This window comes from Schistocerca nitens, chromosome 6 (assembly GCF_023898315.1).
Source record: "Schistocerca nitens isolate TAMUIC-IGC-003100 chromosome 6, iqSchNite1.1, whole genome shotgun sequence".
Lineage (NCBI taxonomy): Eukaryota > Metazoa > Arthropoda > Insecta > Orthoptera > Acrididae > Schistocerca > Schistocerca nitens.
The window spans coordinates 131,501,270-131,573,358 of NC_064619.1; the positions used below are offsets into that span (position 1 = coordinate 131,501,270).

Below are 72,089 nucleotides of genomic sequence, written 5' to 3' on the forward strand. Positions count from 1 at the left end.
CAGATGAATGCTGCATTTACAAACAGCTGTCTGAAGGTGATGATCTCTACATTTAATCTCATCTTTCACAATGGCAGGTAACTCATATGTAGGTGTTCCATTTCAAACAGATCAAGCGTATTGATTCCTTATATCGCAGCCATGTACACAATAACTGTTTCGATGCTGGCTATCCGCTGGAATGGATTGCTTCCTGTAATACTTTCTAATCATTATTTGGTAATCAACAGCATACCAGTGGTTGGATGGGATGGGAAAGATGACACCGATGTACTGTAATAAGCATCACAGTTGATAGTGCTACCAATTTTAGCAATTTTACCAGTTTTTCTGTAGTTTCCATGCTGACCAGTGGTATGGCAGCATGCTTCCCAATATCTGTATCATTGCTAAACCACCTCTCTATTACTTTGCATGCACCATATACTAGATTGTGAATGTAGATAGATGAATGCATTATACGTTAATCATGGTTAATTCTCGAACATATGTGGCAGAGTATACCAGACAGTTTCCCAGACCGAAGCAGTTATGTTACCTACATATTTCTAGCACTTTTATCATAGTGTATAATTTATGATTGCTATTATTCATCTTTCCCTATGTGAATGGCAGTAATAGAGTATTCTTGCATTCTTAGGATGAAGTTGGAGATTGAAAGATCTTCCTGTGTTATCTTTGACCAACTCTCTTAACAACACTGTCACCGATTTAATTTTCAGCTGACCAGAAGCGACCATGTACTATATCCACTGTATTCCACGTTTCGTGAAGGAACAGAGTGAGCTGTGTCCATAACTGCTGTTCAGCGAAGACTGGTCTGCACCAGCCTTACTCACGACACCCAACCAAGTGCACAAGATCTCTCCAGATGCACCCTTGTTGGTGTGTAGCAGACATGAGATTGTTGTGATGGTATAACAAACAGTAGAAGAAACACATGGTTTATGCATGATGGAGCTCCAGATGGACGGAGTTTGAAGCATTTTACGTAAATCAACTATGCTATCAATTCCCAAGTATTGTTCAATTGATTGGGTCAGTACCAAGAAAGTATCAGCAAGAGATCTATATCGTAGAACATAAACACACAGTTCTGTAGTTAAACATGCTATAATATTAAAGCCATGTGGTTTCCGAAATATTAGTCAATGCGGGACACATATGTCCAACATCTGACATTCATCCACCCTGCCACTTTTCTATCCCACTCACTATGGTGACAAACTTTAAGAAGATAAAACTACTTCCTTCTACACCAAACATAGATTCTGTGTGATACATGAACGATGTAGCTTTCTGGAGGTTTATAGTGCCCCTATTCACATCTGATTATGGTTCAGAAATTATACTATCCTCACATCACTTCTATAAAATGAACGTCAGCAATGGAAAATGCCTCTTACAAGAAAACAGACAAACGCATAGCAGCAGTTTTTGACAGGTGAAATGAGACACCATGCTGCACTAATTCTGTAAACAGGACAACTTTGAAGCAAATATATACATAGGGTTGGCAGTACCTCACAAACTCAACATAACTGGAGTTATGAAAATGAGGACTCTATTTATATCCAGGATGTGGCAGAGAATTGGAGTACTTCACATGCATCTTCATTCATCTGGAGGAGGGTGTCCAAATAGGTTTTTCCACCAACGGACATGATTCATCAAACATGCATTAGAAACTCAATGCTGAATGTTGACGACTGCCCCGGTAGATAGCGCTCTAAGTCACACTCAGAACATGCAGTTATATAGATGTCGATCGCAAGTGATACCAAAGAACTGATGCACCCTGGGTGAACAAAGGAAAAAAATGGTTAAACGTGTGGTAAATGACCTTCCGCAACCCATTCCTCTCTCTAGGATGCCTACGATTATATCGTATCCCGTTACAACCCCTCTCAATCGATCAGTCCATCTACCTTCTGTCATCCTGTAACGCAGATCCATGTCAGTTTAGAGGCAGATGGTTCTCTTTCCTAGGAAACCATCAAACACAGCACTCAACTTGCATGTGCCACTATCACCTTATCAGACATTTGGTAGAATGCTGTTAAAAAAACCATACAACAACCGTTCTGTAAGGTATTTGCTAGCAGACAAAATGTGGTTGTGATTGTCGAAGAGTATAGAGTAATACATTGTAAATACTATTTGTGTGGGTTTAAAACACCTAAACAGTATTGCACAGGATCAAACATATGATCTATTTTGTAGTTGTATATTGCACTCGCCCATATGGTAATATAATGCTCTTTAGGTGAGAACACTTAATGAAAATCTATAAGAAGGTTGCTGATAACTTGGGGTCATACCTGGGCTTGTGACCCGACATATAAAAATTTATTACTCTAAATTTGGTGGTAATCCACTTTAAACATTGTATTCCAGCCGTCTTATCGCTGACGAGGAAAAATGACTGTTTCCCTGATTCCACATGCTTCCATATAAACTCTTTCTCGTATTCGTCTTGCTGTCACATACTCATTCCCATGCACAAGAATCTTCCTACACCAGCCAGGAGACAAGTAATTACTTCATCATTCCCCTCAATTTCCCCGCATTTTGGCGTATTTTCCTTCAATTTATACGTATTTTCCGTATTTTTTTGTAATTTTATCTATTTTATTTCACTTCCGCCTATGAGATAATGACATCACTTTTCGCCATGTCAGCTGAAATTGCTTGTAAATGTAGTACAGTTGACAACACCTAGCGCAAACGCGCAATTTTTATGGTCAAACGGTGCAGCATAGAATTGTACTCAAATTCATCCAGTCATCCCCAACCCCACCCTCTACAGTTGCAATGTATTTGCTCTGTTTTCTGTATGTCCATGATTTAAGTGTGTCATGTTTAGCACTTCTCAGTACATCTCAGTGGACTGTCTTGTAGAGGTATTTGTTGTGTTCTCTCTATCCTATTACACAGTAGGCCTTCCTCCTCCTTCCAAATGTAGCAGAGAAAGCCAATTTAGGAATGTTATAGCGGTTTAAAAACTCAATCGCAATGTCAAATCCCCGATTGATTAGTTTATTGTTTCCAATAGTTGTACTGCAAGCACGCATCTGTACAGCCCCTCCTGCAGATTTTTTAAAGACACAGCATGCAACTGAACTGAAGTTTGAAATTCGTGCCAAATTACCTAACTGTGCCAGTATCCACCGATTGGGACAAAGCAAAAAAATCCATCAGGGTTTGGAAACAGAACATTTGCAGGATCGAATCCTGCCAAATATACCAGTCCTAGTATCCACCAGCAGGGTGCAAGAAAAAACTGGTCGCACACAAAGGGTATTGATTTAATTTGTTAGTCAATCAGTCTGATAGGGTAAGGGAATATTTCCAAGACACTCACAGATGGTGGTTTTCCAGGTAAATGCTGCTTTGTTTAGTGTTCAGTCCAGCCACTACTGACTGTGCATGCAGGCCCTGCAGTGGCACCCAATAGGACATGGCCACTTGAGAGAGAGAGAGAGAGAGAGCATGTCTTTCGACAGGAATTTCTCAGGTATCAATATGAAATGGTTGCCGCCACCTGACGCTTTTGTTTGAGGTTAGTACAATATGCGGTCGGCCAGTCGAGGTGCATGGAAGGACGTAGCGTGGCCTGAAAGTGTGGGAATACACAAAGCAGCCTGTCAGCTAAGTGGTCAGGGGCGAGGGCGCGAAATGCCCTGTGGTCGGTACGAAAGATTTTTAACAGTGTAATTATGTGTGGTGGGTAATATTGACAGCATTCCTTGTGTGTTCAGCATAAGAAAAGTGCCACAGTTGTTTAAATATTGCAACTGCCTTGTCACTCACAAAATAATTAAATAAACAGTATGGCATAAACTGCAGTGAGTTCCCAACAACTTCTTTAAATAAATAAACTATATTCCAAATACTACCGTGTATCCCGTAAATTGTTTAAATAAGCAATATTCCACACATTGCTTTATCTACCAGAAAATATGTAAACAGTATTCCATTCACTGCAATCGATTCCGCACCAAATAGCAAATAAACTGAGTCTTTTTCCTGCCAATTTCCACGTGGGCGAGAGAAGGGGGCTTGGGGCGGGGCTGCTTCCCATAGTGTTAGGGGTTACTTAATTGATGGACTGAATTAATGAGTATATTAATTTGGTATCAAAATTGTGCTGGTATCGGTGAGAAAAGTTCCCAGAGGTGTGAGGAAGGAGGAGGGGGAGGGGGAGGTGTTCCTCATAAGGACAGATTATCCCCAGGGGGTTCATAAATCAATCCCAGAGGGTCATATTCCACTTAGCAGAACGATAGGTTAAGATCGTAAATTAATCAGCTGCACAATTCTTTAATTTTATAACTAAAAAACCCGCTGATACCGGTAGTACCCTACTACCACAAGGTTGTGCTTCAAACGTAAAGTCCCTCAAATTTATTTCTCGTTTATGGCTCACTGGGAGAATTTTGCGAAAGTGTGGTTTATTTGCAAAGGTTGGTAGGAAAGAGACCAAACTGCTTCGTCATCGGTCCCTTGTTCCTGTTAAAACAATTCCATAAGGGAAAGAATAAAACAAACGAGACGTACAGCACAATACCGAGAAGAAGGGAAACACCACAAGAACAACAGAAATGCAAGAAACACTACAAGGAACAAAAGAGGACAGGAAAACTACAGAGAGACGCAACAAGCAAGTAGAAGAGATTAAAACAAGAAAGCCGATTAACCTGGTTGGCTGACCAAGAGAATAGAAAGGAGAAGCCAGGCACTCTGCAGCACAGTAAAATCTCCAGCCTAAAATCACAAGGGTGGAGGACACAGGGGAGAAGGGACATAAACGAAAACTTAGATAGAATGATAAAACCCACCCTCACGTGTAAAAAGTAAAATTAAATCAGCCGATGAGGCGTTGTCACCTAAAATTCCACACATTCGTTGTCTTCTTAATGACACGCAGTTTGGTGTGTGTAATGTTATGACATTCCTTCTCACAAAACTGAAAAACTTTGTGGTGTGATAATGAATGCAGGCCAGTAACAGGAATGCCGATCTCCATAAGCGGTTTCCGTGCAGCCTGTTTGGTCAGCTTGTCAGCAAGTTTATTGCCTGGGATTACGAAGTATCCTGGGGTCCAGACAAACACCACTGAATGACTGGACCGATCCAGGGCATATATGGACTCCTGGATGGTCCCTACCAAAGGATGTCGAGTGTAGCACTGGCCGATAGATTGGAGGCTGCTCAAGGAGTCAGTACAGAGAAGGAACGACTCGCCAGGGCATGAGCACATGTGCTGAAGAACATGAGATATGTTCACCAGCTCTGCAGTGAAAACACTGCAGCTACCTTGCAAGGAGAGCTGTTCAATATGGCCTATGTTAACATAGGTGAAACTAACGTGACCATTAGCCGTTGAGCCATCAGTGTAAACCATTTCAGAGCCGCGGGACAGGCTAAGAATCGAGAGAAAGTGATAGCGGAGAGCTGTGGGAGTAACTGAGCTCTCAGGGCCATGCGGAAGGTGCAGGCGAAGCTGTGGTCTAGGTATACACCAAGGAGGTGAATGCGGATGGCCCTGGTGGGGAGGTGGCAATGGAAAGGACTCTAGTTCACACAGGAGGGATCAGGTATGAACTGTGATCTTGAGCCCTGAGCCGGGCCGCCGATGCGGGCGTGAACCGCTGTGGTTGAGAAAACGAGGCAGTAATTCGGATGCTCAGGTGAGCTGCAAATGTGTGCTACGTAACTGGCGAGCAGTTGTGCATGCCTAACCTTCAATGGAGAGGCTCCAGTCTCCACCAGGTCCCTGGTCACTGGACTCGTCCTGGAAGCTCCCATCACTAGTCGAGTAAATGCAACGCTGGGGGCGCCGCTGAACTGTAAACAAGACTCCCATAGTCAAGCTGGGATTGAACAAGGGCTCTGTAGAGCTGCAGCAGCATAGAGCGATCTGCACCCCAGTTGGCGTTGCTCAGGCAACGGAGCGCATTGAGCCGACGAAGATGAGGAAATCAAGTCAATTGAGCGTCGAAATCAGACCTAAGAATCGATATTACTCCACTTCCGTGAGTGGATCATCATTAAGGTAAAGTTCTGGTTCTGGATGAATGGTACAACGCCGACACAAGTGTACGACACACAACTTCGCAGCTGAAAACTGGAAGCTGTTGGCGAGAGCCCATGACTGCACCCTGTGGACGGCTCCCTGTAGGCGCCACTTAGCAACACCAGTACTGGAGGAGCAGTACGAAATGCAGAAGTCGTCTGCATACAGAGAAGATGAGACTGACTACCCCACAGCTGCTGCTAGATTGTTAATGGCCACTAAAAATAGAGATACACTCAATATGGAGCCCTGCAGGACTTCATTCTCCTGGATATTGGGGGGGGGGGGGGGGGGGGGACAATGGGAGGCACCAACTTGGACGCAGAAAGTACAGAGCGACAGGAAGTTTTGGATACAAATTGGGAGTGGGCGCCAGGTACTTCACTCATATAAAGTGGCAAGGATATGATGTCACCAGGTTGTGTCATAATGTTCCTGTAAATAAAAAACGACGACAACCAGGTGTTGACGCCTGGAAAATGCTGTTTGGATGGCAGACTCCAGGGACACAAGATTGTCAGTGGTAGAACGACCCTGGTAGAAGCAGCCCTGGCATGGAGTCAGTAGGCCCCATGACTCCAGGTGCCAAACAATCGCCGACTTACCGTACGTTTTAGCAGTATACAAAGAACGTTGGTGGGGCTGATGAGCCGATAGCTATCCACATCAAGTGGGTTTTTACCAGGTTTGAGCTCTGGAATGATCGTGCTGTCCCGCCATTACGATGGAAAGATGCCATCGCACCAGTTCTGGTTGAAGATGATGAGGAAATGGCGCTTGCAGTCGGATGAGAGATGTTTAATCATCTGAGTGTGGATCCGATATGGCCCATGAGCTGTGTTGGGGCAATGCGCAAGAGCGCTGAGAAGCTCCAACTCTGTAAATGGGGTTCACTGTGGCGTGTAGTGAACGAGAGAACTTTCCCTTTCACCCGCCGTTTGAGGGTGCGAAAGGCTTTGGTTTAATTCTCCGACACAGAGGCTCGAGTACAGTGCTCAGAAAAATGCTCGGCAACCGCATTTGCTTCGGTAGATAACACGCCATTGACGTTAAAGCCAGTAACACCTGTTGGGGTCTGGTACCCAAAAATACCTCTGATCTTCTTCCAGACATTGGAAGGTGATGTATGGCACCCAATGGTCGAGACACACCTCTTCCAACACTCCTGTTTCTGTCTTTCTATAAGCTGGTGAACACAGGCATGGATCCATTTAAAAGCTATTAGGTGCTCCAGAGAATAGTGCTGCTTATGTCCCTGTAGGGCCCACCTACGCTCTTTAATGGCCTCAGCAATTTCCGGCGACCACCTAGGTACTGTCTTTCGCCGGGGCACTGTATGGAACAAGGTATCGCGTTTTCCGCCGCGGGAACGATCGTTCTGGTGATTCGCTCAACCATCACATCGATGTTGCCGTGTGGGGGAGATTCAAAGGTGATGGCAGAGTTAAAGCTTCTCAGTCTGCCTTGTTTAAAGCCCATCTGGGAAGGCGTCCGTTGGCATGACGCTGGGGGAGTGACAGAAAGATGGCGAAGTGGTCACTACCATACAAGTCCTTGTGGGCTCTCCAATGGACAGTTGGGAGAAGTCCTGGGCTGCAAACAGATAAATCAATGGCCGAGTAATTACCACGAGCCATATTGAAATGTGTGGTGGCCCCAGTATTTAGAAGGTAGAGGTAAAGCTTAGGCAGTAAAGTTTCAACATCTCTGCCTCGGCCAGTAAGCATGGTGCCACCCCACAAGGGGTTATGGGTGACAAAGTCTCCCAAAAGGAGGAAATGCTTAGAGATTTAATGAATCAGTGCAGCCAATATGTTCAGGGGTACTGCAACATCTGCAGGAAGATATTTGTAGCAGATGGCTATTTCCTGTCATCCTTACATTGACAGCCACAGCTTCAAGAGGAGTTTGAAGGGGCACACATTCACTACATACTGAGCTCAAGACAAAAACTCAAACTCCACCTGACCTTCTCTTATATTCTCTGTGATTCTTGTAGCGTCGCCTATAGCCACGAAGGACAGGGGTCTGTATTGCTGGAAACCAGGTTTCATGAAGGGCAATGAAGAAAGCAGTTGTTGTAGTTCAGACAGGTAGTGGAAAAAACTGCCACAGTTCCACTGGAGGATGACGTCGTCGTGGGGCTGGGAAGGCATAAAGCGACAAAGGAGGCAGTTTATACCTCAGGGTCACCAGCTGCCACCGAATTACTACCTGAGCAGTCTATATCCACTGTGTCTGAGGGTTCGGCGAGACCTAGGTCCACCTCATCCTCAGACACAGAGCTTGTAGGTAGCGGTGGTGTGGGTGGTATCACAATTTCCTTTTTCGTGGGGATCTTCTTTTTGGATTTCTCCAGCTGCTCCTTGGGTTTCTCTGGCTGGGAGGCCCTCACTGATTCAGTCTCTGCGACTGAGGAGTATCTTGAAGCCCTAAGACCAGCTGCTTCTGGGCTCTTCAGCCACTGGTGGGTGTCATCTTTCCCACTAGTAGAGTGACCCAAGGGTCCCTTTCCTAGCGAGAGGAGCCGAAGAAGACTGATGCTTCTCCGGCAGAGAAGTGGGGAGTATTGTATCCGATGGCTGGGAGGGCATTGCTCCTGAAGTAGGTAGTGCAGGAGCAACAGGGGTAGGAGTGCCCCCCACCATGAAGGGGACAGTTGCAGCCTTGGGGCTCTGAGGGCCAACTGTCACTGGCGGAACGGATGGGCCTGGAACAATAGTTTTAGCGGTAGCATAAGACGACGTCATGCACACAGAATGAAGCCTTTCAAATTTCCTCTTAGTCTCAGTGTACGTCAGTCGGTCCATGGTCTTGTATTTCATGATTTTCCATTCTTTCTATAGAATCCAGCAGTCCTGTGAGCAAGGGGAATGTTGCTCGCCGCTGTTGACACAGATGGGAGATGTTGGCACTTGAAATATTGCGATGTGATCGACGTCCACAGTCGCGACATATGATTGGAAGTACAGTGGGAGGACATATGAACAAACTTCCAACACTTAAAGCACCGCATCATGGGAGGGATATACGGTTTGACTTCACCCTCGAAGGCCAAGATGAAGACACCAGTGGCTACCTGATTATCCTTTGGGCCTCTATGTACATACCACGCTTGTAGTGTCCATGACTGGGCAGGGGATGCTATTTTTATCGAGACTGGCCCAGAACGCATTTTGGACAATCCCTACACCTCCCCAAACTTGTCCTCTAAATGCTCCACAAAAAAATGATTCATCATCATCATGCATGATGCCCTGTCAGCTGTCGTACATACGAGGTACAGTGGTGTTCCTCCCATGGTGTGGCCATGGAAGGGAACGTTTTGGGGTCATACTTCTTTGCATTAAAGTTAGACGTTGACCACTTAAAGACTGCTGGCGTTAGGCCACCAGCGAGAGATGACGTAGTACGCTTCATGGCGTGTCATCCGCCCTGATGCCACCCACTCCGACCAGAGGCCCTCCCCACAGGCACCACCCAGACGCAGCAAAGACCACCTGGCAGGACGGCCATTGCTGGGAGTCCCAATGTCCCAGGGTGATGGGCTTCTACTCCTTGGCATAAGTGGGGAGTTAAAGGCGCAGGCATTATCAGAGCGATCCCTGTGTAGTCTCGGGGCTACAATCAACAGCGTACATGGCGGCCCCGCCACAATGGACTGGCTACCGTGATGGATATGAGGTGCTAAGAAGTCCATGGTCATCGTTGGCGCAGAAAACGACACTGCATAGTGCAGGGAGGAAAACACAGCCAGGAAGGTGTCCTCGCCCAAGAGATGGAGAATGAGCCGAACTGTAAGCCACGATGATAAAGAATGCTGAAGGTCTCAGTGCATGATGGACACAATGCACCATGTAAGGCGTGCTTCCCCAATTGGCTCGTTCTTCAGGAAAGTTTTGAAAAATGGAGGTCATACCGTAGAGAGGACCATCACATAAAGGCCGAAACGTGTGAGACTCCTTTTAGTCGCCTCTTACGACAGGCAGGAATACCTCGGGCCTGTTTTAACCCCCAGACCCGTAGAGTGAATTTGCAAAGGACACCTCGTATAGAACACTAGTGCGAAACATTCTTGACTGTCACTCGAGTGTCTGAGATCTGCATCAGGTACGATTAAAGGAAGACAACGAAACATTTCAGAGCCGGGTTGCTCTGTTTGTTACTGGTAGATATGAACGGCACATAATACTTACGGACACTTGAATTCAAATGAAAGTTCGTGGAGGAAATGCGATGTTCTTTTCGCGGAACACTACTGAGACAAAGTATTTGAAGCTTACTTCAGAACGATTCTCCTGCTGTCAATGTACGTTTCACGTACAAATCACGAAGATAAGATAATAAAAATTAAGGCTCATATGGAGATATACAGACAACGGTTTTTTTCTCATCTCAGTTTGCGAGTGTAACAGGGAAGGAAATGACTAGTAGTCGTACAAGGTTCTCTCCATCTAACAATATGCGGTGGATTGCAGAGTATGTATGTAGATGTATATACCAAAAAGTTTCAGCGATTTATAAACTTGACATTGGGTAAAAATATCCCAAGACGTTGTTAATTGTTTTTAGTCGAATAGGATTGTTGCATCAGAACATCTTCGGCGAACAACCTGACACGAAGTCAGATTGTCATATTTGGAGATGATTCCAGCGCACTGCATACGTGCAACAGGTAATTATAAGTTACTACAATTAAATTTCTCTGTGCAACTGAGAGTGCACTGTTTTGAAAATTCATACTGAAGACAACACCTAGAACATAACGAAATCGTTGTTCCACAAATTTATTTCTTCCAGGAGACTTGGTCTGCAAGATGCTGAGGAGGGATTCTCTAAAGTCTGGAAACAAGGAGGGATATATACTTGTTGAACGGGAGTTGTAAAGGTGTCATCAGCAGGGCCTTACGCGTGAAAAGCAGGTTTCTTAGTTCGAGTGCCGGTCCGGCATACAGTTTTATCTGCCGGGAAGTTTCATATGTTACTGTTTCAACATCAAAGTCAATGTTAGTGATTTAGGCTAATATAATACGTGTCAAGAAAATTTTATTGGTGAACATGTGGTTATTGTAAGTAATGAATGTGGTTTGCAAGAACATGAGCTGAAGCTGAAATCCAATTCGTACTTTAACCGTGAACTGTTACTTATGGTTATCCCATGTCAGGATCAACATGAACAGAACCTGGCCCACCTTTCGTTCTATGCTTCTCTAGGACTATCAATCAATACAACTGTGACGAGCTCATTGCAGTGCATATAAATAGAAAGTCATAAACACAGTACAAACTACTCTCATATTTGATATTTAAACAAAATGATTGGCACCGGATTTGCAAGGAACACGGCCACAGTGAGACAAACTAATTAGAACGCAGGGATTATACTTGTTTTTAGAGAGTCCCTAGCCAGGGTCTGTTGTAGGACAATAATTCGGTTTTGAGATTCAGATAAGTCTGGGTATAATAACTAACTTATTTACTCTCAGATCTCGGTTCATAGCTCAGCGAAATGACAGACAATAACTTTCCAGCGACATGAATGTAAAGTCTAACAATGATGGCTGAGAAATTTCTCCACCACAAGAAGAACAGTCATCAGAACAGTTAGACAGAGAGATCTCTAGAAGCTCAGCTTAATCATGACTGTGTCAGTGACCGTGTGGTGAGGTATAGCACCTATGTGGAAGGCTGCTTGAGAAACTTCGTCTCCCAAATTATCCTCCTGTAAACCTAAGTCCTGAATATTTTAAAAACTCTATTGGAAGCGATGACACCTAGCCGTTGCCACAGTGACCAGTGAGAATTTCGCTTTACTTGCATGAATACAGGGGAACTCTGTACAAATTTTCCACTCTTGGCTAACAGAGCGCATCTTCTGATGCAAGACGTTGGTATCTGCTGCTGGCTATGCTCCACTCGTTCGTCGAGCCTTCCGCTCGTAACCACAGCAGTGGACAAGATCTGGGGGAAAGGTAACGAATTTTCTCATGGTGTCTGGCCAACGTCGTGGAGACCCATTCTTTGATCTGTGTACAGGGAGGTGAATTCGTCACGCACAGGTGTACTCTAAAGACTTGTAGTTGCTTAGCGGCAGCTGACTTCAAAGGAAAACAATGCATTCGCCGGCAGAGTCTTGATCAGTGTGAACTGCAGTGCACTGGGGATCCATTTCCCTTCTCTGGAACCTCTGTGACTGACCTCCTGTGGTCAAGTCACACCATGGGATGAACACCTGGGTTTCTCGTTTATTAACAAGGTATTTTCAAGCCACCTTCGTCTTGAGTTAGCAAGCATTGTACTCTCCTCATAAATAGCTAAGTAATTAGCAGAAAATTAATGAAATATTGCTCAGTGATATGTGCTATTTTATATAAATGACCAGTAAGTGAATGAAGCAGGAATAATTGTCGTTCAGTTCCGGATACATCACGAACCTCTGACGGTATTCATGGTCGGACGTCCCCTATAGCCACACTTACACATATACTAACTCGTAATTAAACATGGGGTGTTTAAACTTTTAATAGAAACGACACTCTTCCAGCAATGTTCTTTCTTTTTCCCTTTTTCAAATTTCTAGAACTTCAAGAATGTTTGCGTATTACACTAGCGGCGTTCAATAAGTGAAACAATACATTTTTTTCTGATAGCAGGTTGGTTTTATTCGGGATTCCAATACATCGTATTATTCCCCATTCTTTTGGCTACAATTGCCTTCCGCCACCTTAAAGGAGGGCCCGTATGCCCGCATAGTACCACTCTACGAACACACAACTTTGAGTACATCAACTGATGGACAAGTGTGTCGGCACTATTAACAGAGAAAACGAGTTGTGCAGCGAGGTGTTTGATCCATCGATCACCTCAAAACAGAGTTTCAAAAATGGCTCTGAGCACTATGCGACTCAACTTCTGAGGTCATCAGTCGCCTAGAACCTAGAACTAATTAAACCTAACTAACCTAAGGACATCACACACATCCATACCCGAGGCAGGATTCGAACCTGCGACCGTAGCGGGCACGCGGTTCCAGACTGAAGCGTCTGTAACCGCACGGCCACACCGAAAACAGAGTTTCCTCACGTTCCAAAAATGCAGGAGTCACAGCAGTGTGCGGCCGGCCGGCACTCGGAAGAAAACACGGGTTCGTGCGACCTTGTTGTATCATGACAGATACCTCACCCAACGACTCACCCTGCTTTTGTTCACTGCCAAATCTCCGTAGACATTTTGCAAGCGCCTATAAATATCTGCGACGGGCAAAATAAATTCAATGACAGTTCTGTGCTTGGAATGCACCTGCGTTAAAGATGCCATTTTGAAGGCTACGGTACAGCGCCGCCACCTATTAGGAACTTCATGATGCTATAGGGGTTGAAGCGAGAATATTCCACGATGTCCAACAACAAAAGTTGTTACGTTTGAGCGCTCCTCGACTACGTAAAGACAAAAGATGGATTCACCTGATTTACTGTACTTACCACACCTGCATCATACTGCATTCATTTATTATTTCAAAAGAAGAAATGCGAGTAAACTGGCAAGCATTTAAAAACGATCTGATTTCTGAGCGGTTAATCTCATACACAGTTTAAGTTAAAAATCTTGCGAGAAATTTTAACTTACACATAAGGCAACGAAATTTTTATATTTGGAAAGAACTATTTGATTTTGCAAGCGCGTACGAGTATCTTTACCATCAAAGCAAAGACAACAACGCAGCCGGCCACTGTGGCCGAGCATCGGCACGGTAGCTCAGGGTGTTCGGTCAGAGGGTTAACTGCCCTCTGTAATAAAAAACTGAGTTAATGGATCAACGATGAATTCGAACAAATGTCATCGGACTTCCGCCCCGAGCGAATAGAACGAACAACAACGACAAGCACAAAAAAAGCGTTTCTAGGTGCTCCAGTCCAGAACCGCGCTGCTGCTACGGTCGCAGGTTTGAATACTGCCTCTGGCATGGATGTGTGTGACGTCCTTAGGTTAGTTAGGTTTAAGTAGTTCTACGTCTTGGGGACTGATGACCACAGATGTTAAGTCCCATAGTGCTTAGAGCCATTTGAACCATTTTGAATAACAACGCAGCACTCCACGACGGTAACGAATTCACGTAAATTTTCACGCTTTAGTTTATCACCAACATGAAGAACTTGTAGCCGCTGAACCACATATGATCTAAAAGAAAAACGCACCAGACCAACTCTTGACGGATGGCTAACATAAGACTTGCACTCCGAGTAGATTTCTGTTGAACTTGTGCGAAACTCTGTTGGATACATTGTATGTCTTGAACCAATTAGGGGCATACCTGTGGTTTCACCATTACATGTACAACCAATGCCTCCAAAATGATGATACCATCGTCGAATGCTATGAGATATAGAAAATATAGTGCCGTACGCTCGAGGAGAATCACGTCGCACATGTGTAAGTCAGAACGAAAACGACGTTCTGTTGTTGTGTTAGCACCATCTCAGCCCCACACATTGTGTAATGAACAAGTGAGCAAGCTAAGCTAGCGACGAGAGACAGATTGCTAAAGGCAAGCACCTGAACTAGAGACGTATAACTGGCCCCCAGGTAAGCTGTTACCCTGGCAGCGTAATGTAAAATTCAACTGAAGTTGCTATGCTCTTACATTTAGAAGCTATAAAAAGCACTCCATCTTTAGGCCACGAGTGGCCTACCGGGACCATCCGATCGCCGTGTCATCCTCAGGGGAAGATGCGGATAAGAGGGACGTGGGGTCAGCACACCGCTCTCCCGGTCGTTATGATGGTATTCTTGACCGAAGCCGCTACTGTTCGATCGAGTAGCTCCTCAATTGGTATCACGAGGCTGAGTGCACCCCGAAAAATGGCAAAAGCGCATGGCGGCCTGGATGGTCACCCATCCAAGTGCCGACCACGCTCGACAGCGCTTAACTTGGGTGATAACACGGAAACCGGTGTAACCACTGCGGCAAGGCCGTTGTATTTAGAAGCTAGAGAAATCAAATGATTCTTTGTGAATCACCACCCTTTAGTTTGTAGAGATAATCACACGTAGGGATACTTGTACAAATTTCAGAATATAACATGATCACAGGTATTGGTGACAATGTTGTTGTTCTTCTAGGCTATTTGGAAGCCCCTTCGTACCTGCATAGCCACTGAAACGTATAGGGGTTGGGCAAAAATATGGAAACACCGCGTCAGAAGTGGTCAGAACAGTGTTCTGTATTGTTGTGAATGTACAATGAGTTGGCAAAAGCCATGGCGCACCTCCTAATATCGTGTCGGCCCTCCTTTTGCCCGACATAGTGCAGCAACTGGACGTGGCATTGAATCAACATGTCTTCGGATGTCTCCTGCAGAAATACTGAGCCATGCTGTCTCTATAGCTGTCCATAACTGCTAAAGTTTTGCCAGTGCAGAATTTTGTGCAAGAACTGACAATTCGAATACGTCCCATAAATGTTCGATAGGATTCATGTCGGGCGATCTGGGTCACCAAATCCTTTGCTTGAAGTGTACAGAATCTACTTGATATGTATAGCAAACAATTGTCGCTCGGTGACATGGAGCACTGTCGTTCACCAAAAATTCCATCGTTGTTTGGGAACGAAGTCCTTGAATGGCTGCAGATGATCTCCGAGTAGCCGAACATAACCGTTTCCAGTGAGGTTCAGTTGGACCAGAGGACACAGTCTATTCCATGTAAACACAACCCACACCATTACAGGGCGACCACCAGCTTGCACAGTGCTTTGTTGACAACTTTTTTCCATGGCTTCGTGGGATCTACGCCGCACTCAGACCCTACCATCAGCTCTTGCTAACTGAAATTGGGACTTATCTGACCAGGCCACGGTTTTCCAGTCGACTAGGGTCCAACCGATAAGGTCACTAGCCCAGTAGAGTGTTGTCATGCTGTTAGCATAGGCACTCGCATCGATCGTCTGCTGCCATAGCCCATTACAGAGTCAAATTTCACCGTACTGTCCTAGCGGATATGTTCGTCATACGTCCGACATTGATTTACGCAGCTATTTCACTCTGGCGCTTGTCTGTCAGTGTTGACAAATCTACGCAAACGCCGCTGCCCTTGGTCGTTAAGTGAAGGCCGTCGGCCACTGCGTTATCCGTGGTGAGAGGTAATGCCTGTAATTTGGTATTCTCGACACAAAATTGTCCCTGCGGATCTCGGAATGTTGAATTCCCTGACGATTTCGGAAATGGGTATGTCCCATGCGTCTAGTTCCAACAATCATTCCGCTATTGAGGTTTTAATCACCGTAGTGCGGCCACAGTGACGTCGGAGACCTTATACATGTATCACTTGAGTAAATATGACAGCTCCACCAATGCACCGCCCTTTTACACTTTGTGTACGCGATACTGTTTAAGTGCATGTCGCTGTACCATGACTTTTCTGTCCTCAGTGTATTGTCTCGTAAGTGAATTCGAACGTGGACAAATAGTTGGTGCTCCTTCGGCGGGTGCTTCCATAACCAAGGTGTCGGAAGTGTTTGGCGTATGAAAAGGCGCCACAACGGATATTTATACGGCAAACAGGGAAAGCGGAAAAACAGCGTTCGCTAAGTCACAAAGCGGACGAAACAGCGTGTTGAGTGATCGTGACCGACGGTCATTACAGAGGACTGTGAGTGAAAAATAAGAGGCCGACAGCTGAAAAAGTCATTGCAGAACTCAATGTCCCATTCGGGAACCCTGTCAGCACCAAAACAACACGAAAGGAGCTCCATAGAATGGAAATTGCAGGATGAGCGGAAATTCCAAAACTACACATCACTGATGCAAATACCATTAACAAGAAAACAAGGCACCGATGGTATTAAACTTGGTCTATAGACCAATGGAAGAAAGTAATTCGGTCCGACAGATCACGTTTAAAGCTATTTCCACTGAGTTTACATCTGGTGTACACCGTCCAAAGCCTACGAAACAGTCTGCTTGCTGCCAAGGTAAAGATGGCGTGGGTTCCATAATGATTTGGGCAGTTACATCTCGTAATTCCACGAGGCCCATGGTTACTCTCAAGGGCGCATTAGACCCAAGAATTATGCGATCATTTTGGCTGATCAGGTCTGTCCCAAGGTGCAATATTTGTTCCCCAGTCGTGATGCTATGTTCAAAGACGATAGGGCTCCTGGTCACGCAGCTCCGACAGTCCAGTACTGGTTTGGTCAGCACGAAGACGAACTGTCGCATCTCCCCTGGTCGCCAGAGTCACCAGATCTCAATATTGTTAAGCGTTTGTGGTCTGCTTTGTAGGGAAACGTGCTTGATTGCTATCCACCTCCATCATCGTAGCCTGAAACTAACTGCCGCTGTTTTGCAGGAAGAATGATATAAGATTTCCCTGAAAATTATGCAGGACCTATATTATCCATTCCCAGACGAATGGAAACTGGTTTGAATTCCAACGAATTTCTTCCAACTTATTATGGATTTTAATGTATTTTTTTTCGACATTTTTGTCCCGTGTACATCATACCTGCCTGTTGTATTCTAGCCTTCTTGAACCCCCCACCACCCACATAGAGTTTTTAAACGTATACACTTCCTTCTAATTCCACATCGGCGATTAATTGATGCCCGAGGCTGTGTCCTATCTACCGATGTCTTACTCAGGTCCCCAATTAGATGTAGTATTCCTACATTAGTAATTCAGTATCTCATCTAATCTTTAACTATCATCTGTACTGTCACATTTCAGCAATTTCTCTTCTTCTCTGAACTGCCTATCGTCCCAGTTTCACTTCTGTACAGGACAAAACTCCTGATAAAGATCTTCATGAAAGATTTTCTAACACTTTATATTAAATCTTGAAAAGTTTTATGTTTCGGAAACGCTTTTCTTGTTTGCTCCCTATGTCGTCGTCGTAAGTTATTGTGCTGCCCAATAACAATGCTCATCGACTACTTCTAATGTATCGTTTCCCAACTTAACACTGTCAGCATCTCTCGATTTAATTCGACTACACTGCATTACGGTTGTCTTACTCTTGTCGATATTCGTTTTATAAGATCTTTTCAAGACATTTTCCATTTCGTTCAGCTGCTCATGCTAGTCCTTTGCAGTCTATGACGGAATTACAGTGTTATCGGCAACCTGCTAAATAATTATTTCTTCTCCTAAATCACTAATTTTCCTATGCGAATTTTCTGCTGGTTTCCCTTACATATTGAATAAGATCGGGATTGCACTACATCCTGTTCCACTCTCCTCTCAGCTCCCTATTTCCTTTCATTTCTTTCGAATTTACTAAAGTCGTGTTTTTGTGCAAGTTGTAAATAATATTTACGTATCTTCGTCGAGCTACATCCAGTATTTAGAGAGAGTCCTCCAATCAACATTGTTAAATTTCTTCTCCAAATTCACGAATGTGGCAAATATGGATTTCCCTTTCTTCAATCCACACTACTGGACATTAAAATTGCTACACCATGAAGATGTGCTACAGACGCGAAATTTAACCGACAGGAAGACGATGCTCTGATATGCAAATGATTAGTTTTTCAGAGCATTCACACAAGATTGGCGCCGGTGGCGACACCTAAAAGTGCTGATATGAGGAACGTTCCCAACCGATTTCTCAGCAGTTGGCCGCCGTTGTCTGGTGAAACGTTGTTGTGATGCCTTATGTAAGGAGGACAAATGCGTAGCATCTCGTTTCCGACTTTGATAAAGTTCGGATTGTAGCCTTTCGCGATTGCGGATTATCGTATCGCGACATTGCTGCTCACGTTGGTCGAGATCCATTGACTGTTAGCAGAATATGGAATCGGTGGGTTCAGGAGGGTAATACGGAACGCCGTGCTGGATCCCAACGGCCTCGTATCACTAGCAGTCGAGATGACACGTATCTTACCCGCATGGCTGTAACGGATCGTGCGGCCACGTCTCGATCCCTGAGTCAACAGATGGGGACGTTTGCAAGACAACAACCATCTGCACGAACAGTTCGACGACGTTTGTAGCAGTATGCACTATCACCTCGGAGACCACGGCTGCGGTTACCCCTGACGCTGCATCACAGACAGCAGCGCCTGCGATGGTGTACTCAACGACGAACCAGGGTGCACGAATGGCAAAACGTCATTTTTTCGGATGAATCCAGGTTCTGTTTACAACATCATGGTGGTCGCATGCGTGTTTGACGACATCGTGGAGAACCCACACTGGAAGCGTGTATTCGTCATCACCATACTGGCGTATAACCCGGCTTGATGGTATGGGGTGCCATTGGTTACACGTCTCGGTCACCTCTTGTTCGCATTGACGGCACTTTGAGCAGTGGACGTTACATTTCAAATGTGTTACGACCCGTGGCTCTACCCTTCATTCGATCCCTGCGAAACCCTACATTTCAGCAGGACAATGCACGACCGCATGTTGCAGGTCCTGTGCGGGCCTTTCTGGATAAAGAAAATGTTCGAATGCTGCCCTGGCCAGCACATTCTCCAGATCTCTCACCAATTGAAAATGTCTGGTCAATGGTGGCCGAGCAACTGGCTCGTCACAATACGCCAGTCTCTACTCTTGATGAACTGTGGTATCGTGTTGAAGCTGCATGGGCAGCTGTACCTGTAAACGCCATCCAAGCTCTGTTTGACTCAATGCGCAGGCGTATCAAGGCTGTTATTACGGCCAGAGGTGGTTGTTCTGGGCACTGATTTCTCAGGATCTATGCACCCAAATTGCGTGAAAATGTAATCACATGTGAGTTCTAGTATAATATATTTGTCCAATGAATACCCGTTTATCATCTGGATTTCTTCTTGCTGTAGCAATTTTAAAGACCAGTAGTGTATATCTAAAACAAGTCGTAGGGTCATTATTGCCTCGCGCGCTCCTACGTTTCTTCGAAATCCAAGCTGCTCTACCGCGAGGGCTGGGTATACCAGGTTTTCCAGTATTTTGTAAATAACTCGTCTCCATGATTTTGCAACAATAACTTATAGAAATTATTGTGCGATAATATTCTTAATAGCTAGAAAGTGGTAAAGTACAGGAGGTGTCCTGTATTGAAAGCGACTGTCGGTACGTTGCTGAGACAGGAGTAGTAAGTACCCTCCGCGGCATTGCGCGGCGCAGGCCTTGCCCATTTTTGCGCGGGACCTGGTGATTCATGGCGGCCCGCGCCGACTTGGGCCGAGAGCGCGCAGAAAGCCAGCGCGGCCGGCGCCGCAATTACCGCAGCCGCAGGGGGTCGCACCGGACGCGGCTAGGGTAGGCCAGGCCAGCGGCAGCCTGTCTGCACTAGACAGAGCCAGCCGCTCTGGACCAGAGGTCAACGGGCTGCGGCTCCGGGAAAGGGGATGGGAGGCTGTGAGATCAGCTCTCTCCTGAAAAGCGGTTGCTGGAAACTGCTCTCCGACAGAAGGGTTACCAGCAACAGTGTCGTATGCCTCACAACGTGAGGTACAGCGGAGAGGTTTGGATTCCGTCCAGGACCGTGCCTCAGAGTCTGGGGCTCGGAAACGTACCGCCACCTGCTGCCCTTGCCAACCGAACAGTAGTCGCTGTTACGAGGGTAATCCCAAAAGTAAGGTCTCCTATTTTTGTATAAGTACATAGACCTGTTTATTTCTACAATGGTTTACATCAGTTTACAGCTTGAACATTTAGCTACTTTTTGGGTATACAAAAACTGCCACAGCGTCTACAAAAATGCATCGACAGAAATGGTGATTATGTCGAAAAATAGCTAAATGTTCAGACTGTAAACTGACGTAAACCATTGTAGAAATAAACAGGTCTATCTGCTTATAAAAAAATAGACCTTACTTTTGGGATTGCCCTTGTATTTCTTTCGCCAACACAATTCTAACAATCTGGTAATCAGGAACTTCACACAACTAACTTTCTTCCCCTTGCCGGCCAAATGCTGGTGCTTGGAAGCTCAGTAACTACCGTAACTCGATCCGACTACCTCCGAGTCGAGAAGTGCCACGGCACAGGTAGACAATGAACTCCATATCAACAGAAAACTTTCGAAAGTAACATATCATGCACGTTTGTTGTAAGTGCTTGAAACCCGTGACTTGGCAACTTTGAATGGAGCAACTGACAGCTCCGCATATTGGCAAAGTGAGAACTACAATAGTTTTCGTAAACAAGGGTGAAAAAATGGTGATAGCTCCAGAAAAAATGACCAATGGCGTTGCAGTCTCCTTTCTTCACATGTCATTTCGATGGTGAGAGAAAACTAGAAAAACATGCAGCTAGATGACCTACGCTGGAACAGTTTGTCAGAGGAATCAATGTATGAAGCACGGAAATAACACATTTTTCTTTCATATTTATCGAGAGTCACTAGAATAGCGTACAATTCCGCTTAACTGCAGAAGAGCAAAAGTTACCGCGTTGGATGAAAATGGTAGACGAATGGATAAAAAAAACTGAAGTACGTAAATAGCGGGAGCATGAATATAATATTACTTGAGAAAAACGGGTTTCTTTCAATATTCGGCGCTGGTTCAAAGAAAAGTCACTCGTTTCAAACACAGTTTAAAATTTTCAGCACACGATACCTGGCTGGTGGTACACGGAGGTGAAAAGGTAGACTCTTTCTTCTTAAGCTTCCCAAAGATATATGTCTCTCATCTCATTCCTGACTCACGACCAGTATACGGTCACAACATTTTGAAAATATGTGATTGGCAGGAAAATAATCTCACTTATAGAGCTCAGTAGTTACAATAGATGGCAAGTGTTCAAAGGAAGCGAAAGTAATGTCGATATGTCCAAAGGAAGGATAATAAGATCTCAGACGCTGAGGATTTATCAGAGAAGATAATCATCACATTTAGATTGTTGGATGCTGATACTATAGACTGTAGGAAAGTGATGTCACTAGATGGTTGTAAGGAAATACCGAATGACTTGGCAGGTATTCGCACTTAGTCTGCAGAACGCCAACCCTCTTGAATTGGGAATAAATATAAAATACGGGTCATGAGTGAGATATAGACCCCATACTCCTCAGGTACGAGAGCCATGGTAAATTTCCGGAGCCTGCCACGTCGTATAAATAGGTAAAGGTTTACAACAATGCGATATGAAATGAAATGAACAAATGAAATTAATAACAGAAAAGACGAAGGAGAGATATCTCGGAAGAACCGAAAGATAATACGGGCTCTTCGCAAAGGAAACGATAAACAGCATTGCATTGTATAGTACAGTTCCAGCATGTCTCCGGTATTTCGCAGACTACACCATCCTTAATGGAAACTACCATAGAGCAGCCCTTCTATCTCTTCACCTTTCTACAACTCAGCTGGTCAGTACAGCAAGAGCGATAATCTGTTGCTCAGTGTAACTGTTCTAGCGAAAACTTGTTTCCGCAAGCATTATAGTTTCTGACGTGACCAATCAAAACGTGAAAACGCCAAGGGAATGTGGAACGGCTTGGCAAAGTTCAAAGAAAATATCTGTTACCCTTTAGTTTACACACTTTAAACAATATTTAAAAAAATTAATAACAAAATATCTCCGGTGTTTTAAGAAATATAATAGCATAGCTTGAAGAATTTAAATGAAAAACACATAGCGTAAACAACAGGCGTACTCAAGCGTTTGAGGAAGATTTACAATGCCCAGTTCTTAAAAGAAGAAAAGTTGAGGTACATCCCAAAAATGTGCTTCCAACTCAGCTTTGCAAATATTTATCAAATCTTTTAAGGTATTGAACTCCTTATGGGTGCACAATATTTATCCAAACATCACTTTTTCTCCCAGTTAAACAAGCAACAGGAATTTTTTTTTAACTGCTGTACGTAAATCTTGATTTGATGACCCGTTTGCAGAACCACCGTCCCTCGGTTGTCGCAGGTCCGGGCATCCTTCCACCCAGTCAGACCGGTGTCATCTTCCGAAACGGGTGGCCTTCAGCCAGAAAAACTAGAACACACTAAGGTGTGTGTTAATGGTCTGTTCCATACCACCTGTCCACAAATAGATTTAGTAAATACACGCGCGAGGGGAAAACAAGTCCGGTGCAAAATAGGACAGTAATTTTATGGTTCAAATGGCTCTGAGCACAATGGGACTTAACTTCTAAGGTCATCAGTCCCCTAGAACTTAGAACTACTTAAACCTAACTAACCTAAGGACAGTACACAACACCCAGTCATCACGAGGCAGAGAAAGTAATTTTATGAAACCAGAGTCAATAGAGAAGCGCTGAGATGGCAGGGCTCAAAGGGCAATGGGCCGAAACCAAGGCCAGCAACCCCCGCACGGCCGTACCGAATGAAAACAAAAGAGAGACTTTACAGACATCCAGAACAGTTCAGAGAGGTGACCGACATACGGACGGTTAAACCAAACAGCCGCCCAACTTAAGACAGCTCCGACAAAGACAGCAACTTGCACAGTTCGAGAGTTAAGTTTGAGGATTCACACCCATTACTCGAAGACGTCAGGAAACATCTCGAATTGAACATCGGGTGATCCTTCAGGTTGAATATGAATATGATCAAATATGAAAAAACGGCCACCAAGGCGACGCTGTCCAGGCTCGTTCTTTAAGGAATTCACGTAAGCAGACGGATAAACCATCAGTCAGAGTTTAGCAACTATGCCTAAAATTCGTGTCCGGGATCACTGCACTACCGCCACTCCACCAAATAACAGAAGTTAGAGAAGGTCACTAAGTAGTGGAAAAACGATCAGGGTGAACGATAATCCCCTTCAAGCGATAGCAAGCAATTCTGGGCCTCTCGTTCTGGAAAGCGATGGGGCGCCTCATCTGCGTTCTGGTGGTCGCGTCGTAACGCTCGCTGCCACTTCCGTCCGTCCAGAGCCGGTCCACAAGACTGCGCTGCATGGATCACTCCCTCCGCCATACTGCCTACCGCACCCTCTAGCTGCCACCGTCGCTGAAATTGAGCTGCCTCTGCGAGGCCAACACCTCCATCAAAACTAGAACATCTCAGAAGCGCGCCGTATTTATCCCCTGGCGTGAAAAACGTTGGCTGATGTTGGTATGGCGGTCAAAATCTGTTCAAAATGGTTGAAATGGCTCTGAGCAGTATGGGACTTAACTTCTAAGGTCATCAGTCCCCTAGAATTTAGAACTACTTAAACCTAACTAACCTAAGCACATCACACACATCCATGTCCGAGGCAGGATTCGAACATGCGACAGTAACAGTCACGGGGCTCCTGACTGAAGCGCCTAGAACCGCTCGGCCACCGCGGCCGGCGATGAAATGATGATGAAGACAATACAGCACCCAGTCCCTGAGCGGAGAAAATCTCCGACCCAGCCGGGAATCGAACCCGGGCCCGTAGGACTGCAATTCGTCACGCTGACCACTCAGCTATTGGGGAGGACAGTAAATCGATTACTGCGATAGAGAGAATTTTTAGATGCCCGCAGTGAGACCACACGGCGATATATGTCTAGAATCAGCGAGGTTTCAGTTTCGCAGATTCAAGGGTTCTTTCCCCAAAGCGTATATATGCTTCTAGAAATTTATAAACGCTATATTTCATTTAATCGCAAACATATTTCAGCTCATGGATGATGAATGAAAAATAATGAAAGAAATATTTGGCTAACCAAGACCAAAGTAGTTACAGTTTAAGTAATTCTTTTGTTTAAATTAACTCTTTCTACTAGCATTACGCAATACTTCTTCCATTACAGACGTGGCGTATGTTGATTTATGGTCGTACGCAATGTATTTTGGTTTATATTAATTAATTCCAAATAAAACGGTGTTGAACTTAGGAGCTGAGACATGACGTGGCTTTTAAACACGCTACTAGCCTCCTTCGATGGTAATTTTAAATTTTGATTTTTACGTTTAACAGAAACGAGGAACTCTAGATCTTTACCAAGTAAAGACCTAATAACGTTGCCAAATAAGCGTAACATAACGTTACCTGTATCCAATGACTGCTGTTCGCGCTGTAGAAGTCCTGCAGTCTTATATATTTCCTGTAATCAACTTTCGTAGGTTTCATTCATTGACTGGTGATTGTGTAGTGGATGTCCACACTCATAAAAACTAAACTGCATGACATTCTACGAGAAGTTTCAAGTTTCTCAAAAATGATGGCGTTGTGTAGATTTTTCTGTTTAATCCTTCGCTGGATGCTTATCACTCATATAAAGTAGTCACTATAATAATTCTCGTCGTATGGAGACACAGGTATTTCAACTGATATCCATAACTGTTGGTCTGTAAACACTAAGCGATGGACGCTTATTCCTTCAGCACTGTTATTAAGAGGTCCGAATCACCACTTTACACATTTTGTATTCCATTGTCACCGGATTCTTGCATTTGTTATCGGTAGCTTAGTTTCTGTAACTGCTGTTATAGATTCCAGACACAGTACTATTTCGTCAGTAGAATCAATGTTCTCCTCTCTCTGAGAGGCTGTAGCGCTTTACTCGTTAGAGTTAGCTTTTTTATATATATGCGTCACTTATATATCCAACATGAAGACATTTCTCTATTTCAAAGAGAGCCGCCCGTCACACTAATGAAGAGGAGTGCAGCTGTCAGGATAACAAGCTCAGCTATCTCCGGCTAAGCAAAAGCAACCGCAAGCCCGCCGAAGGACGCAAAACAAAGCAGTCAATTGACTTATTTAGTCGCTTGCAGCATCTTATTTACTTTGCCGTTGGTTCACTGGATTGCTCCAGAGAAGGCCGAAGACATTTCTATACGTTATTCCGCACTTAGGCAACGGCTAGATTAGTCAGACTGCAGGTCTTCTGCACAGGTGCGCGTCGTTCGTTACTGGTTACTCTGGAGAAATACAGTACGTAGTCGTTGAGACCAGTCCCCATCTACGCAAGTAGTACGACGATCGACTACATTCTATAGACCTTGCCTTACATTGCAATATTTTCTAAACCACGCGCCAATTGCTTTATTGTGAATCCCTATGTTGTTGTGATTTCCCTAAATCGCTCCAGGCACATGCCGGGATGGTTCCTTTCAAAGGGCACGGCCGACTTCCTTCCCTAATCCGATGAGACCGATGACCTCGCTGTCTGGTCTCCTTCCCCAAAACCAACCAACCAACCAACCCTATGTTGTTGCACGATGTTGTCCTTTCATGCTATCATCCACCTATATTTCCTTATTTCTTTCTTTTCCCTAAGTTAAGATTATTTTCCTTTTTCTTTTATTCAATATTTAAGCCAAGTTTTGCTCCAACAGAAATACTGAGAAATAGAGTTGCGCATTCAGTCTATACATACGTTTCTTTCGATGCAGCAAACTTTTCTTCATGGGAAAATTTGTAAGACGCCCGAGTGATAAAACATCCAAAAGAAGTGGTCTTTCTCACTAAGGCGATTGCTGCACTAAGTCATATAAGCACAGGGACGAGGGCTAGATAATTTACGATCGCGTGCTTAAACCCTACGCATCTGGGTAAGATCCAAATTTATTGAGTTAATTAACACACTTCAATTTTCGGGCTGTACTGTTTACAAGAAATACTATCAACGACATAAACATTTATTGGCAATTTCACCTCGTAGTCCGTTGGACTGTACTACTGCCTATCGTCGTAACGTTAATCAATCGCGATAAGAAGAGGGCAAAAGCCATCACCCGATTTCCCAGAAACTTCTCTCAGTGAAAGAGGGGTCAAAATATGCGAACACACGTCTCGGATTATCCGCAGATATTCGACCGTTTTAACTGCGGATACTCGACCGTTTCTGAGAAAGCGATGGCTAATGCTTTCGAGTTACTTTATACACTCCTGGAAATTGAAATAAGAACACCGTGAATTCATTTTCCCAGGAAGGGGAAACTTTATTGACACATTCCTGGGGTCAGATACATCACATGATCACACTGACAGAACCACAGGCACATAGACACAGGCAACACACCGAGCGAGGTGGCGCAGTGGTTAGACACTGGACTCGCATTCGGGAGGACGACGGTTCAATCCCGCGTCCGGCCATCCTGATTTAGGTTTTCCGTGATTTCCCTAAATCGCTCCAGGCAAATGCCGGGATGGTTCCTTTGAAAAGGGCACGGCCGACTTCCTTCCCCGTCCTTCCCTAATCCAATGAGACCGATGACCTCGCTGTCTGGTCTCCTTCCCCGAAACAACCACCCAACCAACAGGCAACAGAGCATGCACAATGTCGGCACTAGTACAGTGTATATCCACCTTTCGCAGCAATGCAGGCTGCTATTCTCCCATGGAGACGATCGTAGAGATGCTGGATGTAGTCCTGTGGAACGGCTTGCCATGCCATTTCCACCTGGCGCCTCAGTTGGACCAGCGTTCGTGCTGGACGTGCAGACCGCGTGAGACGACGCTTCATCCAGTCCCAAACATGCTCAATGGGGGACAGATCCGGAGATCTTGCTGGCCAGGGTAGTTGACTTACACCTTCTAGAGCACGTTGGGTGGCACGGGATACATGCGGACGTGCATTGTCCTGTTGGAACAGCAAGTTCCCTTACCGGTCTAGGAATGGTAGAACGATGGGTTCGATGACGGTTTGGATGTACCGTGCACTATTCAGTGTCCCCTCGACGATCACCAGTGGTGTACGGCCAGTGTAGGAGATCGCTCCCCACACCATGATGCCGGGTGTTGGCCCTGTGTGCCTCGGTCGTATGCAGTCCTGATTGTGGCGCTCACCTGCACGGCGCCAAACACGCATACGACCATCATTGGCACCAAGGCAGAAGCGACTCTCATCGCTGAAGACGACACGTCTCCATTCGTCCCTCCTGTCGCGACGCCACTGGAGGCGGGCTGCACGATGTTGGGGCGTGAGCGGAAGACGGCCTAACGGTGTGCGGGACCGTAGCCCAGCTTCATGGAGACGGTTGCGAATGGTCCTCGCCGATACCCCAGGAGCAACAGTGTCCCTAATTTGCTGGGAAGTGGCGGTGCGGTCCCCTACGGCACTGCGTAGGATCCTACGGTCTTGGCGTGCATCCGTGCGTCGCTGCGGTCCAGTCCCAGGTCGACGGGCACGTGCACCTTCCGCCGACCACTGGCGACAACATCGATGTACTGTGGAGACCTCACGCCCCACGTGTTGAGCAATTCGGCGGTACGTCCACCCGGCCTCCCGCATGCCCACTATACGCCCTCGCTCAAAGTCCGTCAACTGCACATACGGTTCACGTCCACGCTGTCGCGGCATGCTACCAGTGTTAAAGACTGCGATGGAGCTCCGTATGCCACGGCAAACTGGCTGACACTGACGGCGGCGGTGCACAAATGCTGCGCAGCTAGCGCCATTCGACGGCCAACACCGCGGTTCCTGGTGTGTCCGCTGTGCCGTGCGTGTGATCATTGCTTGTACAGCCCTCTCGCAGTGTCCGGAGCAAGTATGGTGGGTCTGACACACCGGTGTCAATGTGTTCTTTTTTCCATGTCCAGGAGTGTATGTCTTTTTGCGGGCGATCAGTATAACCGAAGCTGTGGCACAGTGCGTAGCGTCGCGGCTTCACACCTTTGCGCCCCGACTTCTGAACGCGATTACTGTGCTTTTATTTTCGTTTTCATTTAGCTACACTTGTTCGTAGAAGATTACAACACGAAAGTTTTCTAGTGTATGCTCAAAAAAGTTTGCCCTTATTTGGCTGTTAACTGCCTGTCTGGGGGATGAATTAAATAAATAGATGAGTGAGAAAAATATCTGAAATCCTTTGCGGTGAAATTTTGTTGTGTATCTTGATTCATAATCAATATATGCTCGTATATGTAGAGTATTACTGAAATCCTGTGCCGGCCGTGGTGGCCGAGCGGTTCTAGGCCCTACATTCTGGAACCGCGCGACCGCTACGGCCGCAGGTTCGAATCCTGTCCCGGGCATGGATTTGTGTGATGTCCTTAGGTTAGTTAGGTTTAAGTAGTTCTAAGTTCTAGGAGACTGATGACCTCAAAAGTTGAGCCTCATACCGCTCAGAGCCATTTGAACCATTTTTGGTATCCTGTCAGGTGCAGTGGCCTTCTTTCTGTTAAGCGGTTTCAGTTGCTTTTGTCTCCCATTATCAATTATTTCGACATCGGCAATCTTCCTCTGCGTAACAGTTTTGGAAAAAGACGTTTCGCATTTCGGCTTTTTCTGTGTCGCCCTCCAGTTCATGGCCATTACGATCACAGCGTGTCTGGACATATGGCAATGATTTTTTGACTAATCTAACATCAGAGGAAGCTACTTAACATTTTCAGTCAGATCGGTAGACGCAATTATACTTCCGAATTTGCTGAACGCTTCACTCGTTGTCCTCTTTACGCTGATTTCGGCCTCGTTTAATTTTTGTTTATCTGTGAGGGTCTGGTTGCGTTTAAATTTGCAACGTAGCTCTCTTTGCTTCCGCAGCAGTTTTCTGACATGGCTGTCGAACCACGACGGCTATTTCCGTCCCATAGATATCTGTCTAAAGCGTATTAGCATCTGTCTTCGCGGGCCGGAGTGGCAGAGCGGTTCTAGGAGCTACAGTCTGGAACCGCGCGACCGCTACGCTCGCAGGTTCGAATCTTGCCTCGGGCATGGATGTGTATGGTGTCCTTAGGTTAGTTAGGTTTAAGTAGTTTTATGTTCTAGGGGACTGATAACCTCAGATGTAAAGTCCCATAGTGCTCAGAGCCATTTGAACCAACCATTTGATCTATCTCCTCCTCTTTCCCCTTAGGTGGGGACAGACAGCCAATCCAGTGTAACGTATTACCAAGGGCAGATCTGAAGTATCTTAAGTATGCTCTTCTCACAGTCGTGTGTGCGCCCCGATACTTGCCGGCACGGTAGGTCAGCGTGTTCGATCAGAGTGTTGCTCGTCCTGTCTTATGAAAAACTGAGTAAAGGAATCAACGATCAACTTGAACGGATGTCTTGTGACGTCCGCCCAAACCAAACGCAACGAACAACACCGTAAAAAAAAAAAAAAAAAAAAAAAAAAAAAAAAAAAAAAATAGCTGAGTGGTCAGCGGGCCGGGGTTCGATTCCCGGCTGGGAGGGGTATTTTCTCCGCTCAGGGACTGGGTGTTGTGTTGTCTTCATTATCATTTCATCTCCATCCGGCGCGCAGGTCGACCAATGTGGCGTCGAATGTAATAAGACCTGCACCAAGGCGGCCGGACCTGCCCCGTAAGGGGCCTCCCGGCCAATGACGCCAAATGCTCACTTCCATTTTTTTCCACAGTCGTGTGACAACGTGAGGGAGCTTTCTAGCATTTTTGGTGTAAGTAATATTAACAATTGTCGCATGAACAGCGTTTGCTGGACGCGGTGCCGACTGCTGTTACTACTCCATTGCCGGGATGGTGACTCCGTACTTGAATGGCTCTTCTCAACATACCGAAGCCGAAGTCTTCTGGGTAGAAGGTAGCAACCACATGCTTACAGCGGACCCTATATAACTGGGCCAATGCAAACGTCGACGTGACCAACAGAGGCCCTCGTTGAAGGTAACGCCTATCTGCAACGCTCCAGCCGAGCTTTCCTGCAGAAGGACTGTCGCGTTTTTAAAAATATCGGAAATCCGATATACCGATATTTAAAAAAAATATCATATCGGCTCTCGGTATACAAAAAGAGGTATCGATATTTCGATATATCGACGGACAAAATATCGGGGTTCCGGGCTATAAAAATATTGGCTGCACATCGCAAATATACTGCCGGTTTTACAGCTGTCTGTATAACTATTGATTTATTATTTGATACTCTGTACATTGACATGCTAGCAGGCTGTTATCCCCTTTACAGCAAGAATTGAAAGGAAAACGGTACACATTCAAGATTGGTGATAATCACTTTGCTGACAGTGTTAACTGCATGTAAGCGGCAAGATAAAATGTGTCGGATGCGACCGATTTTTCTGTTTCGTTGATTCTCAGATTTATCCGAGACACTTCCTGTCGTCTTCCCTGTTTTTCACTTCTGCAAACGCCGGCGACCTACCAGCTTTAGTGTCAAAACTGCGTGGTGAAGCTAAACGTTGCAGTTTTGTTGCTAGCGGCAAGTGCCGATTACGTCAGGAATTCCCCTCGTGTCCGCCACCACAAAGACCAATCTTGCCATATAGATTTTTGTAAATCATTTTCAGCAGTTATTACTGGAGAATGCCGATGTGAAGAAATAGCACAATAGTTGCGTTAATCTTTTTTTATTTTTTTTAAACGCAACTGGTGTGCTATTTCTTCACGTCGGAAATCTTCTTATTCCATTCATACGGTCACTCATCAGTGCAATCGGACTTCTTCTTTGCTTCACACAGTTAAAGAGGAAGACTGGATGTTCAAAAAAATGGCCCTGAGCACTATTGGACTTAACATCTGAGGTCATCAGTCTCCTAGAACTTAGAACTGCTTAAACCTAACTAACCTAAGGACATCACGCACATCCATGCCCGAGGCAGGATTCGAACCTGCGACCGTAGCGGTCACGCGGTTCCTGACTGAAGCGCCTAGAACCGCTCGGCCACACCGGCTGGCGGAAGACTGGATGTGATGAAAGTTCAAAAAGTTGTAAGACTTCCTCACACACTGAAAGCAAAATTATATTCTATTAAAGTTTGAAAAGAACAGTTTCAAATATTCACTGAAAACTGCGAAAAAATATAAAATAAGGCACACGATATTGCCATTTCGATATCACAATATTTATGTGTCGGGGGATAAAATATCGTCAACCTTTATTGATATTTTCTTGAGAAAATATCGGTATTTTATCAAAAACCCTACCCTGCAGAGCATTCCCAGGCATGTAATTGGTATCAGTGAGAAACCCCAAAAAGCGTTTCTATTGCTTGTTCATCAGTTCTCCCTTTTGGTTTCGTCTCTCTGATTCCCCACATTATGATACTTCCTGGCAGATTAAAACTGGGTGCCGGACCGAGACTCGAACTAGGGACCTTTGCCTTTCTTGGGCAAGTGCTATACCGTCTGCGGCACCCAAGCACGACTTCCGAACTTCACAGAAGCTCTTCTGCGAACCTTGCATAGCTAGCACTGCTGGAAGAAAGGATATTGCGGAGACACGGCTTAGCCACAGCCTGGGGGATGTTACCAGAGTGAAATTTTCACTGTGCAGCGGAGTGTGCGCTGATATGAAACTTCCTGGCAGATTCTCATCCTGGAATCCTTCCCTACATTATCATTGGCAGCTATAGTCGAAGATCGAGTCAAACTTACATTTTTCCACGGCGTTTCGCCAACCTAACGAAAACTAAACTTCGTGATTTTAACTCACTTTATGCGTTAGGCACAGAAATATCCTTCTGCAAACGTTTAGCGGCAATGAAGAAGGATGTGATGTTGCCTCATTGCCGCGAAAGAACAGAACTAGTTGGCGTGCGCGATTTACGGTTGAGTCAGTGGGTGAGGGAGTGGTCGCTACGCCGGCTCATTAGCATGGTGAATGGTTGGCCGCCGAGCGACCCCAGCCCAGCAGGTGGCGAGTGGAGAGGCCGCCGCCGGTGGTGGGCGGTGCTCGTTCGGTGCCCTGCGGTGCTGCGGCGCCGAGCTGCGCTGCTCGGGCGCTGCAGAATTATGTCCGTCGCCTGTGCAGCTCTTGCGGTAGCTTTCCTCTCTTTATTGAACTATTTCTGTTACAAGACACTCAACATCTCGGCGATATTGAGAGCAGCAAGACGCAGCGTTTGCAGACGGCGCCATGACTTCAAGCCAGCAAGCAGATTCTGTACTCAAAGATTTCCGGACATGTTGCGACACTACACATTTTTAACAGAGGTCCAAATACGGAGCAGACTCTCACGTATCAGATAGACGACTGGCTTGTTGCTGAATGATAGAACCCATATAGGATTATCGGTTTTTCTAAAGTACTGATGTTCTCGCCCGAGGCCCAATACAAATTACTGCATTACTGTTGAAAATTTAGTCTACAGTAAAATGTTGTTGCTTATATTGTTTATGGAAATCTCACTGTCGATTAACCCTTCGTTGCGCAGTGGTTTTATGCTGTTATAATCTGACTGCGTAGTGTTTATAAGATTTTGCGAAATGCAAAGGCTGTGTTTCATTGTTGTGTCCCATTATCTTGAAATTAAAAGTGCGTATTGATCTGTGCTCTATGAATTAAGTCATAGTTCCTGGCGGATGGTTTGTTTTCCCTGTATCATGATGACGAACCCAGGTTGTTGATTATTTGTTGACTATAATGCTCTCGTCATGACGACGTCATACATTTTTGAAGTGATATTCATGGGAAGACGATTATATTACATACGAAGGCCAACATTACGGGCATGGATGTGTGTGATGTCCTTAGGTTAGTTAGGTTTAAGTAGTTCTAAGTTCTGGGGGACTGATGACCTGAGATGTTATGTCCCATAGTGCTCAGAGCCATTTTTGAGCCAACATTATTTCCAAATTTTTTAGTTATTAATTGTTATCAATAACTTAGATAATGTGTACCAACTGTTAATGTCGCAAATAGTACCAATTGTACAATATTTGTCAATTGCATTAGAAACTTACTTTCCCAATTGTTTACTCGTCTTTTTTGCATCCACGGCGTGATTTCCGGAATTATGAAGTTTCGTCGATTCTGTGAACACCCTCGCAAACGTGACCATCCGCCATTCCGATACTTCTTCCGTCTTTCTGCGTACATCATCATTTTCCAATACCTTCGGACTGCTACCTTCCGAATGTCACACGCAGGTCCCTCTTTGAAGTTTCTTCATCGGCCTGTCACGCTCTATTCACGTGAACACCACGCAGGGGCTCGCAATAGCAACACGTGTATGACAGTCCGACGGGCACTCGTCTCTTCTGAACGATTCCTTTTTTATCCCGATAATTTTATAACCAAGGAATTAAATCAGAAGGGGCACTGATTCCACGGGCAAACTAATATAGTAATAATTAAGATAGTAATTAACGTATTAAAATTTAATAAACATGGATATCAATAAAATGTTAGGTGGTATCTGAGGTGTCCGAGGATATGGTAAAATTATACCCACTACATTGTGCTGAACGGCGAGTTTTCATAAGAGGCGTCCAGATTGCTTCTGCGAAGTGTGATAGCATCGCACATGCTCTCCACATACATATATGATACATATACACGAATTGTAAGTTGTGCGAGCTGGGTTCTGAGAGTCTTTGTGACTTTGCTGCGACCCTTCACAGTAAACCATGAGAAGCATCTCGACAGATCTGATCGCTATGTAATTTAGTAACTACTTCGGGTCAAGTCTTTACGTCTTGAAGATTTCTCTCTACTTTTCGCCTCTTTGTCTACGTCCTTCTAAAGGAATTTCGTTCACGTCCCTTCGATGTGATCCACTACTGATGTGATCCACTACTGGACAATCCATTAAAGGTTTCCTTCCAAATTATGTACACCGGAGGAGGCCGCGAAAGTGGGCTCATAATAGGGCGAGAATTCTCTGTCCTTTAGGCTTACGTTTTCCCTAAATCCCTTACTCTGAATGCAATAACAGTTCGTTTGATAATGTTACCACCGAACTCGTCCCTTATCTCTGTTCTACAGATGCCTACAATCCGTCTCTAGTCAAATTGTTACTAACGGTAAGTTGGAAACCTAATCTTCTGTAATTCCAAAGTTGTCATCAGTTATGTATCGCTGTGTACTAAATACAGATAGTGGTGGCTGTTGCACGTGTCAAGATATATCTTTCAGCTATCGTCTGCGTAAGAGTTAACAAGAATGGAAGGCAGATCTGCTGCTCATCACGACCGTGTTTAACACGTATGTTCGAAAAGTAATGAAGGAAGTGATACAGACATTCGAGGAATGAACGTGCAAAAGGAACAGGTGGCAACACTAAAGTTTGACGACGACGCAGACTTTCCGTGTGAAAATACGAGAGACCCAGAAGACTTGCTGAATGGAATGGCGTGCACAAAATATAGATAAATGCAAATATAACTGTGGTTGCATTTAGTAATAGAAAAGAGAGCAGTGACATGAGGGACATAATAAAACTTTGGAATAGTACTTGTAAGTAGGTTGTTTAGGTTCTTATATTGGTAACGCCACCGCCACCTAGCGCTCTGTACGTAAATCACTGGCTGTGCTGTGTGCAGTCTGTGGCTGGGTGGCATTGTTGGAATTTGCTATTCTAGTGTTGGGCAGTTGGCTGTTAACAGCGCGTAGCGTTGCGCAGTTGGAGTTGAGCCGCCAGCAGTGGTGGATGTGGGGAAGTGACATGGCGGAGTTTTGAGAGCGGATGATCTGGACAGAGACAGTAAATTTGTAAGACTGGATGTCATGAACTGATATATATATATATATATATATATATATATATATATATATATATATATATATATATATATATATATATATATATATATATAATGACTTTTGAACACTTTTAAGGTAAATACATTGTTTGTTCTCTATCAAAATCTTTCATTTATTAACTATGCCTATCAGTAGTTAGTGCCTTCAGTAGTTTGAATCTTTTATTTAGCTGGCAGTAGTGGCGATCGCTGTATTGCAGTAGTTCGAGTAACGAAGATTTTTGTGAGGTAAGTGATTTGTGAAAGGTATAGGTTAATGTTAGTCAGGGCCATTATTTGTAGGGATTATTGAAAGTCAGATTGCGTTGCGCTAAAAATATTGTGTTTAGTGTTGATCAGAATAAGTAAAGAGCGAAATGTCTTGAATACGTTCAAATAACGTTGGGGTTTACCAGCAAAGTAATTAATAAATTTTTCTAAGGGGACATTACATACTGAAGTAGAGGAAGGCAAATCTCGTACTAGGTTACGGAAGGGGCAAAGTAAGGAAGATATCACATATCGTCGTCACAAATAAAGAACCCAACTGCCACCGAATGTTGAAATGCAACTGATTAAGAAACTACTCAAAATGTACGAGTACTTCTTCAGGACAATGATATAGATGTGAATATGGAAAATCTGATGAAGAGGAAACTGAATTGTATGAAGTGTAGTGCTATCAAAGGAAGCTGGCTATGTAGGTGGCTGATAAGGTACCAAATGAGTAAGTTGTAAAACGATCTGGGGAGAAGGCAAAGGATACGAAAAATTCGGGAGGGAAGTAGTGACAGGTTAGAGAGACACCTGCTGCGACTTTCGAATGCAGTTAATATGGCGATGGCAGAAGCAGGGCTGCGGGAACTTCATACGGGCAGCAACTAGAACTGCAGACGCTGCTGGTTCCAGAAGAAGTGAACAGGACAGAAGATTAGTGCGAAACAGGAACAGACAAAGGAAGGCATTAATGCAGACCAAAGACGGAAAACCAAAATGAGAGAGAAATTATTATATGCATAATAGACACAATTTTAGCATCAATGATGCACAGGTGCAGCACAGAATTTCCAAGGCCAGTCGCATAGTTAATGCTGCGCTGCGTTAGTGCATCGGTGAAGTTAAAAGTGAGTTTCATCGGCATACCGGCAAGATAAGGAACTGTAAGTTTCCTATTAAAAGAAAGTGGACCTATTAATTCAACGTCAAAATACAATTCGGTAATAAATAAATCAACTGTTATTTTACGTGGGTAGCTGCAATGTCCAAAATGTATTCGGTATAATATAATACACGATGAAGATGTAAATATGTTTGTTTGCATAACCATCTTCACGCACAGACACACACACGTGAGAGCACGCACGCACGCACGCACACGACAAACAAACAAACAAAAAAATGAATTCACAAAGTGGACAATAGTCGCAAATTATACAGAAAACAATCGAATAAGCACAAACACTGTGCTAACTGCGAAACACGTGAAAACTACAGAACTGTTTCTCTTGTAAAGTTTATGAAAGCGAGGTTAAGTGCAAAAATAACAAATGCAGCTTAGGAAAAGCGGATTCCCAAAAGGCGAAAAATTGCGAAAAGTTAATGTACAACCTGTTCTTTCTTTTCCATTTAACCTCCGTTAACAAAGAAGGAAAACTGGCAAAAACTACGTAATTAAATTGTGTACTGTTCTTATCAAGAAACACCATTTTTAATCTACGAACAGGTACCAAAATATAAAGACATAGGGTCTGTTATGTATATAGGAGCATACTTCCAGAACGATGACAGAACGTGATTTATAAATGAAAGCGACACGCCTCTGGTGAAAAATATTCTCTAAGTGCAGGAAGCTTAAGATTGGTAAAAGGCAATGTATTATTTATTATGAAAGGAAGTGTATAATGTGCGTGCCACTAAAACTCAGAAACGAGTCCCGGTGTGATCAAGGGTGTGGTAGCCCTCCATCCCCCATACATGAAGAAGATTCCCGATTTTACTTGAAGGGTATGCTTTTGAAGAAGTAAGGGCTGGGAAGTTTCGGTCTCTAGAAATTTTTAGAACATTCCAGACCATTCGAGAGCATTCGAGAGCATTCCAGATTGTTCCAGAATGTTCCACAACTATCCGGTATGTTCTGGAATGTTCGGGAACAGTCAGCAAAATTCGGGAAGATTCCAGAATACCCCACAACATCCCAGAAAATCCCAGATTATTTTGGAACACTCCAGAACACTCTAGAATGTCTTGGAATGTTCTGGAACATCGTGGACGATTCTAAGCCTTTTTGGTATATTCTAGAATTCGCCGCTAGTCGGGTACCCATTGGTAGGGGTATATAAAGCAAGAACCATCGTGGGTTCGAACGTAAGTTTCTCATCAGCCAAAAAGTAGTGCGGTGAGTCAATAAAAACAACAGTGAAGGGTGAATGTTCAAAGTTATACAGTGACCGAATATAAATCAAAAGTAATGTGTGAATAGCGGGTACAATGAACTTAATGTATTTGGAGGAGGAGGAGGAGGAGATTAGTGTTTAACGTCCCGTCGACAACGAGGTCATTAGAGACGGAGCTCAAGCTCGGGTGAGGGAAGGATGGGGAAGGAAATCGGCCGTGCCCTATCAAAGGAACCATCCCGGCATTTGCCTGAAGCGATTTAGGGAAATCACGGAAAACCTAAATCAGGATGGCCGGAGACGGGATTGAACCGTCGTCCTCCCGAATGCGGTAATGTATTTGGTAGTAAAATGTTGATTTGATTTATATTTTAGACAACGCCAAACGTAAAAGAGATCTTGCCAGTTCGGAAGCAAAACAGCGAAAACAATAAAGAAAAGCGAAAAAACGAAGCAGACGAAGAGCGCGAAGCACGTTTAAGTTCCCAGCGAACGAAAATGAGCACTGTGAGAAGCAGAGAACCCGAAGAACCAAGAAATGGACGGATTGAAGAATCAAGAACTGCGACACAATCTTATAGTAAAAGACTGAAAACTCAGGCCAGCCACATAAATATCACTCTACGAGAAGCGTGGATGAGGACAAGCCGGCCATTGTGGCCGACTGGTTCCAGGCGCTTCAGTCTAAAACCGCTACGTTCGCAGGTTCGTATCCTGCCTCGGGCATGGATGTGTGTGATGTCCTTAGGTTAGTTAGGTTGAAGTAGTTCTAAGTTCTAGGGGACTGATGGCCTCAGATGTTAAGTCCCATAGTGCTCAGAGCCATTTGAACCATTTTTTTACGAGGACAACAAACAGTTCAACCTAACAAATGAAACATTCCACTGCAACCCCACGAAAGAATACAATAAACACAAACACGTCGCAATCGGAAAAATGTATAACATCTGCCAATTTTGCAACACGAAAAAAATCGGTAGAGAAATACCAGGATTCTGTTGCGTGAATGAAAAAAATCGTTTACCACAACTAGAAGCACCTCCGCAGGAATTATTACATGACTGGGAAACTCCAGAATCAAAACACTTTCTTCAAAATATAAAAGCGTGCAACACCTGTTCCCAGATCACTTCTATGGGCGTCTCTTTGATCAACACTAATAGAGATGAAATCCATTATGTTCTTTTCCATCCAAGGACACATCTGTCGCAACATGGGATCATTACTACCACTGCCCAAATAAGACAATTAATTTCTGCAAGTATATTTCATCAGAAATGAAGAAACATAAATTGATCAACTATGCACAAATATGAGTGGATTGAGATGAGAAGTAGTCAGAGATGTACAAACGATCGATCGTACATGAGTACAATCAACTGATTCACACATTCAGATGGAACTACACCAAATGATTTTTGGTGACTATGTGTATATCCTGGACAACAAATTGAAAAATGAAACATCCTGGCAGATTAAAACTGTGTGCCGGACCGGGAATCGAACTCGCGACCTTTGCCTCCGGCGGGCAGGCGCTCTACCATCTTTTTCTTTTATTCGTTTTTCCGTGATTATTCATTCTATTAGTTCGGGTCTGACATCCTGTGACGCTTGTCCAAATTCATCGTCGTTCCATTAACTCAGTTTTTTAATTACAGTGGGTGGCTATCCCTCTGACTGAACACGCTGAGCTACCGTGCTGGCATCCACCGCCGGCCGCGGTGGCCGAGCGGTTCTAGGCGCTCGAGTCCGGAACCGCGCTGCTGCTACGGTCGCAGGTTCGAATCCTGCGTCGGGCATGGATGTGTGTGATGTCCTTAGGTTTAAGTAGTTCTAATTTCTAGGGGACTGATGACCTCAGATCGTGAGTCCCATAGTGCTCAGAGCCATTTGGCATCCACCTGAGCTACCCAAGCACGACACACGGCCCACCCTCACAGCTCTGCTTGGGTAGCCTAGGTCGTAGAACACCTTCCCGCGAAAAGCAAAGGTCCTGTGCTCGAGTCTCGGTTCAGCACACGCTTTTAATCTGCCAGCAAATTTCATATCAGCGCACACTCCGCTGCAGAGTGAAAATCTGATTCTGAAAATGGAAAATGTTGCTCATAAACAAGTATTGTTAATAGTGAAATGATAATTAAATAGACACCCTAGCTGCAAACAGGCGTTGATATACTTCACTGGGGACATGTTGAAAATGTGTGCCCCGACCGGGACTCGAACCCGGGATCTCCTGCTTACATGGCAGACGCTCTATCCATCTGAGCCACCGAGGGCACAGAGGATAGTGCGTCTGCAGGGACTTATCCCTTGCACGCTTCCCGTGAGATCCACATTCCCAACATGTCCACACCACTACATTCGTAGTGCGCCTGATAGATGTTTGCCCATCATACTCATTACTCGTGGCAGATTATCTACCAAGTCCCGTACGAGTTCGGGCATAGCGTGTGCGTTCACACAAGAAGGTCAATGGCCGGGAAGCCATATTTTAACTATATATGACGGTAGTATCTGTTCCCGAAAGAACACATACCGTAGATGACCATGCAGCTTTGCTAGAAATGAAATGATAATTAAATAGACACCCTAGCTGCAAACAGGCGTTGATATACTTCACTGGGGACATGTTGAAAATGTGTGCCCCGACCGGGACTCGAACCCGGGATCTCCTACTTACATGGCAGACGCTCTATCCATCTGAGCCACCGAGGGCACAGAGGATAGTGCGTCTGCAGGGACTTATCCCTTGCACGCTCCCCGTGAGATCCACATTCCCAACATGTCCACACCACTGCATTCGTAGTGCGCCTAATAGATGTTTGCCCATCATACTCATTACTCACTGGGAGCGTGCAAGGGATAAGTACCTGCAGACGCACTATCCTCTGTGCCCTCGGGGGCTCAGATGGATAGAGCGTCTGCCATGTAAGCAGGAGATCCCGGGTTCGAGTCCCGGTCGGGGCACACATTTTCAACATGTCCCCAGTGAAGTATATCAACGCCTGTTTGCAGCTAGGGTGTCTATTTAATTATCATTTCATTTCTAGCAAAGCTGCATGGTCATCCACGGTATGTGTTCTTTCGGGAACAGATACTACCGTCATATACACTCCTGGAAACTGAAACAAGAACACCGTGAATTCATTGTCCCAGGAAGGGGAAACTTTATTGACACATTCCTGGGGTCAGATACATCACATGATCACACTGACAGAATCACAGGCACATAGACACAGGCAACAGAGCATGCACAATGTCGGCACTAGTACAGTGTATATCCACCTTTCGCAGCAATGCAGGCTGCTATTCTCCCATGGAGACGATCGTAGAGATGCTGGATGTAGTCCTGTGGAACGGCTTGCCATGTCATTTCCACCTGGCGCCTCAGTTGGACCAGCGTTCGTGCTGGACGTGCAGACCGCGTGAGACGACGCTTCATCCAGTCCCAAACATGCTCAATGAGGGACAGATCCGGAGATCTTGCTGGCCAGGGTAGTTGACTTACACCTTCTAGAGCACGTTGGGTGGCACGGGATACATGCAGACGTGCATTGTCCTGTTGGAACAGCAAGTTCCCTTGCCGGTCTAGGAATGGTAGAACGATGGGTTCGATGACGGTTTGGATGTACCGTGCACTATTCAGTGTCCCCTCGACGATCACCAGTGGTGTACGGCCAGTGAAGGAGATCGCTCCCCACACCATGATGCAGGGTGTTGGCCCTGTGTGCCTCGGTCGTATGCAGTCCTGATTGTGGCGCTCACCTGCACGGCGCCAAACACGCATACGACCATCATTGGCACCAAGGCAGAAGCGACTCTCATCGCTGAAGACGACACGTCTCCATTCGTCCCTCCATTCACGCCTGTCGCGACACCACTGGAGGCGGGCTGCACGATGTTGGGGCGTGAGCGGAAGACGGCCTAACGGTGTGCGGGACCTTAGCCCAGCTTCATGGAGACGGTTGCGAATGGTCGTCGCCGATACCCCAGGAGCAACAGTGTCCCTAATTTGCTGGGAAGTGGCGGTGCGGTCCCCTACGGCACTGCGTAGGATCCTACGGTCTTGGCGTGCATCCGTGCGTCGCTACGGTCCGGTCCCAGGTCGACGGGCACGTGCACCTTCCACCGACCACTGGCGCTACGGTCGCAGGTTGGAATCCTGCCTCAGGCATGGATGTTTGTGATGTCCTTAGGTTAGTTAGGTTTAACTAGTTCTAAGTTCTAGGGGACTGATGACCTCGGCAGTTGAGTCCCATAGTGCTCAGAGCCATTTGAACCATTTGAACCGACCACTGGCGACAACATCGATGTACTGTGGAGACCTCACGCCCCACGTGTTGAGCAATTCGGCGGTACGTCCACCCGGCCTCCCGCATGCCCACTATACGCCCTCGCTCAAAGTCCGTCAACTGCACATACGGTTCACGTCCACGCTGTCGCGGCATGCTACCAGCGTTAAAGACTGCGATGGAGCTCCGTATGCCACAGCAAACTGGCTGACACTGACGGCGGCGGTGCACAAATGCTGCGCAGCTAGCGCCATTCGACGGCCAACACCGCGGTTCCTGGTGTGTCCGCTGTGCCGTGCGTGTGATCATTGCTTGTACAGCCCTCTCGCAGTGTCCGGAGCAAGTATGGTGGGTCTGACACACCGGTGTCAATGTGTTCTTTTTTCCATTTCCAGGAGTGTATATTGTTAATAGTCAGAATATGTGTACAATATTTTTTTTTACCTTTTGTACTTTATAGTTTACTCTTATATTACAACTACCACAAAATCTCATATCAACTCCCTGAGCGAAGCCGCGTACACCAACTAGTTCAGAATATAAATACACCGCAGTAAAGAATTAGTACATTTGGAAACTCGATGTCGATTTTGATCCGATGATGGCATATGCCACATGAGGGATAGTAGATGTGTTGACAATGATAGCGTAGTGGCTTAGCTACCAGAGGTCACCTGTGTCTATCCTTTGACAGGGAATGCTCAGTGCGATACAAACGTGTTAAGCAACGAATTAACCATGCCACGGACATAACTCGTGGTTCATACAGCCACCTGAGCGAGCTTGGGAGGATTCAGATACTGACCTTCCGAGTGGTCGGAAGGTCCTTTCGGAGAACTGCCACACAAGCTGGACGTGCTGCGTCAGTTGTGCAACGATGCTTGTATCGGTGGTCACGTGAACACTCTCACACCCGTAGAAGCGGTTCTGGACGTCCACGCAGCACAGAGCCCGCCAGGGTCGTCGTACTATAATGGCATCGATAGCAGATCGTACAGCTGCCGCAGCACAGACAAGAGCGCTTGGAAGCCCAGACGTGTCAACACCACCTGTTGCGATCCGGTATTAGCAGTGGGACTAGGAGGCGCACACCTCTAGCCTGTCTTCCACTCACAACACAGCGTCGACATGTACGGCTAGACTGGTGCCGTTAGAGGACCACTTGGAAGAAGAATTGGCGCGCCTTCGTCTTCAGCTATGAAAGCAGATTCCGGCTGCACACAAGTGATGGTCGTTTTCGCATACGACATAAACCTGCTGAAAGCTCTCTCTCAGGTTGTATTCGTCCAGGACACTTTGGTCCCACGCTACGCCTTATGTTCTGGTGTTTGATAAGCTGCAACTGTACGCCCCGATAGCTGAGTGGTCAGCGTGACGGGCCTGGGTTCGATTCCCGGCTGGGTCGGCGATTTTCTCCGCCCAGGGACTGGGTGTTGTGTTGTCTTCATCATCATTTCATCCCCATCCGGCCCGCAGGTCGCCCAATGTGGCGTCGAATGTAATAAGACCCGCACCAAGACGGTCGGACCTGCCCCGTAAGGGGCCTCCCGGCCAATGACGCCAAATGCTAATTTCCATTTTCATAAGCTGAAACTCTCGTTCACCTTTGGTGTTTCTGGAGGGGACGTTAGCCAGCGGTCGCCAAGTGCAGAATGTTGTTAGATCCGTTCTTTTGCAACTGGAAGGTAGTGTTATTCCAATACGATAATGCTCGCCCAGCCCGCATCTCGTGGTCGTGCCATAGCGTTCTCGCTTCCCACGCCCGGGTTCCCGGGTTAGATTCCCGGCGGGGTCAGGGATTTTCTCTGCCTCGTGATGGCTGGGTGTTGTGTGCTGTCCTTAGGTTAGTTAGGTTTAAGTAGTTCTAAGTTCTAGGGGACTTATGACCACAGCAGTTGAGTCCCATAGTGCTCAGAGCCATTTGAACCAATGCTCGCCCACACACTGCCCTTGTAACTCAAGATACTCTGCTACACGTGCAGCAACTTCTCTGGCCAGCACGATCTCCAGACTAGTCTCCAGTTGAGCACGTGTGTGATATGACGGGACGAGAAGCGACTCGTGCTGCTTACCAACCATCAACTCTCACAGAACTACGAGAAGAGGCCGAGCTGGCGTGGCATAACGTACCCCAGGACAGTATTCGTCATCTGCATGACGGTCGCCAGAGTCTGCGCCTGCACTGCCGCCCCTGAAGGTTGCACCACGTACCGACATGGGTGTTTCAGAACTGGTCGATACCTGTTGCCTCACAACCGCTTGTGCTACTGATCAGTAAATGTAATCATTTCGTGTACTTCATATGCACTGTTGCAACAATAAAACTTGATTGAATGGGAAACCTATAAAATGGTGTACTAATTTTTTCTACGGTAGTATGTATTTCACCAGTTAAAGAAGGGTGAAAACTCGAAATTCGTCTTGGCATAAACGTAGCTGTATAAAAAAGCGACTGCTGATTGCTACGTTTATTCAAGCAGTTTAAACCACAGCCAAGGAGCCAAACCTCTATTTTCAAGGATGAATTACAAAAAATAGAACAGAATGGCCTCCTGATTTTTACACTACCTTTCTGGCAGGTTAGTGAGAGTCTGATATAAGTGTAGCCGTAATTCAATAACACTTGGTTCCTCATATGCGCAGTGTATTCTTGACTAAGTGTGAACAGTTTCCTGATTAACTCGTACACTGATTGTTTACCCTTGCTAGGGAACACAATGGATACCGTGACAGTACAGTCTGAAGACCAGACGACGCTCGCATTCCCCCTCCCCCGGCTGGAGGCTGCAGCCGACCTCGTCGCCACCTCGGTTGCTCTTCGCAGCTGACGCCCGCTTCACGGAGATCCTCCGCAGGTGCTGCGCCCGGCCCTGATGGACGGCGCTATTGTGTCCAACACGGCCGCCGCCCTCTTCTCTCTCTCTCTCTCTCTCTCTCTCTCTCTGGCTCTTTCTCTCTCTCTCTTCGCCCTAGAGACGTTAGCGTGCATTTCGCAGAGCCCGCTTTCGAAACCACTACACAGCCACCAAGCGTCTATACAGGTTTAGCAGCCTCAGAGATGTTTCTCGTATTTCATTTTAACAACTTCTATTACGTTATTTACATTTCAGTATAGCATTTCCGAGGTTAACGTTAACAGACTCATCCTATTTGGCGCTTTACATTAATTTGAATTACGAGGTGTGGCTGGAAAAAAACCGGACTAGTACTGGTGAAACAATAAAACGAATGCAATGAGGCTGAAAGTCGCGTGGCCTGTCACGTAACTCTCGCTCCGCCTACTGCTCGAGTTTCATCTGCCTCCTGCACTCAGTCTGCCCGTGGCGTCTGTTTTAAGTAGTTGACGTTTTGTCTGTGCGTCGGAAAATGTTGAGTGTGCAGAAAGAACAGCGTGTTAACATCAAATTTTGTTTCAAACTAGGAAAATCTGCAAGTGAAACGTTTGTAATGTTACAACAAGTGTACGGCGATGATTGTTTATCGCGAACACATGTGTTTGAGTGGTTTAAACGATGTAAAGATGGCCGCGAAGACACCAGTGATGACACTCGCACTGGCAGACCATTGTCAGCAAAAACTGATGCAAACATTGAGAAAATCGGTAAACTTGTTCGACAAGATCGCCGTTTAACAATCAGAGCAGTGTCTGAGTTAACAGGAGTTGACAAGGAAAGTGTTAGGCAGATTCTTCATGAAAGTTTCAACATGAACAAAGTGTGTTCAAAAATGGTTCCAAAGTGTCTCACAATTGAACAGAAGGAACGCCGAAGAATGATTTGTTCTGACATCCTGGAAACTCCTGTTAACTCAGACACTGCTCTGATTGTTAAACGGCTATCTTGTCGAACAAGTTTACCGATTTTTTCAGTGTTTGCATCAGTTTTTGCTGACAATGGTCTGCCAGTGCGAGTGTCATCACTGGTGTCTTCGCGGCCATCTTTACATCGTTTAAACCACTCAAACACTTGTGTTCGCGATAAACAATCATCGCCGTACACTTGTTGTAACATTACAAACGTTTCACTTGCAGATTTTCCTAGTTTGAAACAAAATTTGATGTTAACACGCTGTTCTTTCTGTACACTCAACATAGTCCGACGCACAGACAAAACGTCAACTACTTAAAACAGACGCCACGGGCAGACTGAGTGCAGGAGGCAGATGAAACTCGAGCAGTAGGCGGAGCGAGAGTTACGTGACAGGCCACGCGACTTTCAGCCTTATTGCATTCGTTTTATTGTTTCACCAGTACTAGTCCGGTTTTTTTCTAGCCACACCTCGTATGTCTGGAGGGAAGAGCGTTCTGTTTATGCTACAAAGAGCAGCATCTGATGTGAAGTAACTGAAACTATATGGATTCTCACGATGAACGACCTTAGGGGTACAGAGGAGGCGAAGCTGTACAAGGATATGGAAGAAGACTGGGCGTCGCTAGTTTAAGGGATCTGTGAAACAGAACACGTTTCTATTGCATTCTTCAATCTGAAGTGATGTGAAATACGAGGGCCGTTCAATAAGTAATCGAACACATTGTCCTTCTCGGTCAGTTTCGGGTCAAAAAAATGCGGAATTTGTTGTGAGGCATCATGGAATATAACGAATTCAGCCCCTATAGTTTAATGAAATAGTGGCACTACGTGTATCCTTCAAAACGGCGTCTGTAACGGAAGTACGTTCCTAGCAGAGAGCTGTCACTGAGTTTCTTTGGGCGGAAAACCAGAGCATCGCAAATATTCGTAGGCGCTCGAGAAATATCTACGGACACGTGACAGTGAACAAAAGCGCGGTTTCTCGTTTGATCAGGTGTTTGTCATCATTGCAACAAGGGCACGAAAACCTGTCTGATTTCCCACGTGCCGATCTTTCGCACATAGCTGTGACTCCCAAAGTACTGCAACGTGCGGACACTCTCATTCGATATGATCAACGGATCACAAACACCTCGCTGCTCAGGTGTATGTGTATCTTGGTAGTCCTCAAAAATTTTCATCTTATTGTTCCATCCATTCTACGGCCCGGATCTCGCACCTTTCGACTTCCATCTGTTCGGCACAATGAAAGATTCACTCCACTGGAAGCAGCATGTGGATGCTGCAAGACGTTCTCTGATGTCGACCAGCAGAGTGATACCATACGGGTATGCACGACCTCTCAGCAAAGTGGCGTAATGCCGTCGCATTCAATGGATATTATGTTGAAAAAATTGCGTTTTTTAGCCAAAAGAGTGAGGAATAATATAGTGTATTGGAATCCTGAATAAAACCAACTGATTTCAGAAAAAAAACTTGTTGCATTACTTATTGAACGCCCCTTGTTCTTTTTTAATGTGTAAAAACTACAGATTTGCGAGTTTTTGTGTTGAATCATGCCTTGCCGTCGAATATGGGGTGTTTAGGAAACCTGCTTTCTCGGATCGCTAGACTACAACTCAAACAAATCGTATTAATGAGTTTTATTACAAAAAAAGTAAATGAGAATACTTAACTTTGACTATTACATAGACGTGTCGCAAGGAAACGCAACATCCAAAATAAACAAGCTTCTTCAGTATAACAATTCTAATACAGGCCAAGTAATGAGCTTTGACGCTTCTGTTCAAGTCGCTAGTCTTGAGTCGTCTTTTCGACTGAGCCGCGACCAGTCTGTCGCGGCGCTTATGTCCTCTTCGCATAGAGGCCGCGGCTGTCGCGTTGTCGTCCTGGAGAGGGATCACTCAGCGTGCGACTGGCTGCCGTCGTCTCACAGCCATCTCTCCTCTGTCGCTCCCGACTGGCGTGCCGGTGCTTGACTTTACGCCATAACATGCCCGTATTACGTAACTTAATGACTTCACCCTCTTTGATTGCACGTAATCATTTGGAACATGTACTAGGGCCACGCCGCGGGTGTTCATCTGACAGAAGGGTGGGGTACTTGGTAGGAGGAATGTTTCTGGTGCGCATGTGCAACACGAAAACCAAACTCCTAGTGGCAAACGGCATTGATCTCATAGTTAACATAATAAGTGGGCCAATGTTGGTAGCTCGGGCTGTATCATTGGCACCATCTAACATACGTACCAACTGCCTCGACTACTCACAGCACACGCATAGCATCTTCCTGAAGAAACACGAGAAACGGCAGCACACCGAATAGCTTTGAGCGTGCAGATAACTTTTCCTTATCTGTTACTCTCAAACTCAGGTGGGTTGTTGATAACACATTCCATAAGGGCATAAATGCATTTTCAAGCTGTGGTTAAAATTCCCAGCTGCTTAAAAAGACACCTGAAAGATGTATGTATGTGAACTCCTCACGTAATTCTATCTACTACCTCTTGTGCACTGAACACTTTTTGCCTAAGTGAGGAGTTACCCTAGAATATTATTCCATAAGACTTCAATGAATGACAACATGCAAACTGTATTCACTTACTAACTTTTATATCCATGAAATTGGCAATTATTCCTATGACAAAAGTAGCGGCTCCTAAATTTTCTGGCAGGTCTAGTATATGGTTTTTCCAGCCTCAGTTTTCATCAATATGCACAAATAAGAAATTACAATTTCCTACCCTGTTTATTATTTCTTGTTGGAATACTAGATTACTGGGAAGTGGAATATTTCCAACAGTACAAACCTGTGGGAACTGCGTTTCTTCTCTTTTTTTCAGTTTAAAGCCAGCCCATTTGTGCAAAATCATTCATTAACTTTCAGAAAAACGTCATTTACTGCTTTTTTGCCCGGCTTCACGACCATGCTTCTATTATCTGGAAACAAGATTAATTCTGCCACCTTATTCAAATGAAACGGCAGATCATTAACGTTAAGTGAAAACATGAGTGGGCCAATGATCGAACGTTGTGGCACTTCTGTTGTAATTTCTCCCCGTGGTGAAGACGTGGCTCTCCTCTTTGTATTATTGGCACGGCCTACGGCAACTCTCTGCATTCTGTTTCTTTTCTTTCTTTTAATAAGAACTAAAAATGGAGTGTACTGAACTGTGTATCCTATAAAAACTCAACTTCTCGAACATAATATTATGAGTGACACAATCAAATGCCTTTGATAAGTCAGTTCCAAATGGTGATATTTCATAATTTAAAAGCTGTATTTTGTGTAAATGAATAAATAGCTGACTTAGAAGACTGACGCATTTGCGCTTTTGAGATTCAGACTATGGCTGTGTAAGTGTCCCATTACTACAAAGGTGGGTGACAATCTTAGAGTGCACTACTTTCTCAAAAATTTTTGAAAATTATTTAAGGAGTGACACTGGGTGGTAGTAATTGACATCTATGAAGTCACCCTTCTTATTGAGAGGCCTAACAACAGTAATTTCAATCTTCCATGGGAAAACACACTCATTTAATGATGCACTGCATGAGTGACTGAGAACACTACATATTATAGTGCCACAACTGGTTGGTGTCTTATTGGAGATATTATCCACCCCATACGAACTTTTGAATTTTAGAGTCTCGATGATCTTCCTTATTTCAGGTGAGATGTGAGATTATTTTTTTATTTCACTCGGTGCCGTCTGTATTACTTCTTCAGAGCATTGTTTTGCTTTCTCTTCTGAACTATTTGCAATAGTGTCATCACCTATTTTTGAAAAGTAAATATGAAATTTATCTACTACACATAAACTGTCTTCCACAATGCCCCTATTGCCTTTAACAGAAATAGTGTCATCTTCTATGGCCAGTTCGCTTGTGTCTCTTTTTACAATATTTCGTATTCATTTGATTTTATTATCTGATCTGTCAATTTCATACACCTAAATTTTTTCTACAACTCTTCTACTTATGTTACAGTAGTGTTTATAATAAGAATGTATTTCTGGGCCATTACTTGTTCTGGCTATTTTGATTCGGTGTGAAGAGATGCTGTTACCTATAGTGATCCAAGATAACTTCAATGATGTCATTATTACATCTTATTTTCTTTTTAGGAAAAGCGACAGAATAGAGCAAGGAACATCCGCATCACATAAACTATTCTCAGTGCACATAGAGAAATTTTCCATATTCACAAACTTAAAAAACATGGTAGGATTTCGTGCTAATGTAATATACACACATCAATAAAAGTTTTGCATCACCTCGGTTCCGAGAGTTCCTGAACCTGTACAGAAAATTGGGATAGAGATGAACATAAACATTATTTCTGCCCTTTTTACTGCTCATGAAAACCACACATTGCATGTGCTACCACCATACAGCGAGACCTTTAGAGGCGGTCGTCCAGATTGTTGTACAAACCGGTACCTCTAATACCCAGTAGCATGACCTCTTGCATTGATGCATGCCTGTATTCGTCGTGGCATGCAATCCACAAGTTCATCAAGTCACTATTGGTCCAGATGAACCCACTCCTCAGCGGCGATTGGGCGTAGATCCCTCAGAATGGTTGGTGGGTCACGTCGTCCATAAACTGCACTTTTCAATCTATCCCAGGCATGTTCATGTCTGGAGAACATGATGGCCACTCTAGTCGAGAGTTGTCGTTATCCTGTAGGAATTCATTCACCAGATGTGCACGATGGGGCGCGAATTGTCATCCATGACGACTAATGATTCTGCAATATGCTGCCGATATGGCTGTACTATTGGTCGGAGGATGGCATTCACGTATCGTACAGCCGTTACGGCGCCTTCCATGACCACCAGCGGTGTACGTCGGCCCCACATAATGCCACCCCAAAACAGCGTGGAACCTCCATCTTGCTGCACTCGCTGGACTGAGTGTCTAAGGCGTTCAGCCTGACCAGGTTGCCTCCAAACACGTCCCCGACGATTGTCTGGTTGAAAGCATATGCGACACTCATCGGTGAAGAGAATGTAATGCCAATCCTGAGCGGTCCATTCGGCATGTTGTTGGGCCCATCTGTACCGCGCTGCATGGCGTCGTGGTTGCAAAGATGGACCTCTGTACGTCGGGAGTGAAGTTGCGCATCACGCTGCCTATTGCGCACAGTTTGAGTCGAAACACGACGTTCTGTGCCTGCACGAAAAGCATTACTGTACATGGTGGCGTTGCTGTCAGATTAGATTAGATTAGATTAATACTAGTTCCATGGATCATGAATACGATATTTCGTAATGATGTGGAACGAGTCAAAATTTCCAATACATGACATAATTAAGTTAATTTAACAACTTGTTTATTTTTTGTGTTTTTTTATTTATTTTTTTATTTTTTATCTTTTATTTTTTAATATTTTTTCTTTATTTTCTTAATTTATATCTAAAAATTCCTCTATGGAGTAGAAGGAGTTGTCATTCAGAAATTCTTTTAATTTCTTCTTAAATACTTGTTGGTTATCTGTCAGACTTTTGATACTATTTGGTAAGTGACCAAAGACTTTAGTGCCAGTATAATTCACCCCTTTCTGTGCCAAAGTTAGATTTAATGTGAATAGTGAAGATCATCCTTTCCCCTAGTATTGTAGTTATGCCATAATCCGTAGGTAGTGGCCATCCATTGCAGGAGTAGCTCTTGGGCGGCCTGAGCGTGGCATGTCATCGACGATTGGGAAGGCAGGAAAAGAAATAAAGATAATCGTAATACCTTGCTAGACTAATCATAAAAGACTAAACAGAATTTTCAAAACTGTGTTGCCATTGTTTTGGAAAATTATATAACGTCATCAAATTTTACATACATATGCTAAATTTTTCTATAATTTTTTCCAGTCATCTGTAGTATTTTCGTTGTCTTTGTGATGAAGTTTCCATTCATATACTCTACGATTAGGCCCACCGAGCGACGTGGCGCAGTGATCAGCAGACTGGACTCGCACTTGGCAGCACAACGGCTCAGGTCCACGTCCGGCCATCCTAATTTAGTTTTCCCGTGGTATTTTCCTCTATCGCTCTGGGGAAATGCCGTGGTGGTTCCTTTGAAAGGGCCCGGCCGATTTCCTTGCTCATTCATGAATCTTTAGGAGGTTGTGCTCCGTCTGTAATGATCTCGATGTCTCCCTTTCCTTTTTCCACAATCAGAGCCAGAGGATCGCCAGAGGCATTTTGGGTCTGTGTCATTCTGTGCTTTATGGCGACGTATCCATGTGGTATTGAGGCGCGTGGAGTCAGCACACTGATCTCCCAGCCAGTGTCAGCTTTCAAGACCTTGTAGCCCCTAATTATCATTCAGGTAGCTCCTCAGTAGTCCTCACGAGGCTGAAGAACGTTTAGCACACTGGACTCACATTCGGGAGGATGACGGTTCAATCCCGCGTCCGGCGATCCTGATTTAGGTTTTCCGTGATTTCCCTAAATCGCTCCAGGCAAATGCCGGGATGGTTCCTCTGAAAGGGCACGGCCGACTTCCTCCCCGGTCCTTCCCTAAACCGATGAGACCGATGACCTCGCAGTTTGGTTTCTTCCCCCGAACAGCCCAACCCAAACCAACTGATGTTGCAATGAAGAAGAAGAAGAAGAAGGAGAAGGAGAAGCTGAAGAACGTTAATGTGGTTTCCCATATTTCACGCACGTACATTAACGTATGTACTGGAACCAAATGGGGGTTTAACCTCGAAACCAAAATCCAGAACCTTGTAATGTAATGGTGAGATAGGCGGTAGTATGTCGCCGGCACCACATGCACCTCCGTGCCTCTCGTGGGACATAAACTCAGTTGAAACACGGACTGTAGGGGTATGGTTCCCACGGCTAAGAATGGTAAGGATGTACTATATACATGTAGCAGGAGTATGTGCATAAAGACTCCAGGATGCTCAGAGCAACCTCTGGCTGGGAACCGTTTTACTGTGCGGATAGCGCGGGTCAGACGGCGGAGGTCAGCTCCCATTGGACGCAGGACACAGATACAGAGGTAAGGCGTCCGCGGCTGGGAATCGTGCTTCCGTGTTATGCAACCGCGAACGTGCAACTAAAGCGGGAGATGGCATCAGGCGCAGAAAGTGGCGCCGCGGCGGCTTCGGGGAAGCAGCAGAAGAGGATTCCTGCATAATGCGGCCCTGCGCCGCGCGGCCGGCCGTGGCTCGAGCACGCTCCGTGCTGTGCCGTGGTGTGGCCCCCAGGGGCGGGGAATGCAGGCAGCGGCGCTCCGTCCAGCAGGTGGCCGCCTCTGGAGCTTCCAGACCCTGAAGCTGCCGAGGCGGACGAGTCAGGTGCGGTGAGCCACCCGATAACAGCAGCTTCATCGTAGCTGCAGCCAAAAAACTTGAGCGACGAAATACAGGGCGTAAAAAAAAAAATACATGTACAAATTTCTAGAGTGGTTAGAGCAGATAAAAAGCAACAATTTTTCATGTGACAAAAATCTGGCAGTTGCACCGTTTGCCCGATAGGAGTTCATGAAGGTGTTGACTCTAAGATAACTACACTCCTGGAAATGGAAAAAAGAACACATTGACACCGGTGTGTCAGACCCACCATACTTGCTCCGGACACTGCGAGAGGGCTGTACAAGCAATGATCACACGCACGGCACAGCGGACACACCAGGAACCGCAGTGTTGGCCGTCGAATGGCGCTAGCTGCGCAGCATTTGTGCACCGCCGCCGTCAGTGTCAGCCAGTTTGCCGTGGCATACGGAGCTCCATCGCAGTCTTTAACACTGGTAGCATGCCGCGACAGCGTGGACGTGAATCGTATGTGCAGTTGACGGACTTTGAGCGAGGGCGTATAGTGGGCATGCGGGAGGCCGGGTGGACGTACCGCCGAATTGCTCAACACGTGGGGCGTGAGGTCTCCACAGTACATCGATGTTGTCGCCAGTGGTCGGCGGAAGGTGCACGTGCCCGTCGACCTGGGACGAGACCGCAGAGACGCACGCATGCACGCCAAGACCGTAGGATCCTACGCAGTGCCGTAGGGGACCGCACCGCCACTTCCCAGCAAATTAGGGACACTGTTGCTCCTGGGGTATCGGCGAGGACCATTCGCAACCGTCTCCATGAAGCTGGGCTACGGTCCCGCACACCGTTAGGCCGTCTTCCGCTCACGCCCCAACATCGTGCAGCCCGCCTCCAGTGGTGTCGCGACAGGCGTGAATGGAGGGACGAATGGAGACGTGTCGTCTTCAGCGATGAGAGTCGCTTCTGCCTTGGTGCCAATGATGGTCGTATGCGTGTTTGGCGCCGTGCAGGTGAGCGCCACAATCAGGACTGCATACGACCGAGGCACACAGGGCCAACACCCGGCATCATGGTGTGGGGAGCGATCTCCTACACTGGCCGTACACCACTGGTGATCGTCGAGGGGACACTGAATAGTGCACGGTACATCCAAACCGTCATCGAACCCATCGTTCTACCATTCCTAGACCGGCAAGGGAACTTGCTGTTCCAACAGGACAATGCACGTCCGCATGTATCCCGTGCCACCCAACGTGCTCTAGAGGGTGTAAGTCAACTACCCTGGCCAGCAAGATCTCCGGATCTGTCCCCCATTGAGCATGTTTGGGACTGGATGAAGCGTCGTCTCACGCGGTCTGCACGTCCAGCACGAACGCTGGTCCAACTGAGGCGCCAGGTGGAAATGGCATGGCAAGCCGTTCCACAGGACTACATCCAGCATCTCTACGATCGTCTCCATGGGAGAATAGCAGCCTGCATTGCTGCGAAAGGTGGATATACACTGTACTAGTGCCGACATTGTGCATGCTCTGTTGCCTGTGTCTATGTGCCTGTGGTTCTGTCAGTGTGATCATGTGATGTATCTGACCCCAGGAATGTGTCAATAAAGTTTCCCCTTCCTGGGACAATGAATTCACGGTGTTCTTATTTCAATTTCCAGGAGTGTATGTTCGGAGACTGTTTCCAGCCTGCTGTGTAATGAATATTGGTATAGAGATGTTGCTGAACATGTCGTCCATTTACGTTAATACCCAACTGGCACATGCGTGATAACGACTAATGTGCTAGGGTCAACGAGGTGTTTCACGAAGAATAGCTGCAGCTTCAGCCAAACGGGCTGCAAGCTCTTCTGGAGTGGCTATCGCTATTTCAGACACAAAACGCTACATTTCCGCACACAACAAGTGAAAATTCCACAGAAGTGAGACAAGAGAACATGGCTATCACGGTACTGACCCAATTATCCCAACCCAACTGTAGGGGCAAAACGGTCTCTAAATCTGCTCTGCTGTCAAATGGCAACGTGTAGCGGGGCCCGGTAGCACTGGACGCAGAATCGTTGTCTGACTACTAGCGGCACATTCTCCAACATTTTCTGTAGTACTTTTCTGAGAAAGATGAAGTAATTCCCTCCACCAAGCGTGTTAGAAGATATGGCCCAGTGAGATGGTCGTTGACAATACCAGTCCACACATTTATTGTAAATTTTGATGGTGGAACACACGTTCCTCCAAGATTTTCTAACTTCCATACATGGCTATTGTCGCTGCTGAACAAACCTTCCCTTGTAAAGTGAGTCTCGTTAGCAAACTAAACACATGTTTGGAGGTCAGGGATGTTTACAAATGCCTCTGAGCACTATGGGACTTAACATCTGAGGTCATCAGTCCCCTAGAACTTAGAACTACTGAGACCTAACTAACCTAAGGACATCACACACACCCATGCCCGAGGCAGGATTCGAACCTGCGACCGTAGCGGTCGCGTGGTTCCAGACTGAAGTGCCTAGAACTGCTCGGCTACTGCGGCCGGCGGGTGTTCACAACTTGACATACATACCATTGACAAAATTCCAAACTCTGTGGAAAGTCATAGGCTCACAAGTCTTGTACCTTCTGATATTTGAATGGACATATGCCCGTTTCTTGCAGTACGTTCCACACATTGGCGTTGGAGGTATTTAGTTTCTTGAATTTGGAATGTGTATTGGTGTTCGGCTTGTCCTCAATTCACTGTAAAACAGAGTTTTCAAGCTTCTACACTGCGAGCTCCAATTTCACGAAGACGGTCGTCGAGGTTTTGAAATGTGACATGATTTCGTAACCTCCTCCCTCAAAACTTTTCTGCGTACAGGTGCTTTTCTGCTCGAACACTCCATACTGCCTACCATTAAGCGAGTTGCATGTCATCTAACCCTGTTGGAGCGTAATCACTGATCAGTTATCAAGAAAGTGTAAAAATCAATAGAAATTTTCATGCAAACGCAAAATTATTTGACCAATAATAACGTCATAGTTTATCTATGGATGTGAACACCACTACCAGTATTGAAAACATAACCGTTGCTAGCAGCAAGATGCGGATCAGATTCGAATGTCAACGTGTTGCATACATAGCAGTGCATTCGTTGTGAACGTCGGCCTAAGGGAAGACCACCGTAAAAACCGTCGAAGAACTACTAGCGGGGAAAGGGCGCACATGTGGCATATGTTTGTTTTTATCTCCTCTAGTAATTCCGCAAAGTTGTGTACTTAGTTTTTTTTTTACACCTTACATATTTTTGGTATGTAATTCATCAGAAAGAGATGATAGTTGCTAATTTTGATTGTTATTACTATTCAAATGGCTTAAATAATCATATTACTCTCTTCTTTAAGGACTTCATATATAAATGGTTAAATAAAAATAAAAATATGTAATATGAGCATACAAACACATATGCTTTTGTAACTAAATATCTAGGTCTCCTAAGTTATCAACAGGTTTTGGTGTCACCAAAGACAGTTCATTGTGTCCTCCCAGAAATTTTCGTAATAAACACTTTTCAGTCAGGTGCTGCGTTGTTTGCACAACAACCCCACATTCGCATGTCAGGGTGTCCTTCAACCCGCCCGTTCAGAAATCAAGCACCATCCCTTCCAGGCCACGAACGGAATCCATTCAGCGCTATTCATAGTTTCCTTGGAAGACGAAATCCATTCCCACGTTCAGCAGCATCAATAATAAGGTGAGAGTGTACTGGAGGAAACCTCTGTAAATCCTCTTTCCGTTGTTGGCATACATTGTATACAAGAGGTGCATAGTGCGTTGGTTAGGGTGGTTTTCTGGATTTATCTGTGATGGTTGGTATATTCTGTAGATGGTTATTCAGAAGTAAGTTCGGAGAAGCAGTACACTTTTGGAACTCTCTTACAGATGCTGCTTCTCGTCTAATAGATCGTGGTGCAATATTACATAATTCAGTTGTCATGGAAATGGTATTGGTTTAGTAGTGCAAATAATTAATCTCATTGTTTTATTTACTTTAACATCAAATACGCACGCATTTTCATTGCTATTCCACACCACGCTGGAGCACAGTATTCTTCTGTAGAGTAGCAGTACGGAAAGTTTCTGCGTTTGCACTCCATCGTGATCCAGCTCGTTTTCCAATTGCATATCTAGTGTTCACTTTCATTTTTTGCTAGTTCTTCCAAGTGGTTTTGCAACACAGCTAACACTAATGATATTCTTGATACCGTATAAGAGCAAACTTGAAATAAAGTCAAATGGTATCTTCCGTCATCAGGCAGAAGTGACGGTCTCGTACAGAACATAACGGACGGTTCGTTTCAGGGATCCTTTTGGGGAAGAATGTCGATATCGTTAAGTATCTCATAGGGGTTGCTTATGACTGCGCCTACACCTGCAGTTACGTACATACCCAGCGACTTTTCACTCTGGAGCCAAAGTCAAACATCTTACCATCACGATTCCGCCCTTACCCTTAACTGTTCATGAAAGAACGACCTTCGGTAAATTTCTGTATGATCTCGAATTTATCTGGTTTTCCTCTGGTGGTCATTTCGTGAAATGAACGTGTGAAGAAACATTATGTGGCTTAAAATTTTTTTTATGAAAGTGCGTTCTCGAAATTTGAACAGTAAACCTTTCCAGCTTACATTGTCTGCCACTGGAATTCGATGAGTATTGTGGTGTCGTTATCACTCTTAATAAACGAGTCTATGTGGAAAAATGTCGCTGTTTTTGAGGTCTTCTGTATATCGTCTATTGATTTTTCTTGTGAAGCGCCCCAGAGCGAGGAGTAGTATTACAAAATCAGATGAAATAAGATTTTGTGAGCTGCATTCTACTAGAGTTCTTTCAATGAATCAATCCGCAATCTGCTTTCCGTACAACTAGTTTCATGCGGCTGTTCGTGCGCGGGCAAGAGGCGATGTTTGAAGTTCTGTGCAACCGCTGTTTGGATTGTTTTTTCGTGCAATTTTTATTTAACAGAAGTCAAAGGACATACAGATTTTTTTCACGTGAAGGAGGAAGAAATTTTAAACTTAGAAACTCAAGAATGAAAATCCCATGACACTACCACAATAATAATCTGTGTAAAATGTCTTCTGGTTTAATTAGAATAGAAAGATCTTAGACATTACGCTGGGACCAAAGTATGAAAACCTAATATTCGTAAAAAAATATAAACGAGAAATATATTACATATTACAGAATGCAGAGCTAGTTTTAGTGTCATATACGAGAAATGAACAACTACATGTGGATAAAACGCATGCCAACTTCGAAACTTTATCTTTGACTCTAGAGGAAAATGAAAACATGTACGTTAAGAAATAAGTATAGGAAACAGGGGTATGACAAGAAGACCTACGAAAGCGAAATATCCTGACAACAGGTATCGAGGCGTTTGGGACTTTCCGAGAAGCCGAGGAGAAAATAAATGGAGCTCAGACGCTCTCGTGATGGGTCTTAGACAGAGTGAATTAACGAAAACCAATGGAAAGCCGAAATACGAATGGCCGGGTCATTCCAACAAGTCTGTGCCTTCTTCACGTGGAACCACTCTAATGTGGTACATTGCGAGAAAGCGTACTTTTCTGAATAGTTATTAACAAATGGGATTATAGCTTCTCAAAGTGAGCTATTAAGAAGAAACTGAAGCGTAATGTCCCTAATTTTTAAAGCCTTTAAGGTCGCCTTTAATCTCATTACTAACTGCAAATAGTTGTTGCATCTCCAATATTTGATTTTCGATGTGTCAGTGACATTTAACAGTCATTTTTCGTTTTACTGTAACTCCAGATAAGCAGCTAAATTCTAATATCTTCTGTTACAAGACAAAGAATTTGACTTTTGTTTCATTACACGAATACTGTATATCAACTTTTGTGTTATCGACATCGAATTGGTCAATAAAATCTCTTCCGAAGCCTTCGGTTTTATAGTCTATTTTAATCACTTTATTCCTTAGGTGGAAACGGAGATGTTTTTCAGTTAGATCAAGAACTCACTCTTGTGTTCCTTTACATTTCTGTCCCTGAAAGTGTATATGGTTGTAGAAAGTGCTAAACCATACAGTGGTTCGAACTTAATGCTAATCTGTTCCCTCCACTCATAACTGATTGAGTAAAATGCATCGTAGATAGGATGTAGATAATATCGTGCAACGTCGAAATGATCTATGACCACTGAAGAATACCATGTAAGCCTACGTAAATATGGTTAGCAAATGGAACTACTGTACAACTTCATAAATAGTTGTCGTGGTGAATACAAATGCAAGAACAAAATAAATGTGGCCAATAACGTAAGTCAAAACTTAAAGATTGAACTGGAATAAAAATAAATCCAAGAAAGACCTTAAAATTTGGGTGTCATTCCCTGCCTTTGTAACTGTCTTAGAATAATGGCAAGTCCATCGCTAGCTAGAGTTATCCCTTGGGCTTAGATTATATGTTACATGACACAACATTTATCCTATATGTACTTGTATGCTACATTAAAATGTATTAGCCATTAATACTTAATATATGATGTACTATGAATAATTAACTGTATGAATTTAAAAGCGTTTGTGTAGTGACCTCGTCATCATGGGCCGCAGCTTGGTTTTACTGCATTCGTGTCGGTGGTGGTTACGGTGCTGAGGACTGTAACAACTGTTGTACAGCATTCAGATACAAGAAAGCGTAGAGGGGAGGCGGTAGCAAGTGGCACAGCCTGCTGTACACACACTGTACTACGTCATGACACGCATCACTGCACATATAAGGATTTGGCTCGATTTCAGATAACCTGGCGCCTTCATGTCCGCCAAAAACTATTGAGGCTCGAGGACCATATCGTCTACCAGTCGCCCAAAGTCAGTCGGAATGGCCGGCCGCGGTGGCCGTGCGGTTCTAGGCGCTTCCGGAACCGCGGGACTGCTACGATCGCAGGTTCGAATCCTGCCTCGGGCATGGATGTGTGTGATGTCCTTAGGTTGGTTAGGTTTAAGTAGTTCTAAGTTCTAGGGGACTGATGACCTAAGATGTCAAGTTCCATAGTGCTCAGAGCCATTTGAACCATTTTAACCTGTCGGAATGCAAGTGAACAGAGAGTCTGTAATGCTACTGACATGTTGCCATGGAACTTGCTCAGTAGCTAACCTATCTGTAGAAAGTCTAAAGCGCTTGCAATCCAGAATGTATACAAGGACAATAAAATACAATAGGTTCTGGCGTTCCAAAACCCTCCAGAATAGTACTGTTCTCTCTGTCATCAACAGATTTGATGTGAATGATGCGGATAACAGTCCTATTCAGTCATAAAATTTCGAGAAAAGGTTCTTCAGCTCACACAGAATGCAGGGAACCAACACACTATTATTTTACACTTATCAGCATTCTTAATTGTGTTTCTCAATCACGACTATCATGGTAACCAAAAAAACATTTGGAAGGATCATGTTTCAATAACCGCTTTTCACGCAAAGTAGCACGCCTAATGCCTTGACACTGACACCGTTTCTTTCTGAAAAATGTTAAATTTCACTTTTTATGTATACCATCTGAAATGAATAAATGTCTAGTGTAATGTAAGAGAAGCACACGGAAACTGAAGAGTGAAGGGGAGCATATACCATCTTCCTTGAAAATTTTGCACATAATTTCAGTTACAAATTTAAAAAATGCTATCTGTAGTTGCTTCAAGAACAATTACTTGGGGGCGCACGATGCTTTTCGTCGCACCCGAAAGTGGCTAACACTTCTTTCCTGGATGTCATGAGCAGTTAACAACGTATTCACATTTTGAAGCTTCTTATAAATGTAGTCATAAAAACATCATGAATATTACATTCACATCATTTATAGTCAATAGATATCGGAAGGCACATAATATATAATGATCTCTGTGTCCTGTTCCCAGACATATAGAGATACACTTGTTTGTTTGTCTCCTGTCGTTGTCAGCGCAGTACGCCCGTTATTTCAAGGGTCTCGCCGACGACCTTCGAGGGAGAATACATAATACAGAAGCCAAAAAATGATTCTCTTGTCTCACCATGCACGATCTACATTGCCCTAACATCACTTCGTTCTCCTTCGTAACACCGATTGCATGACTAATTGTCAACCGGAATTAGCAGGGGCTGAAGACGGGATTCATTTATCACACTACTTTTCGAAAAGAAAAAGTTCTCAAATAACGAAATCAGGTTGAAACCTCATGTATTTGCAACCTGTGATGTGATAGCCATTTGGGCTCTTAGAACCTCAAGATGATACTTCCCCAAACAGAACGTAAAGACGTGTAGAGCACAGCGGTAAGCTACAACCTGTGCAGCCCTCTAGACTTGCCGTACCTCTTTGGGTCCCAACAATATGAAAAATGAATTTTAAAATTTTTCATATAATTAACCTACGAGGGCTGTTCGAAAGGTAAGTTCCGATCGGTCGCGAAATGGAAACCACTGTTAAAATAAAATAAAAAAATATTTGCGACAGTTAGCTACACCTTGCAGCCGCTCCTCTACATAGTCACCTCTCCGACTTGGACATCCTTCGTAGCTTTGTACCAACTTTGCAATACCTTGGTCATAGCAGGCAGCCGTCTTTGAATTCCGCCAATTATCTACGCTGATCTGCAGCTCGTTGTCTGTGCTAAAATGTTGTCTTCATAACGAACAGTTCATGTGAGCAGAGATGAAACTCAGCGGGAGCCAATTACGCACTGTGGGTGATCAAACGATACCTGTCGTAAACGCTGCAGCAGCATCTTCATTGCCCCTGCAGAGTGCGGCACGAAACTGTCACGAAGAAGGACCCGTATAACAGTTCTGTTATGTGGTCTGCATGGTATCAAGCTAAATCTCTCACCAGGCCTCATAAATTGCGGGAGACACTATTTTCTAGACATATTCACGTGCTCACGGTGCTTTCAGAACCGAAAAGAGCGACTGGAAGCGATCGACGAGCATACTAGAGACACTGTGCAACACGTCCATGTGCAAAGCTCCATCGGATTATCACAGTTGTTTTCATTTCGTGACCGATCGCAACTTATAGCCCTCGTATAATATCACAGTAACCAACGAATACAAGAAGAGTGGCAGAAAATAAGCAACCAATTGTTTTAAGGAGGCGGTTGCACTTTGGAATATAAATGTAAAATTTTCCACAAAATTTATCTTTCTTATTACAGTAAACAACAAATATAAGGTAAAACTGGCAAAAGGTAAACAGTTAGTTCTTTTACGGAAGGGATTTCACTTTGCAACCACTGGGACATACAATTTTCAACCACCTCTCATTTCATGTCATATATTTGAAAGGAAATTCGCCTTTTTCTGACCTAAAACAAATGACAGTCCCAAATAAGAAGCAAAACTGGGCCTAAAATTTAACAAATTTTGTATCACTGCTACATAATGCTCCAGTGATTTCATTTTGATAATACTTAAAAGAAACAGTAGAACAAACTCAAATATACACTCCTGGAAATGGAAAAAAGAACACATTGACACCGGTGTGTCAGACCCACCATACTTGCTCCGGACACTGCGAGAGGGCTGTACAAGCAATGATCACACGCACGGCACAGCGGACACACCAGGACCCGCGGTGTTGGCCGTCGAATGGCGCTAGCTGCGCAGCATTTGTGCACCGCCGCCGTCAGTGTCAGCCAGTTTGCCGTGGCATACGGAGCTCCATCGCAGTCTTTAACACTGGTAGCATGCCGCGACAGCGTGGACGTGAACCGTATGTGCAGTTGACGGACTTTGAGCGAGGGCGTATAGTGGGCATGCGGGAGGCCGGGTGGACGTACCGCCGAATTGCTCAACACGTGGGGCGTGAGGTCCCCACAGTACATCGATGTTGTCGCCAGTGGTCGGCGGAAGGTGCACGTGCCCGTCGACCTGGGACCGGACCGCAGCGACGCACGGATGCACGCCAAGACCGTAGGATCCTACGCAGTGCCGTAGCGGACCGCACCGCCACTTCCCAGAAAATTAGGGACACTGTTGCTCCTGGGGTATCGGCGAGGACCATTCGCAACCGTCTCCATGAAGCTGGGCTACGGTCCCGCACACCGTTAGGCCGTCTTCCGCTCACGCCCCAATATCGTGCAGCCCGCCTCCAGTGGTGTAGCGACAGGCGTGAATGGAGGGACGAATGGAGACGTGTCGTCTTCAGCGATGAGAGTCGCTTCTGCCTTGGTGCCAATGATGGTCGTATGCGTGTTTGGCGCCGTGCAGGTGAGCGCCACAATCAGGACTGCATACGACCGAGGCACACAGGGCCAACACCCGGCATCATGGTGTGGGGAGCGATCTCCTACACTGGCCGTACACCACTGGTGATCGTCGAGGGGACACTGAATAGTGCACGGTACATCCAAACCGTCATCGAACCCATCGTTCTACCATTCCTAGACCGGCAAGGGAACTTGCTGTTCCAACAGGACAATGCACGTCCGCATGTATCCCGTGCCACCCAACGTGCTCTAGAAGATGTAAGTCAACTACCCTGGCCAGCAAGATCTCCGGCTCTGTCCCCCACTGAGCATGTTTGGGACTGGATGAAGCGTCGTCTCACGCGGTCTGCACGTCCAGCACGAACGCTGGTCCAACTGAGGCGCCAGGTGGAAATAGAATGGCAAGCCGTTCCACAGGACTACATCCAGCATCTCTACGATCGTCTCCATGGGAGAGTAGCAGCCTGCATTGCTGCGAAAGGTGCATATACACTGTACTGGTGCCGACATTGTGCATGCTCTGTTGCCTGTGTCTATGTGCCTGTGGTTCTGTCAGTGTGATCATGTGATGTATCTGACCCCAGGAATGTGTCAATAAAGTTTCCCCTTCCTGGGACAATGAATTCACGGTGTTCTTATTTCAATTTCCAGGAGTGTACGTTACAATAACTTAGATATGCTTGCTTTCACTATCAATGATCTCTTCAGTATATCCACTATCAAAAACTGCATGTCAGCAGAATCTCCTACGATTAACTAAATTGAAGAAGGAGGCGGGAGAGATGAAAGGAAAGAGAAGGAACCATTGATATCAGCTGCACCAGGATTTTGTGCGGCAACAGTGGCGACGCGTGTGCTGGACCGGTACTCGCCCCAGGGATCTGCTGCTTACCAGGCAGTGGCGTTAACACTGTGTCACTCGGACAGGGTGTTTAGCGCAGCTGCGCGGACCGTTTCGGCACGTCTCTTAACCGACCCATGTTCGCACGTAGCTCCACCTGTACACTCACACATACACTACTGGCCATTAAAATTGCTATACCACGAAGATGACGTGCTACAGACGCGAAATTTAACCAAAGGCAAGAAGATGCTGTGATATGCAAATGATTAGCTTTTCAGAGCATTCACACAAGGTTGGCGCCGGTGGCGACACCTACAACGTGCTGACATGAGGAAAGTTTCCAACCAATTTCTCATACACAAACAGCAGTCGACCGGCGTTTCCTGGTGAATCGTTGTTGTGATGCCTCGTGTAAGAAGGAGAAATGCGTACCATCACGTTTCCGACTTTGATAAAGCTCGGATTGTAGCCTATCGCGATTGCGGTTTATTGTATCGCGGCATTGCTGCTCGCGTTGGTCGAGATCCAATATGGTATCGGTGGGTTCTGGAGGGTATTACGGAACGCCGTGCTGGATCCCAACGCCCTCGTATCACTAGCAGTCGAGATGAGAGGCATCTTATCCGCATGGCTGTAACGGATCGTGCAGCCACGTCTCGATCCCTGAGTCAGCAGATGGGGACGTTTGCAAGACAACAACCATGTGCACGAACAGTTCGACGACGTTTGCAGCAGCATGGACTATTAGCCCGGAGACCACGGCTGCGGTTAACCTTGACGCTGCATCACAGACAGGAGCGCCCGCGATGGTGTACTCAACGTCGAACGTGGGTGCACGAATGGCAAAACGTTATTTTTTCGCATGAATCCAGGTTCTGTTTACAGCATCATGAGGGTCGCATCCGTGTTTGGCGACATCGCATTGAACGCACATTGGAAGCGTATATTCGTCATGGCCATACTAGCGTATCACCCGGCGTGAAGGTATGGGGTGCCATTGGTTACACGTCTCTGTCACCTCTTGTTCGCATTGACGGCACTTTGACCAGTGGACGTTACATTTCAGATGTGTTACGACCCGTGACTCTACCCTTCGACTGCTGCCCTGGCCAGCACATTCTCCAGAGCTCTCAGCAACTAAAATCGTCTCGTCAATGGTGGCCCAGAAACTCGCTCTTCACAATACGCCAGGCACTACTCTTGACGAACTGTGGTTAAGTGTTGAAGCTGCATGGGCACCTGTACCTGTACACGCCATCCAAGCTCTGTTTGACTCAATGCCCAGGCGTATTAAGGCCGTTATTGCGGCCAGAGGTGGTTGTTCTGGGTACTGATTACTCGGGATCTATGCACCCACATTGCGTGAAAATGTAATCACGTGTCAGTTCTAGTATAATATATTTGCCCAATGAATACCCGTTTATCATTTGCATTTCTTCTTGGTGTAGCAATTTTAATGGCCAGTAGTGTAAAATCTACTATAATAACGTAGCATAATCTCTGCGCCGAGTGTGGCTTTGAAGGCTGTAGGTTACTGCTACCATCTGCCTTGCAACAGTATTGGCGGTTCCACGCGAAACCTTGTGGTACCTAAAAAATAAAAATATAAGTAAAAAAGTAAAAATTAAAAAAAGAACGGTGGTTGTTTTAGGCAGAATACACTGTGGTCCAAAGGTTTCAACAAATGGGCTCAGTGAAGTGGAAAGAACCAGAGAGAAATGCTTTTAAACGAACACACCGCTATTTGATTGTATTGTTGTTTATTTAATTACGACTCAGGCTGCAGCCTTTTATGAGTTTGGTGTTCTGCAGTAATTGTTAATGACATAAATTCAGTCATTTGAAAATGGCATAAAAGGCCGCAACATAGGTCGTCGTTAAATTAACAACAATACAGTGAAATGGCGGTGTGTTTGTTTAAAAATTATTGCTCAGCAAGCTTACCGACCCCATGACGAGGAGGCAGTTGGAGACAATACACTAACAGGAGATAGGTAAGAGGATAGACCGCGTCATTATCAAAGGCACCTCCCGGATGCTTTCTTTATGTGAGTTATGGAAACCACGAATGAACTAAATCAGCATGATTTTAGGGGGAGTTAAACATCGGTCCTCTCAAATACGAATCGAGTGCCTAAACCACTATCATACCTTGCTTGGTATGGAAGAAAGTGTCACAAGCTTTCTCATTTCTGGATGAGAATGTACCTCATCAGAAGGCCTACATTTAGCGGTGGCCGAGCGGTTTTAGTCGCTTCAGTCCGGAACCACGCGGCTGCTACGGTCGCAGGTTCGAATCCTACCTCGGGCATGGATGTGTCCGAAGTCCTTAGGTTAGTTAAGTTTACGTAGCTCTACGTTCCAGGGAACTGATGTCCTCAGATGTTAAGTCCCATAGTGCTCAGAGGCATTTGAACCATTTCTTTAATTATTAACGGAGGAAGGTACGTACATACTAATAGGCTCCTAGATGTGTGGCCGGCGTGAGGACTTCTTAAGTGACAGAACCCAGATTGTTGTCCTACATTTACATTTCTCTGTGATTGTGTAAATGGATGAAAATATCACTTTTCTTGTTTCACATTCCAATTTAGCCGCCTACATTCGATTCACTCTGACACAGGTTCAAGCAGAGGTACACGATGTTATCGTTGCAACGTCTGGCCTCAATGTGGTGTCGATCGTGAGCGCCCCACGACCAGGAATGGCACGAGCCTCCGCGCCGCCACGTAATACGTAATGCGCTCTGGCGCAACCGGCAGGCGCGAACACTATCACTTGTAGGGGAGGAATGCGCGGCCGGTACAGCGCCGAGGAATTTCCGCCGGCTCTAGTGACGGCGTTCCACTTGGGAGCTGCCGGACAAAGGGGGGCCGTGCCGTGCCGACTGCGCGAGGTCACGGGGGGGCGGCGGGGGTGGCGGGGGCGGGTCCAGAAGACGTGCCGGCAGCGGCGACGCGGATGTGGGTCCCAGGGCCCGGAACGCTCGCTCCACCTGTTGCGTCAGGCCGGCCGCGGGTCGCCCCGCCGGTTGCGAAACGACGCCCAGTGGGCGCAGGGGGCGGCGCCGCCCATCACACCCGGCGCTGGGCGCCAACAGAGCACAGTAGAGCAAAGCGCAGCGCAGCGGACACGTCGGTTCCACCTGCCCGGCGACGTCGCCTCAGGGCAACGGGGTGGCGCTGCTGGAAACTTAGGAAGAAGCCTAATGGCTTCAATTCTTGCAACTCTGTTGCGACTGGACAGTCCGACTGATTTGGACAATACACAATCTAAAAGTGAAGCATGGCTCGATGAAACTAGTAGGGGATAGTGGTGCGCCGTCGGTTTTAAGCCCTAATACTAACACATACCAGTTCTAAGCAATGAAGGGAAAGTAGAAATGTCGAAGGAGTATATAAAGGGTCTATACAAGGGCGATGTACTTGAGGACAATATTATGGAAATGGAAGAGGATGTAGATGAAGATGAAATGGGAGATATGATACTGCGTGAAGAGTTTGACAGAGCATTGAAAGACGTAGGTCGAAACAAGGTTCAAATGGTTCAAATAGCTCTGAGCACTATGGGACTTAACATCTGTGGTCATCAGTCCCCTATCCATGCCCAAGGCAGGATTCGAACCTGCGACCGTAGCAGTCGCGCGGTTCCGGACTGAGCGCCTAGAACCGCTAGACCACCGCGGCCGGCTCGAAACAAGGCCCCGGGTGTAGACAACATTCCATTACAACTACTGACAGCCTTGGGAGAGCCAGTCCTGGCAAAACTCTACCATCTGGTGAACAAGAATTATGAGACAGACGAAATACCATCAGACTTCAAAAAGAATATAATAATTTCAATCCCAAAGAAAGCAGGTGTTGACAGATGTGAAAATTACCGAACTATCAGTTTAATAAGTCACAGCTGCAAAATACTAACGCGAATTCTTTACAGACGAATGGAAAAACTAGTAGAAGACGACCTCGGGGAGGATGAGTTTGGATTCCGTAGAAATATTGGAACACGTGAGGCAATACTGACCCTGCGGCTTATGTTAGAAGCTAGATTAAGAAAGGGCAAACCTACGTGTCTAGCATTTGTAGACTTAGAGAAAGCTTTTGACAATGTAGACTGGAACACTCTCTTTCAAATTCTGAAAGTGGCAGGGGTAAAATACAGGGAGCGAAAGGCTATTTACAATTTGTACAGAAACCAAATGGCAGTTATAAGACTTGAGGGGCATGAAAGGGAAGCAGTGGTTGGGAAGGGACTGAGACAGGGTTGTAGCCTCTCCCCGATGTTATTCAATCTGTATATTGAGCAAGCAGTGAAGGAAACAAAAGAAAAATTCGGAGTAGGTATGAAAATCTATGGAGAAGAAATAAAAACTTTGAGGTTTGGCGATGACATTGTAATTCTGTCAGAGACAGCAAAGGACTTGGAAGAGCGGTTGAACGGAATGGATAGTGTCTTGAAGGGAGGATATAAGATGAACATCAACAAAAGCAAAACGAAGATAATGGAATGTAGTAGAATTAAGTCGGGTGATGTTGAGGGTATTAGATTAGGAAATGAGACACTTAAAGTAGCAAAGGAGTTTTGCTATTTGGGGAGCAAAATAACCGATGATGGTCGAAGTAGAGAAGATATAAAATGTAGACTGGCAATGGGAAGGAAAGCGTTTCTGAAGAAAAGAAATTTGTTAACATCGAGTATAGATTTAAGTGTCAGGAAGTCGTTTCTGAAAGTATTTGTATGGAGTGTAGCCATGTATGGAAGTGAAACATGGACGATAAATAGTTTAGACAAGAATAGAGCTTTCGAAATTTGGTGCTATAGAAGAATGGCGAAGATTAGATGGGTAGATCACATAACTAATGAGGAGGTGTTGAATAGGATTGGGGAGAAGAGAAGTTTGTGGCACAACTTGACTAGAAGAAGGGATCGTTTGGTAGAACATGTTCTGAGGCATGAAGGGATCACAAATTTAGTACTGGAGGGCATCGTGGAGGGTAAAAATCGTAGAGGGAGACCAAGAGATGAGTACACCAAGCAGATTCAGAAGGATGTAGGCTGCAGTAGGTACTGGGAGATGAAGAAGCTTGCGCAGGGTAGAGTAGCATGGAGAGCTGGATCAAACGAGTCTCAAGACTGCAGACCACAACAACAACAACTAACACAAAACATATGGCTGATATCGAAATGACTACATGGATAGAATAGCAGCTAAAATGGCTGAGCAAAGGGAAGAGCAGTACGATGCTACACAGATTATGCGAAACAGCTTGGCCCCCTTCAAGCAAAAAATTCAAATTCAAATGGCTCCAAGCACTATGGGGCTTAACATTTGAGGTCATCAATCCTCTTTACATAGAACTACTTAAACCTAAGTAACCTAAAGATATCACACACATCCATGCCTGAGGCAGGATTCGAACCTGCGACCGCAGCAACAGCGCGCTTCCGGACTGAGGCGCCTAGAACCGCTAGGCCACATCAGCCTGCCTCTTCTAGCAGCAGCGTACCGTAAGGAGCGAAGTGTTCCAGATGATTGGGAGAAAAAGCACATGTCATTCCAACATTGAAGAAGAGTCACCGCACAGACGTATAAAACTCTGGGCCTCAACGGAGAGAAATCTTCAAATGTAAAATTAAACTCTGGCGTGCCTCGTAGGAATGTTATAGGAATTTTCCTTTTCGTAATATTTACTGGATGTTTCGTAACTCATGTTACACACTTGTTGGGGTTGTAGAGAGGACTTAGTAGATCAAGTTTCACTTAACAACCCATTTCCCGAAACGTCATCCAACGACACTACAGAGCCCCAAGTTATAGGCGCCGGTGGCTGTAAATGTATGAGGGCTATTCGGAAAGTAAGGTCTGATGGGGTGCGAAATGAAAGCAATAGTGAATATCCGATGAAGGTTAGCACAGATATGTTGGGCAGTGTCTCTAGTATGCCGGTCGCTCGCGTAACGTCGCTCTTTTCAATTCTGAGGGAACAGTGAGCACGTAAAGGTGCTTAGAACAATAGTGTCTCCCGCCAAACAAGGGGCACTGAAGATGCTCCTACAGCGTTTTCGATGGGAAGTACACAACAGAGCCCGTTGCTGACTCTCCCTGAGTTTCATCTCTGTTCACATCAACTGCTAGCAACGTTCTGGCACAGACAACGAGCTGTAGACCAACGTAGAGAATAGGCAGGAAGCACGGGTGGCTTGCTTTTATGACGAGAGTATTGGAAAGTTGGTACAACACTACGGCAGATGTCTAAATTGGAGCGGCGACTATGTAGAGAAGTAGCTGGAAGCTGTAGCTAACTGTTGCAAATAAAACATTTTTGATTTTCACAGTGGTTTCCATTTTGCAACCGATCGGATCTTACTTTCCGAATAGACATGGTGTGTATATGCAGGCTGAAGCCGTGATAATGTTACAAATCTTTTAGGATGGTAGAGACGGATATATTTATAAATCTGAGATAAGTGTCCCTGAACTGGAAATGAACAAGTCGAAAGTTATAAGCGAAAACCGATCTATTACCTCTAACAGTGCAATACTTATACTGATACTGTGGGGTTAAGACTGTACGGTAGGCAACTTTCAGAGGTGGTAGTGTGGACCAAAAGAAGGAAACAATCTCCCGTAAACATGTACTCTAAACTGCATCCCTGAGGAGCAATGAGCACTTGTTCATCTTCCGTACTGTGAAACACATCTCCTCTACTTATAAACTGTTAAATAATAATAAAGGTCGCTTCATAACAAAGAATCAGTCACAGTAAGCGATTTGAAGTTCTAAGTTTCGACAGAATTCATAATCCCGAACTATTCGTAAGTGTTCATCTCGCAATCAATAACATCCACTAACACAGTCTGAAACCCTGCTACACTCTGCCCGCCCAAAGTCTCCAGTCTTACCACACTGACAAACCCCAATCACAATACCCTCAGCTCTTCTGCGTACGCTTATTTAAAAACTCGCTTACATGACCACTACACTACTGAGTAAATTTATTTACAGCACGACCACCATTCAAGACATCTGAACGTAAATTTGACATGTGTAGGTATTAGAATATGTAGTAAATGCTCTCTGTTGATTTTCGATTTAATGGTAAGATCTGGTATCTCAGCTTTGCAACAATAAATAATTTTTCGGAATTCTCGCCACATTCGGTGCTGCAGCATGATTCTAGTCTATTCAGGAACCTTAAATACATTATAAACATCTAATTATGGTTAACTAAACATAGGGATTAGTTGGATAATGAAGCGCAATACTCACGTTATAGCGCGTTTATGTGGAACAGTTCGTAGGTACGGCATTGTCAGCATATAACTCCATAAGTTGTTTACATTACTAACAAATTTCCTTAGTACTGAAGGTAACTTGTAGCACCTGCTGGCATAAACAACTGTCATTTGATGTATTGCCGTTGTAAATTGGGTTATATAGATGTTAAAATTTTCATATACTATAATAGATAGAAATGTTATTAACTTTTTACTAACTGTGCTTACATACATGGTTGGATTTGTAATGAGCTCGTTTCTCCGCCGCTATTCGTAAGCTATATTTAGTTTCCTATACCATCTCCGTTAGGTATTTTATGCATTTTCAGTAAATAGTGCCAGCGGAAAAACGCTCTAACGGAGCACAAAAAATGAGAATATGTCCGTGTTTGTTTGAAAGACTCTGACTGAAAAGTGAGGTACCAGCCGCCTCATTCCACCTTCTTCAGCACGTTTAAAAATGTTCTCTTTCGTATTTTTTGTGTTCCAATAGCAGAATTTTTTGCTTGTTTCCATATTTTCCATGCTGCAGCTGGGCATGTAAGTCATGTGAGAGGAAATGTATTGGTCAGTAAAATTTCGACAGTTTACTTATGTGAAACTGAAGTAACATAA

The 72,089-nt window shown here is 45.2% G+C and overlaps 1 non-coding gene across 1 annotated transcript; it reads right to left on the reverse strand.

The window, feature by feature from the left end:
* Positions 1 to 39,927: 39,927 nt before the first annotated feature.
* On the reverse strand, positions 39,928 to 40,002 carry Trnat-ugu (transfer RNA threonine (anticodon UGU)). The gene has a single exon. It is a non-coding gene; the product is annotated as a tRNA-Thr (tRNA).
* Between the last annotated feature and the right edge of the window lie 32,087 nt (positions 40,003 to 72,089).